Source organism: Castor canadensis, chromosome 9 (genome assembly GCF_047511655.1).
Source record: "Castor canadensis chromosome 9, mCasCan1.hap1v2, whole genome shotgun sequence".
In the NCBI taxonomy this organism is placed as follows: domain Eukaryota; kingdom Metazoa; phylum Chordata; class Mammalia; order Rodentia; family Castoridae; genus Castor; species Castor canadensis.
Window position 1 is genome coordinate 7,672,183 of NC_133394.1, and position 62,572 is coordinate 7,734,754.

Consider the following 62,572-nt stretch of genomic DNA (forward strand, 5'->3'; position numbering starts at 1 on the left):
TCTCCAATTCCATCCATTTACCAGCGAATGATAACATTTCATTCTTCTTCATGGCTGCACAGAATTCCATTGTGTATAGATACCACATTTCTTAATCCATTCGTCAGTGGTGGGGCATCTTGGGTGTTTCCATAACTTGGCTGTTGTGAATAGTGCCACAACTAAGAGATAGCATAGATAAATGGGACCTCATAAAACTAAAAAGCTTCTGTTCATCAAAAGAAATGGTCTCTAAACTGAAGAGAACACCCACAGAGTGGGAGAAAATATTTGCCAACTATACATTAGACAAAGGACTGATAACCAGTATAGGGAACTTAAAAAACTAAATTCTCCCAAAACTAATGAACCAATAAAGAAATGGGCAAGTGAACTAAACAGAACTTTCTCAAAAGAAGAAATTCAAATGGCCAGAAAACACATGAAAAAATGCTCACCATCTGTAGCAATAAAGGAAATGCAAATTAAAACCACGCTAAGATTCCACCTCACCCCTGTTAGAATAGCCATCATCAGCAACACCACCACCAACAGGTGTTGGCGAGGATGCGGGGAAAAAGGAACCCTCTTACACTGCTGGTGGGAATGTAAACTAGTACAACCACTCTGGAAGAAAATTTGGAGGCTACTTAAAAAGCTAGACATCGATCTACCATTTGATCCAGCAATACCACTCTTGGGGATATACCCAATAGACTGTGACACAGGTTACTCCAGAGGCACCTGCACACCCATGTTTATTGCGGCACTACTCAAAATTGAGGTTTATACAGTTCAAAAAATATATTCCATCTATTCCATCCTCTTTTTCATCTGTTGGAAATCATCACCATTCTCCCAGTTTCTTCCCATTACACTGTAATCTATTTAATTTCTAGTCATAAATTATGCTTCTTTGATTTGTGTTCTCCCTTGCTGTTCCACCTTAGGCACATCACATTCCCAAAGGCAGTTCATAGGTCAGAACACCATGAGTGAGTGTACACAATGATCTCTGATTGCTAAATTCTGGAATTTCCCTTCATTCTAACTGAACTCTCAGCTGAGTTTAACTTTCTCAAACAGTCTGAACAGATAAAGTCCATGGCAGTGTGCTCTCCTAATTCTTTCTCTGTCTCTCTTAGTATTCTTTTCTTGATTAATTTTCTTAATTTCAATCTCTTCATCTTTTAAATATTATTGTCTTTGACAACTGATACTTAATTTTTTTTGAGCAGTAACAATCCTCCTGCAATTCTGGAGTCACCTTTGCAACAATTACTCAAATATCTTCTTCTACCCTGGGCCATTCATGAATAATGATGGAGTAACATATTGAATAATTTACTAAATATCTCCGTTGGATTTCCCCAAGCACCTCAAGTATATCAGTTTTGAAATTCACCTGACCATATGCACATTGAATTTGTTCTTGTATGTTCTTTTTGGTGACTCTAATTCAATAGAAACTTGAACCATACTATATCATCTCTAATCCATTTCCCCACATCAACCTGGGCAAGTCTTATCAATGACTTTTCCTTGCTATTCATCGTATCTATACATTATTCTTTTCTTTTTCATGCTAACTCTGTCTCTTTTTTAATCCAACAATCTATTATTATAACTCAATAATCATTTTGTTGTTTCTAGTCTCGGCCCTCTCCTTCCATTCTATTTTTTCCAGTCACTATATTGATTCCTCTAAAACACAAGCCCTAGTTTGATTTCCATGCATACAACTTTATGGTTTCTAATTGTTTACAATGAAGGTGCTTAGCCAGCTTACAAATTCCTTCTTGGTACAGACCCTGGCCAAATCTCTTACCTCATTTCTTTCAATCATTTTTTATGTTTTAATAGAATAGATACTCTTGTCATGGTTTAGATCTTGCATGTCCTCCAAAGATCATGTTATAGGCTTGTTGTCAGTCTGTGGTATTGTTGGGAGATGGTGGAACCTTTAGGAGGTGAGGCCTATTGGGAAGAAGTTAGGTTGTTAGGATCATGCCTTGGAAAGGGATATCAGTACCCTGGTCCCTTTCTCTATCTCTTCACTTCCCATCTGACTTGAGTTGAGAAGCAGCCTCCACCATGTACTCTGACAGTGCTTCTGCTTTGCTCTAGGCCCCAAAGAAATGGGACTAGACCATGGAAGGACACCTCTGAAACTATGAGCCTAAATACATTTTTCCTCCATTTAAGTTATCTCAGCTATTGTGGCATCGCAATGGCCAGCGCACACACACACACACACCCTCTCCCTCTTCTTGGAGAACTCCTAACCAGCCTTGCATGGATACCTAGAAAAGCTTCTTTACATCCACACATAGAATTAATAACCTCTATAGATGAATGTGATTCTTATTGAATTTAAATATATTCTAGAGACTCCTTCATATAAAGACCATCTTATTCTTTCCTTTGCCTGGAATGCAGGGACTCAACAATAGTATGGCGAAGAAATTAATAAGCATTTAACTTTCTGAGGAATGATATGATTCATTGCTAGGGTAGAAAGGAGACAAACCATCAAAATATATTCCTCTGATAACATTTAATGGAAAGTTGTGAGCATGCTATAAAAAATTTTAGTGTTTTCTGCTTTTAAATGATTGTGAAGATGTGTTCCATGTTTGGTTTTATAATACTGCTCATGGTAGCAATATCACAAATGACTATCTCTAAAGTAAAATATGAACCTCTAACATTTTATTGAACATAAGCAACCCTCATTCTATATAAATATTGCATTTCAATGTTTTTGTTTAATTCAGCCATTTGGTCTCAAATGTTTTTTTCTCTCCTTTGGAAGCAATATTGTGTGGACTGTTCATTTTTCTAAGTAAGTCTTGAAAGGCAGGCTTACCCATAAAATATATGATTATAATTGTGACTTATCTTTTCAATTGCATTTTGTCATTCTGTAACAGACATATTCAAATGAACATATCTTTCCCTTATGAAGGTCTGGAGCCCTCTATCCCCTACTAACTTGCTCTTTAATCAGAAGGTTAGCTCTGTGTCAAGGAGTATGACTGGGTTTAGAGAGCTCTGCATTCCAAAAGCTTGCCTACATTTTTGTAGATGTGGATAATTATTTTCATGGAGTTGAAAAGATAACTCTAAATGTATGACATTTATACTCCCATCAGAGTCTACACATTGTGGTAGGTACTGCAGTAAAGCACACTGGCTAAGTTTTAAGAGTATGGGTGGTCCCAAGTGTCTATCATGCAAAGTATACAATATTGCTATTAACTCGTTGTTATAGCAATGAGTTGCCAATATTGCTAATAACTGAGTTAGGTTATGGAGAATGTGAGCTGAGGATATTACATGTGACTTCTTAAATTTCATACTAAGAATATTAGCCTTAAGTAGGATTCATTAAGAAGCTATTGAAAGTTATGCACATGTACTTGGTAGGAAATGGTGGGTGTGAAAGTGTAGAAGGGAGGGTGACTATCAGCAGAATGCAATAGTTCAATCTGTTTCCTCAAAATTAGGGAAAATGATCAAATATCTGAACAAAAGCCTACACGGGCACAAAACAATGCTATGAAATTTCATATATAATGGCTTCATTATGTAGTGAGAAATTTTATGCTAGGTCTCTAACAGCAAATAACTATCATTTGAGATAATATCTTCTTTTCTTAGTTTGTCACAATGATGGATAATCAAGTTGTATGGGAAAATGTCTGTGAGGATGACAGTCCTTTAAAAAGATCTGTGATTTCCCCTATCAGTTACACAGAACACATGAGTAGTTATGTGGATTATTAGTAGGAAAGCCAACTTTGGAAGTTTGAAAATAATACTCCCGATTAATAAAAAAAACAAATTATAAAGAAATTAAAGCAAAGAGATGAAAATAACAGATATTTAAGGATATCATGATGCTAAAAATATTGAAGAAAGCATGATTTTAGATCATTAGAAGTTTTCTCCCTGTCAGCTTATAAGAAAATACTGAGCTTCATAAAGAAATATGAGTATTAACAAATTCAGTAGTAACTTATTTGCCATAATGGACTGCTATTCTCCTTTTTCACACCTGAAATTCAAGTATATGGTGGTTTATAGCATGTGTCTTTTTCCATCCGTGAGGAGAAAAAAGGTGTTTCTCTTTTTCTTTCTACACACACACACACACACACACACACACACACACACACACATGAAAAATGTCACTAAATATTGGTGAGAAGTTCTAATATATTTAAAGCTATATGTTTTTAATCCTAAATCGAAATGTGGACGTTTTTACTGACATAGATAAAGTATTCTAAATGTGATCAGCTTACTAAGTAGAATTTTCCCCTGCAAATTGAAAGCAATGTAATTTTGTATCCTGAATCCCTGAAAGTTGTAACATTTAGATATCTGATCTTTTGATAATTTTCCTTCCAGGCCCATAAGCAGACAGGAATTGCACATATTTTCACTATCACTTTTCCTTCCTCATAAAATTGATGGTTGCATCTACTAGTCAAAGTCCTGATCAGTAGGAAGATATTTCTCACACTCTCAAAATCATCTCTGAATGTGACTGTAATGTACCTATCCTACATTTTTAGATTCTTCCTTCACGCTGAGATGATCTATCCTAATAATCAGAAGCTGAGTGTTTCCATCCTAGGTTAGTGACTGGTATGGATTCTCGACCTTTCTCCCCCACTACAGTCACAGATGACAACTGGAGAAGAGGCTCTGGTGCAAATGTAGTGGGTGGCCTGGAAATCTGGGCTCCTACTCCTGCTCATTCAGCTTATCCTTTCCCACTATTCCTGCTTAATCACAGACATGCAATTTCTACTTCAGACTTGGAGGGTCTGACATAACCCCGATCACAAGGGCCGTTCCATATGCATACTCAGTGGTGGCCTGTTATCCACTTTTCCTAACTATGGAAGTCCAACAAAATGCCAGGAGTTATTTCTTTAAAAAGTACACAAATCCCTGCTGACTATAGGTTGGCTTTGTTCCAGAATCCCAGAGGACTTTTTCTGGTTTGCTCTCAGGGTTGTGACACATATTACATACTGTATGTTTTCTAGTCACAGACTCATCTAGCAACATAGGGTTTGATGGGCCATACGGACCCAGTGTCAGGACAGCTTATTCTCATTGCAAAGTCCTTTTGTATCATAGATCACAAACAAATCTGCAACCTTCTGTGTCAGCCAGTATATCAGACTGGAGCAGTGTTCCTACATCAGGGAAAAGTTAACTCAAGAACTCAAAGATGCCTACCAACGGCTGTGTTTCATTCTTTATGGTTAGAGATTGACATGCTCAGACCCCTAAGAAATTCACTGGAGGGGCAGGTGATTGAATCTTATTTTCTGCCCTCTGGAGAATATGTGGGGCACAATGTTCTAATGATTTAGACTTAGTCACCTCTTGCCTGTCCTAATGATCAAGGTGATGTCATTGTTTTATGTATTAGTTGATAGTCAAGGGAAGTCCAGACAGCATTCCAGATCACTTTAGAACATATCACAATAGAGGACAGGAGAGTAAACGCAGCACTGCAGAACTGTCAATGAGTGTTGAGATCCATCTGAGGTTAATGTAAATGGCTCGCTATCTATTTAGTTCATCAAACAGCTGCCTTCCATGTACCTGAAGCCTCACTCATCTGCCCTAGCAACCATCCCACATCCGTTACTGTAGCCATGACTGGAGCCACCATTTGCTTGATTTTGCACTGGTTGAAAGCAGTTTCTACAGACCACCCAGTTCTCTGGGGACAAAACTCATGTATTACATTAATTATGTGATAAAGAACATCATTGCTCCATACTTCAGACTTTCATTGACAGAATATTTGCCATCATCTTCTATCCCCCTTCCCATCCACACAGGAGGCAGTACTACCTTTATTTTCTTGGAAATCAGTTTCTAAAGTTTTGTCTTGGCTTTCACCAAAAGCCTCTCCCCAAATCCAAATGCCGATGGTGAGGTTTTTTCCAACTTCCAATTGTATCACTTCTAATATTCTGTTCTGGATTCTGTGGAGGTGACCACATGGAGGCTATGTGGAAGGAGGTAGTCAAGTGTGACTGTACATCAGCCAGCACTCCATTTGTTGACTGCCCATAAATATCCATTCCAAAAGTGGGACTACAGTGACACTTTGACCCTCTAGGTATCAGTGCCAACTTGATGTGCAATAGTCTTCTAAATGTGTAAGCATCACAGTCCTCACAGCGTTTATGTGAACAGCCCTAGGTTCCTTTGAGCAAGGACTAGAAAAGTCATTGCCATATATGTTCATTGCAGTGTCACAAGTGAGTACATATTAGGAGCCCAGTAACCAGTTCAGTCCATAGACTTTATGTTTAAATTGTAACTTAGAACTGGTACTAAGCAAAAATTTTAAAAACATTGTGATATTTTCAGAGAACCACTTTCTAGCTCCTTCCATTCTTGCTTTTTCTCAGTGTAATGTGAAATAACCTTCCCGTTTTGATGTCCATCTATTTTGTTCCTTGAAACATCATATACCATAAACCATTTTCATATTTCTTGGTAAGGAAATCCTTTTGTCCACTCTCCCTATCTTTCTTGTGGTAAGTAGAATTTTGTGACCTTTTTTGTGGTTAAGTGATGCCACCTAGTTTTCTTGTCCCATCATCCCATGGACATCAAGGAACTCAGCTCCATGACCAACCGCCTCTCCTACTTACTCTTGATTCTCATCCACTGGAGAAATAACTTCACAGTGATTCCTCACTCCTCATGTGTCCCCTGAGCTATCTTGCCAAGCATAATCTTGTAGTTGTTTTATTTTTGTTTTTCTTCAAATATCCATTATAAAAGGTCCATCTCCCGTAGCCTCACTGATTTTCATACCTCTCAGCACAGGCTGTTGTTTTTTCTAGCTTTCTAAAAGACACCCCAGCAGTGAATTTACTCCCTTCCACAGTGTCTTTGTCAGAGTATTGAATCTTGTGTCCCCAAAAAGTGCCTTAGAGTAAACAATTTCTTACTTATCTTTCTTCTATTTGACTTCCCTGGTTAAATTTCAATCTCAGAGAAGTCTCCTGACTCTTTTACATGGTAGCTAGCTCTGGCAGCAACTTGGATGTAAAATTTTCCTCCCCAATCACTGACTCCTACCCTACATCATATAGAAGAGCTGTGAAGAACTATTAGGAAGCTCCTCTACCTATCGTCCTCAGAGGAAGAAGCTCCCTGGTTGTCATTGGCATAGGCGGTGTGCTTGCTCCCACAAAGGAAAGGAGCGCTCTTCTGCAGGTTATGAGGGCTCAGGAAGTGTTCAGAGACAACACCTTTGGGGGGAAATATGGGTATTTCCATCTCATATTTCAGGGTTCCTGATTCTCCTTAGGCCCTGGAACTAAGCATAGATTTCCTCTGGCTGAACATTTAAATGTTTCTAGAACTTTGTTACCTTCAGTTTGCTGCTCAAGAAATGAAAGCCTCTTTTAAGCTGCCACAAAGCCACTTTCTTACCTCAAGCCTCTAATTGCTGGTCCTCGGTCTTTCATTATCCATCTGAAAGCCATGGAGAGAATATGATAGCAATCAGCCCACTCTGCTGTCTGTAGGGTTTCTTCCCTTGTGTCTTCAAATGCCTGAAACATCTCACTCACAAGTGCTTTCTCCTCTACTTGAACACTTTTTTAAGGTTGCTACTAATGAAATGCCTGGCCATTGTGCTACAATTCTTCCTAGGTGCTACCTCAGCCTCATGTGTCTGTCAGATGGCATTCAACTGCCCATCGGATATATTCCTTCAATATTTTACATGTTAATCTCACTACACCATAACAAGACTTATATTCCAAGTTGTCTAGAATGGCATTGATTTAACCTATGGTTTTGTCATTGTTGCTAACAGTGCTCTCTTTCATTCTATAGAAGGTATACTTTGCATGATAAATTTACAGTCATCCTGGTTAAAATACTCCCTTCTCTATGCAGTAGTCATAGCACACATGTATACTCTAAACCCCTGATGATAATAATGCTATAATTCACTGAGCATTCTATGCCAGTGAAATATATTACATACATTATATCATTCAATTTAATAAATTATCATCTCTCATTTCTAAAATGATGAAACTGAGTTTGAAGGGGTATGAATAATTTGCTACATATGATCCAGTTGATAAAGGGTAAGAATAGGATGTAAAACCAGATCAGGATGATGTTATACCTTCTGTATTATGGATGCTTATTTCTGTTACCACAGTCTTGTAATAATTAGCTGAAAGTAGCTCCACTTGTCACTAACTTCTCTGGGCCTTGGTGTCCTCATGAGAATGAGAAGGTGACAATATAATTTCAAATGTTTCTTTCAAATCTGAAAATCTATGGTCTAAATAAAGAAGCTGTCATTATGACCAAGATTATCAAAGTGGCTTTGAATTTTGTCAAAGATGGGAAGAAATACTCTAATTAAAACCACAATCGTGTATGGATTCTTTCAAAAACTGCTTCCAGAAGATTTCCTAGAAAGTTCAGTTACTCAAAAATGAGAATATTTCCATAAAGCTGACACTTTACTGATAATATTATTTAGGAATACAACATAATGAAGTAAATTCATTCATTTTCTTTAATTCTTACTTTTTTGTGGACTGGGGTTTGAACTCAGGGCTTTGTGCTTACAAAGCAGGAGCTCTATTGCTTCAGCCACTCCTCCAGTCCATTTTTCTGTAGTTATTTTGGAGATATAGGGTCTCACAAACTATGTACCTGGACTGGACTCAAACTTCAATCCTCCTGATCTCAACCTCCCAAATAACTAGAATTATGGGCTTGAGCCACCAGTGTCCGGTATTAATTTTTACTTTTAAGATAGATCCAACAGTTAAAAGTATTTAGAAAACTTATTAAGAACAAGAGCAAGTATATGCCTTAATCCCTTTCTTCCAGGTCTTCATCTAGACATCTGTCTTCACATCTGTGAAGAATATGCTAACATAACTCCTCCTGGATTGTTTAAAGGCAGTCTCTATTTGGCTTGCAACTATAAAAATTAAGAACTAAGCTTGATTTTTGTTTCTGGTATTTCAAACCATTTTTTGTGCATGTAGTCACACACACACACACAAAACCTACACTGCACACTTCATTCTCAAAATATATTTATAACATAATTTTATTAGTCTAATTAATATTCAAGGTTTATGTTTTGATTACATATACGTGTAGCAGCCAATCACTGCTCAGCCTTAGTATGTATCCACACAGTGTTCTTTCTGGCACAACTTTGGTTTTCAAAACAATTTTCTTAGCATTTGTTCAACGATGTGAAAAGTTACTATTAATTTACTCTCAAATCTCTGCCATTATTATGAACTCCCTTAGCAAGTTCAAACATAGCACATTATTATTGACTTAATCTTTCAGTGATTTCTTCCTTCAGCCCCGATGAGAAAAATTCTCTAGTCTGTGATGATTGATCTTGAAGTATATGACTTGATCCTCCTACTAGGAGGGGCTTTGTCCCTCCTCAAGACATTCCCTTCCCTTTGTGCATTGGAGCTCCTTCCTAGACATGCATTTTCCTTCATGGTGTACTTATTCAGGTTAGTGGTATAGTAGTCAGTGCTCTTCAGAGGAACAGAATCAATTGAATATGTACATTATATTATAAGGAACAGGCTCGTGGTGGTCATCGAGCCTGAGGAGCTGTAAGATCTGCTTTCTGTGGGCCGTAGACCTGGAAAGACTTGCAGTGTAGGCCACTTCAAGTTTTGGGGTCTGCAAACTAAGACAGCCAGTGGTGTAAAACCAGATTCAAGACACACAAAGATAAAGCACTCAGGCAAAAAAGGGGCAAACTCTCCCTTCCTCTAGTTGTTATTAGTGGGTTCTTAATGGGTTGGATGATACCTATCCACATTGAAGAGGAACAACTGTTTTATTGAGTTCAATAATTTAAGTGCTAATGTCATTTGGAATTACTGTTATAGATACTCTTAGAAATAATGACCAAATATCCAGGCACAACTAACCTAGTAACATTGACACAAAAAATTAACCATCACAAGGGCAATAAATCAACCAGTAACTTCCAGAGAAAACTGTGAGGAAGATAATTTTTAAGACTATGCACATTTGAAAAAAAAAGTGCTGTTTTTCTAGCTCTATAATTCATTAGTAGTTGATTAAATATACAATTTGGAAACAAGTTTTCTCCAGACTTTAAGGGTTCTTTATCTTTGTTTTTTGATTTTCCCTGGTTGCCTTGCTAGATCACTGAGATTTCTGATACCATTCTGATTCCTGATCAACTTCATGTGAACTATCTCTCTTCCAAACTTTTTCTCCCTTTGTTAGGCTGCAGCTTTTCAGATTTGAAATGTGATAAAATTTGGTAAAGAATGGTTTCTCTGCAGCTGGGAAATACATTTTATTGTTTTGGAAATTTTTGGAATGATTTAATTCATATTTTACACCTCTCCTCTATTTTTACTTTTGGATATATTATTTTAGATCATGAAATACAGATCTCTAATTTTGTTAATTTTTGTCACCTATTTTGCATCAACCTTTCTATTTTCAAGCTTCATAGTACACTTCCTCAATCTTATCTCCCGTGCTTTCAAATGAGTACCTTTAAAATTTATCTGAACCCATATCTACACACACAAAATTTGTATTTTACCCAAGATATTGTTCCTAGTTTTCTTCCACTCATTTTGTTTCATGGCCTATAATATTTTCTGTTACTTTTCTAAATATATTAATAACAAATTATTTGAATGTCTATCTATATTGTTTACATTAGTCCAACTTTTTTCTTTTCATTTTTTCTGTTATGGAGTTTAGTCTCTATGTTTCCTATTAAATTTACCTTAACCAATAACTCCTAATTTTTTATTAATTTTATGACTATTGCACTAAAGAAATGGATTGCAAATTCTCTGGCATAGAGCGAGAGAATTATAGGCCTATGGGCTGGTCAGAGCTTAGGTGTAAACTGTTTAGTCTGCTGTCCGTGGGAAATAACTCTTGTCTGGGGCTCTTCTGATGGTCAGGGGAAGAATACATCAGGAAGTCACAACTCTTAGTGTCTGGACAGTTACATAATCCTGTGATTATAAATACCAAATATCCTTTTAAATGAAAGACAGAAAAAACAGGAAATTTCTCTTATTTTGTGTTTTCTTTATTCAAATCATGCCCAAATTATTAGGTATTTTTATAAAACTCAAATCAAACGACTTTTAGATGGGCAAACACAACATGCAAATAAAAATATATGGAAACCCTAGAATTTGTAGACAAAGATTAAAGGAATACACAGTAGTGTTGTGAGGACTACGTATTCATCTGGAACACACCATGTCCTACTGGATGAAGTATTCTGGAAGGATCTGGTTGGATCTCGAGGCAGTCTTGGTCCTCCTAGGATATACTACCCATAATTCTGTTCTGTAGCAACAAGTCCATTCTATGCATCAGTCTGACTCTGTAGTAGAATCACAGTTTCTTTATGATAATATTTTATAGGGACTGTATTATGCGTGGGGAGCCACTGTTACTTTCTTTATGACATTGATGTGAAAAGTCCTCACTGAGAATTAAACAGTCTATTCTCTGCTTCATTATTTTATAGTAAAAATGTAAAAATCAAAATATTTCTCTTCATTTTTCAGGACTGTGATCAGAGATAAATTCTCACGCGAGACAATTCCCTTCAGTACAATAATTTCAAACTTGTCAGTGAAGACTATTGTTAGGTTTTTCTTTAGATGGATAGACATGCATTTTCATAATGTGTATGTGGATGATGGATAGAGGAAGTTGATTTTTAGAAGCATTTTTTTCTCTTTTGGAGGTACTAGGACTTGAACTTAGGGCTCAAACTTGCAGTCAGGCACTGTGCCACTTGAGCCACACTTTCAGCCTTTTTTGTTTTAGTTATTTTTCAGATAGGGGCTCATATTTTTGCCCAGGGCCTCAGATCTTGCTAGGGTCTCAGATCTTGATCCTCTTCCATTTGCCTCCCACATAGCTGGGACCACAGGAGTTCACCACTACACCCCGCTCGACTTTAACACACTCATTCATATTAAAAAAAAATCCCTTTAGGTTGATGACATCATTTTGTCTTTACAGCCTCTTCTCTTTACATACCAAATTTCACTCCGTGTTATCATAATGCCCAATTCATTTGTTTACCGTATGAAAACTCACATACACAGTACACTTCAAAATCTGCTAAATGCAGTTATGTGTAAAATAATAGCAACTACAAAATTTTACCCACAAATATCATTATCTATAAAGCTTATCAAAAGTACACGAGAAAATAAAAGTGTACTGTATGTTAATTCATAATGCAAAAGTTCAGACAATGTTACTTCAAGCAAACCGAAATACTTTACTATTGGGCTTATTAATACTGATCTTGATACTTGAAGACAGGCTGAAAACTATGCACATTGGCAACAGTCCCTCCTGACAGAGCAGTAGACTGACAAGGAACACACGAATAAACGCTGCATACATGGGGCAGTGAGGTTAAATGCAATACAAATTCTTTAGAGAAGCTCAGCTGAAAAAACGAAACGTTTGTCTAATTTCCATCACTCCTTTGCATTATACGTTTGTTAAAGTTTTTTTTGTTTTGTTTTTTTTGGTAAGGAATTGTTTTGGCAGTAGGTTCAGATAGACAGAATTCTACCTCAGTGACTGGTCATCTTCTGTTTACTATGATATTTAAAGACTGACAGAGAAATGCACATTTTCTTTTCATCACAATTTTTACATATAGCATACTTCCAGAAATAAAAGGATCAATTCATTCTATATGAAAGTACATCTTTTAATTTATAATATAGTATGTTGTGAAATACTGTAATTACTCTCATTAATTTTGTACACAAATAAATTTGGATTTACTAAAATATAAATGAGGTTAATTGAGCTACTCTTATCATTTTGCACTTACCATTATCATAAAAAATATTTACTAAAAATACATTAGCACTTAACCAAGCTGTGATTGTTATACATAAAATGTAACTGGATATAATTACTGGCTATTAATGTAAGCTCTGATTGTGATATATAGGAAGTCACAAATTTTATAGTGCGGTTTTCCTGTGGCTGACCAAAGTGTGCAGATTGTTTGCCTAATCACTCATCTTTATATACATAAAAAAATTAAATAAAATTTTTAAATAGTTACATTTCTATCCTTATTTCATATTTAACAGAAATAATTTGGTGTGTATAAATAATTATAGTACTAAGGTTCATTGAACTCTTGTTAATGTATTTTCTTACATAGAAATGTTCTTATTAAAATGTAAGTCTAAAATCAGCAGATAATGCTGTGGGGTGGGGAGAATTTTAATTTAGATCTTATGTTCTACATTGGTCCCTCATTTTGAGTTGTGTTTACAAATCCCCTGCCATCAATTTCTCTTAGAGAATTTCAGATTGGAGAATTAGCAAGACAGCATATATAAAGCATATTCTTTTCCCTGAAAATCACCAAGTTCATGAAAGCTATTAAAGAATGAGAAATACAAATACAACACAAGGTGGGAAAAGCTTATTAAATGAACATGAACTCAGAAAGAAGATGAAATTTGATACCAATGCTGTGATGCCCCAGAGGGAAAGAGCAATGTGGAATTACGATTAGCTTTCTGGGGCTGTGGAAACTGTACTTCCTATGCCAGGATTTGTGAGGGAAGCAGAGTTCTAATGTGAAACTGTCTGGCAGGCAAAGTACTATTTTTAAAATTATATAACTGTCGGTTAGAACTTCAAGGCATGGATGTCTTTTTTAAATGCTATAGTAAAAGTATTGATTTGTAGTCATTCAAAGTTCGATACTATCCAGAAAAATTAAAGAAAAGCAAATAGCTAGATATCACAACACATTTGCCTTTGACAGACAAACAATAGAACCATTTGTGTTTTACGTTTGAGTGTACTGCAGTGCTCTTACTGAGTGAGAAATGACACCCTCAGAATAAAAATAGCCAGAAGAGGGGACAAATGTCTCAATAAAACAAAACAAAAATCATTGAACAATTGGGGCTGTAAGTGTACTGTCTACTTGAATGAATGTGCTAGTCTTTTTTATCCATGGTAGCAATCTGGCTTTGCCATTAGAAAAATGAAAATACTTTTAAATAAACTGAAACATTTCTCTCATGGACACATCATCCACAGATTGCTCTGTCATGTGGTGAAGAGAATGTGGAAAATGTCTTAAAATAATATCTTGTCATGTGATCATGTCATTTCTATGTTTCGGAAAGAATTATAAAAATCGTAATGGTATTTCTAGTTTCTGACTTTTAACTCATTGTTATTTTCACATTTTATTCAGTTTATGTCAGTCATTTCTATTTTTCTCACATTAAAATTTTGAATTTTAAATAGACTAGTTACTAGCAAGGTAATCAATATTTTTAAAATAATTATCACTATGGTAAATGTAGATATCAATGAGTAATGGGTGGTATTATTGATAATCATGGAGCAAACTACATATAATGTTTAGAAATTATAGAGAAATTTGGTCATATTCACCCCACATGCCACTCTCCTTTTCCCCTCTCCCCTCCCCACCAAATAGTCCTTCTTTTAAATTCAGATCATTTTGTTTTTAGCTCTAGATTCAGCTTATGATAGAAAATATGGCATATTTGTCTCTCTGAAGTTGATGTGTGAAAATACAGTAATGAAAACCATTAAAACTTGTAAAAAGAAGGGGAAAAAAGATAATAAGGAATAAAGGGGTGAATATAATCAAAAGAAAGCACATTGTACAATTTGTATATGATAATATAGAAGAAATTATAGAGGAATTTGATCTTAAACCTATTCATTACTTTAATTTATAATTTTATTTTAATGTCTATATTTGGCATTTAGGATTAAAATAACCTCAGTTAATATAGCTAGCATAATCAGGTACTCATGTAATTGATAGTCTTAACCTCTCCAAAGTCACACATCACATCTTCAAGAAAAAGAAAGCTGTATTTTGCCTAGGATAAAGGAACTCTTGAAACAAATGTGCAAAATCATTTTCCTGTGGGTGCTGCCTGGTGGCCAAGAGATATGGGTGGAATTTTGTTCACATTCCTTTGTATTCGTGCCTTCAATTTTCTCAAATATGGACACAGTTGTTTTAACTTTTTAATATGATCTGTTTTCATTTATTTATTGATTTTCCTTCTTTATATCCTCATTTATTTCCAGCTCTAAATTCATCCCCTTCTTCCCTTCCCTCCTTCTTTGTTTCTTTCCTTCCTGCCTCCCTCTTTCCCTCCCTTTCACTCTCTCACTTGGGAAATTCATATACCATAGGCTTTTTGCTCTGCAGCGTTTGTCCTTGGGCTTCCACCTTAGCTGTGCGCAGACCCTCTCTGGATTTAGCTCATTTTTATCAGCTGGACTTCAGCTTATTCCCAACCATCACCACCATCCCAAAGCCCTTGCTTTACACCCAGAGTTCTTGATTTCCACCTCCAGACTTCCCTAGTGCCATCGTTTGTCTATCGTCCAAAGGTGAGTCTCTCAAGTTTCACCCCTATGAGAGCATTAGCTGATATCTTAGCTCCAGATTAAATGCACAATATAGCTAAAAAAATGCTTCTGCCGCATTCTTAAGACCTATGCACAAAATGAAATTGAAGCAGCAATCAAGAGTCTCCCCAAAAAGAAAAGTCCAGGACCTGATGGATTCTCTGCTGAATTCTATCAGACCTTTAAAGAAGAACTGATACCAACCCTCCTTAAACTGTTCCATGAAATAGAAAGGGAAGGAAAACTGCCAAACACATTTTATGAAGCCAGTATTACACTTATCCCAAAACCAGCCAAAGACACCTCCAAAAAGGAGAACTATAGGCCAATCTCCTTAATGAACATTGATGCAAAAATCCTCAACAAAATAGTGGCAAACCGAATTCAACAACACATCAAAAAGATTATTCACCATGACCAAGTAGGCTTCATCCCAGAGATGCAGGGGTGGTTCAACATACGAAAATCAATAAACGTAATAAACCACATTAACAGAAGCAAAGACGAAAACCACTTGATCATCTCAATAGATGCAGAAAAAGCCTTTGATAAGATCCAACACCATTTCATGATAAAAGCTCTAAGAAAACTAGGAATAGAAGGAAAGTTCCTCAACATTATAAAAGCTATATATGACAAACCTACAGCCAGCATTATACTTAATGGAGAAAAACTGAAACCATTCCCTCTAAAATCAGGAACCAGACAAGGATGTCCAATATCTCCACTCCTATTCAACATAGTACTGGAATTCCTAGCCAGAGCAATTAGGCAAGAAGAAGGAACAAAAAGGAATACAAATAGATAAAGAAACTGTCAAAACATTCCCTATTTGCAGATGACATGATCCTATACCTTAAAGACCCAAAAAACTCTACTCAAAAGCGTCTAGACATCATCAATAGCTATAGCAAGGTAGCAGGATATAAAATCAATATAGAAAAATCATTAGCATTTCTATACACTAACAATGAGCAAACTAAAAAAGAATGTATGAAAACAATTCAATTTACAATAGCCTCAAAAAAAATCAAATACCTAGTTGTAAACCTAACAAAAGATGTGAAAGACCTCTACAAGGAAAACTGTAAACTTCTGAAGAAAGAGATTGAGGAAGACTATAGAAAGTGGAGAGATCTCCCATGCTCATGGATTGGTAGAATCAACAGAGTAAAAATGTTGATACTCCCCAAAGTAATCTACATGTTTAATGCAATTCCCATCAAAATTCCAATGACATTCATTAAAGAGATTGAAAAATCTACTGTGAAATTTATATGGCCACACAGGAAGCCACGAATAGCCAAGGCAATACTCAGTCAAAAGAACAATGCTGGAGGTATCACAATACCTGACTTCAAACTATATTACAAAGCAATAACAATAAAAACAGCATGGTACTGGCACAAAAACAGACATGAAGACCAGTGGAACAGAATAGAGGACCCAGATATGAAGCCACACAACTATAACCAACTTGTCTTTGACAAAGGAGCTAAAAATATATGATGGAGAAATAGCAGCCTCTTCAACAAAACTGCTGGGAAAACTGGTTAGCAGTCTGCAAAAAACTGAAACTAGATCCATGTATAGTACCCTATACCAACATTAACTCAAAATGGATCAAGGATCTTAATATCAGACCACAAACTCTAAAGTTGATACAGGAAAGAGTAGGAAATACTCTGGAGTTGGTAGGTATAGGTAAGAACTTTCTCAACGAAACCCCAGCAGCACAGCAACTAAGAGATAGCATAGATAAATGGGACCTCATAAAACTAAAAAGCTTCTGTTCATCAAAAGAAATGGTCTCTAAACTGAAGAGAACACCCACAGAGTGGGAGAAAATATCTGCCAGCTACACATCAGACAAAGGACTGATAACCACAATATATAGGGAACTTAAAAAACAAAATTCTCCCAAAACTAATGAACCAATAAAGAAATGGGCAAGTGAACTAAACAGAACTTTCTCAAAAGAAGAAATTCAAATGACCAAAAAACACATGAAAAAATGCTCAACATCTCTAGCAATAAAGGAAATGCAAATTAAAAGCGCACTAAGATTCCACCTCACCCCTGTTAGAACAGCCATCATCAGCAACACCACCACCAACAGATGTTGGAGAGGATGCAGGGAAAAAGGAACCCTCTTACACTGCTGGTGGGAATGTAAACTAGTACAACCACTCTGGAAAAAAATTTGGAGGCTACTTAAAAAGCTAGACATTGATCTACCATTTGATGCAGCAATACCACTCTTGGGGATATACCCAAAAGACTGTGACACAGGTTACTCCAGAGGCACCTGCACACCCATGTTTATTGCAGCACTATTCACAATAGCCAAGTTATGGAAACAGCCAAGATGCCCCACCACTGACGAATGGATTAGAAAATGTGGTATCTATACACAATGGAATTCTGTGCAGCCATGAAGAAGAACGAAATGTTATCATTCACTCATAAATGGATGGAATTGGAGAACATCATTCTGAGTGAGGTTAGCCTGGCCCAAAAGACCAAAAATCGTATGTTCTCCCTCATATGTGGACATTAGATCAAGGGCAAACACAACAAGGGGATTGGACTTTGAGCACATGATAAAGTGAGAGCACACAAGGAAGGGGTGAGGATAGGTAAGACACCTAAAAAGCTAGATAGCATTTCTTGCCCTCAATGCAGAAAACTAAAGCAGATACCTTAAAAGCAACTGAGGCCAATAGGAAAAGGGGACCAGGAACTAGAGAAAAGGTTAGATCAAAAAGAATTAACCTAGAAGGTAACACCCATGCACAGGAAATTAATGTGAGTCAACTCCCTGTTTGGCTATCCTTATCTCAACCAGCAAAAACCCTTGTTCCTTCCTATTATTGCTTATATTCTCTCTTCAACAAAATTAGAGATAAGGGCAAAATAGTTTCTGCTGGGCATTGAGGGGGTGGGGAGGAGAGGGAAGGGGGTGGTGTGGGTGGTAAGGGAGGGGGTGGGGGCAGGAGGGAGAAATGACCCAAGCTTTGTATGCACATTTGAATAATAAACAATAAAAATAAAAAATAAAAAAAAGACCTATGCAACATGAAAGACAACATTTTTTAAATAAGTCTTTCTCTGATGTTGACCAACAAAATTTAATCAAGAATCTATATGTGAATGCCAATATTGACCACTATGTTATTCAGAGATTACCTCTAAGTACTATTTTCACAAAATTAAACAGAAAGATGAACAACCTCATCAAATCATAGAGTGCAACTGAGCCTTATGTGATAGGCCTCTCCAACTTGTAGGTAACCAGGCTAGGTTAATCCTGACCTCAAATTGTAATACTCTGAACATTCTGGCACAGATTCAGGAAGTTTAGTAGGGTAATTTGGATCTGAAATGTCCTCAAAAGACCATGTGTTAAAGGTTTAGACTCCAGATAAGCACTTTTGAGAAGTGCTGGAAACTAAGAAGAGGTTTTCTTGTCACTGGGGAGTTGCCTTTGAAAAAGACAGGACCCCAGACGGTCTTCCATCTCTCCTTCCCTTCTCAGCTGCCCTCAGGTGAGAAGGTTGCTCCCGGACCTGATCTGTGCCATGATCACTCTCAACAGAGGCCCAAAGAAACTGGGGCATCTGACCATGGCCTGGAACCTCTGAAACTCTGAGCCAACATAAGTCTTTCCTCTTTTTAAGTTCACTAACTCAGGTATTTGTTGTTGTAAAAGGAAGCTGGCTAAGAGATCTCAAACATTATAACTTCTTCCTAAATCCTTCAAAATGCAGTCTCACTGTTCACGGATCCGTTTTGCTGGTGCTCGCTGTACTGGGATTATGCAGCTCAGGCCTTATACTCCACTGGAGGCTGCACTTACACAGCATCTCAACTCCTGACTCTTCTTCCACTGCAGTTGCCCTTGTGGTAGGAATTCCACGTCATCACTCTTCCAAACTGAGGAACGTGTCTTTGTCTCTGATAGGGGATGGGCAATCTTAAAACAAAGCAGCTCATGCCTGAGAAACCTACAGTGGTGAGAGCTATGGGTTTTGTACTCTGCACTCTGGCAGGCAAAGATGCCTTTCATATTCCAGGCTTCCACGAGCACTCTCTCACAGAGATTTTACCATCACCAGAGATCTTGCTGCCATTATCACTGCTGTCACTTCAGGTGTAACAAGAAAAATCTGAAATTACAATGGAGAATGCAACCTAGGCCCAGAGTTTGCAAGGAGGAGTTTTCTCCAGTTTCTGTTTGCTTTTCATTGCTCATTAGTGCAATTGATGCAATTGAAGGGCTGTTTGTTAAATTTTGTGCCGTGTTCATGATTATTACATATGGAAAGGACAGGTCAATAGAAGGTCAGATGTCATTACTATACATTGACTTCTTTCTTTTTCCCTGTCATATATACTCAATAAGTTGTGCTACATTCTGCCTTACTGCATGCAAATTCCTATAGACTGACTAATTTTGAACAGATCCAAGATTTGCTTCCAAAAAGTTCATATACAACAGTTTTCTTCTCTTCTTTACTTTTGAAGTTCTTTGTTATTTCTGCTTAATATGTTCTTCCTATCTCATTAATTTTCACAGCTAGCTGCATTCTTCCACCATTAAGAACAGTTAACGTGTTTTATCTTTCCTGGCACCATTCTTCACACATATAACATAAAAGATAATGCATTTAAGGGTATGGGATAGCTGCAGAGAACCACAAACCTGCTAAATAACTGGCTGTATTTTGTATCAAATCCCTTGGAAATATGAAAAAAAAATAATGATTAATAAGCAAGCAAATAAATACCAAAGTATAATCTATAATTTGAACATATACAGGATAGACAATAAAAGTTGATTGAATTCACTTCCTATCGCAAAGGCAGAAGTACAATGCCAGGAGAACATTTTAAGGTTGAAAAGGCAACACATCAAGAGACTCTAAAGACCATTAGGTTTGAACAAGAAAGGGCTTTGTAGCCTGTCCTGGCTGCAGTTCAAATAACCCTTGGCTTGATTACAGTGTCTGGCAGAGTCTCTGGTCTTGGTGAGACTATCAGTGGAATGGAACACACAAGTGTTGCATTTATAGTAAGGCCCAGGAGACAACCACAGTGCAATCGTTGGGGCTTGGGTACAAAGCCATGTCATTTTCACCTCACAATTATACATCTTTCAATAAACATCTCCTGGGGTGGTATTCATCTCTGGTAGAAAGAGACAGTTGTCAATAGGGCAACAGTTGAAGACACATCCACAAATGCCCATACATAGCTGGCTTTTGTCAGACCTGTTCAGTCATAAAGTCAGAACTGACCATTAGAAGTTGGAAATGGGGTGTGCGGGACAGAGCCCAGCAGGATGAGAAGGGATGAAATGCCAAAGAACAGTAGTTCAGACCTTCACACCACCATCCCTGACCTCAGCCTCCCCTATCTTCCAGAAGTGGCAAAAGTGAGCTGCATAAAGGTCCAGCTGCAGGCTTTCTTGTGTATTAATTTGATTTAACCCCTGATGCATCGTTTCCTACTTATCTATAACAAGTATCACAGTGGTACCAAAATATAGTGTTATTTCTCAAGGAGAGCAACTCACCCCTGGATAGCAGGCTGATTATTTTGGTCTCCTCCTGTCCTGGAAAGACCATCAATGAATCCTCACTAGGAAGAGGTTTTTATATTCTTGTCCATAGATCTTCAGCCATTACTTCTAACTAGGGGCTGAGAGATGCCTTTTATGTAAGGATGGAGCACCCTGAGAGCAGTGGCTATTTGCTGGACTGCTTAGCCTTTTCTTGTCAGCTGTAAAATTCAGCAAATTAAAACAAAATTCTGACAAAGTAAAACAACAGTGTGGGGCTCTTTTCGCCATATCCACCCTCTCTCTTAGAACTTGTCCCTCCAGATCCCTGCTTCCCTGAATTCAAGTTTTGTCTCAAGACACTCTAACTGTTCTACATTACTTGTCTACAGTTTATCCTTTCCCTTTCTTCCCTTTCTTCTCACACAGAGGTAAGCTTTAATAAATGTCTTAGAAAAAAAGTGACTTATAGAACATTGGCTTTTTCTTTGTGATTGTCTGGCTATGTTAGCAAATTCCAAATTCCTTCAAACAGAGGTTTTCTGATACTTTACCCATATTTTCTATTTTCCCAGTAGAAGAGGGCATTATATAATGTGCTGCAAGATAATTTTTCCCAGCATGAACTTAAATATCTCTACAATCACGTCAACAGTTGTTGCTCTACAAATTAGTCATTTACAAATGACATTTGTAATTTTACAATATCCCCATATCTATGTCCACTTATGTATAAGATTTTTCTTTGAATGATCTTACTTTTCACTCTCATAGATGTAAAATCAATGCTACTTGGCATAAAAACAAAGCAACAGTTAAAAAATAAACATATTAATTAATACTTTCGAGTTCACAATATGGGATAGATAGAAAATGTGTGTAAATTCCTGAATAAATGTGTCACAGTATAGTTTAATGATGAGGAAAAGTATAAGTATTATTTATTAAGAAAGCTAATGACCAGAAAATAAAGTGACTTCCTTTGATTACCTGAGGTCACAGAGCTAATAATAATAGGTCCAAGAATTGATCTAGAGCCAAGGTAGTTTGGCTCTAGAGCCCAAAGAGATGTAATAACCATATCTCATTATAAATGTGAAAATATTTCAGTGACATTAAATTTTAGTTCAATTCTACTTGCTGTGAAGAGACAATGAAAAGTATACAACAATGTTAAAACATACTAGCAACAAAATATTTTTTCCTTGCACGTTAAAAAGGATTGAAAGAAGGTTGAAAAAAACTGTCCGAATTCTAAGTAAAATAAGTCAATCTGGAAGGATGAACGCTGCATGAGTCCACTATATGACATTCAGGACAAGGAAAAATTTAGGACACTATAAGGATCAGTGGTTTTTAGATGTTAAGGAGGGAGCTATGCATGAACAGGTATGGTACACATAATTTCTTAGATCTCTGAAACTAACTGGTATGGTACTGTACTGGTACATTTGTTCAAACCCATAGAATATATAATGCCAAGAGTGAAACCTAATGCAAATGTGATAATTTTATGACATCAATGTGTAAGTTCAGCAATTGTAACAAATGTACCGCCCTGCTAAGGGATTTTGGCAAGGGGAAATTTGTATGTGTTTAGGGGAAGGGGATTATGGGAAATTCCTACATCTTCCTGCTAATTTGTTTGTAAATCTAAAGCTATTTTTTCAATTCTGAACATATTTATTTTAGTTAATTTACCTAGGATGACTACAAAAATCAAAAGAATTATATAATTTATCATATTTTCCACTATTTTTTTTCCTGAGCCCTTCATTCCCTACAGTGTTTGAATAGTACTGGTTAAGAACAAAAGTTAATCACTTCTTGTCCTTTTGGCTAAGATCAAGTGTACTAAGAGCATAAATGAATTAATATCTCTTTATAATAAATATTAGTTGATATATCCTTACTATATTTTATCTTCAGTGAAAGCAAATGATTGGAAATAACTTCACTTGAAATAGTTCCTAGAAGCATTTATTTTATCAAATTCTATTAAGATGTCAAAAAAGGCTCCACGCGGTCATATCAAATAGTTATTGTTCATTCCTGCTTCTCTTTCAATTAAGAGCGCAATATTTATTCAGATATGTTCAGATGAATTTGATAGAATTAAAATGTCATTATTTTAATTTTTTTGAAAACAATGCTCCTATAGTACCATGTATTTTTCAGCCTGAGAGCTGATGTTTAGATTATTCAATTTGTGGAAGAATATCTGATATATTATAATCTGTCTTCCAAAGCTAGAACTACTGTCAAGCAAAACAATCATAGCATATTCCCTCTCATAAAATTCCTGACTTAATTCTCTGATTGAAATAAATGTGTTGATTATGCATCCCATGGGAGCAATCTCAACTCAGAATTCTAACTCTAGGATGCATTAGATAAGCATATGATAACAAGATAAATGATAGATGGATGGATACATAACACATAGGACCTGGTGGGAGTTTAATGCCCGGAGCATAAAACTTGGTCACTTTCCTCCTCAGGGACAATGCTGTACTTGATTACAGTTGAGCAGCAGACAATTATTTCAGCACAACTGAGAATTCAGAAGAGGTTTACCTTCCTCCTCCAGAGTGAGAGTGGGCCAGTTTTGAAAAGGGAGGTGGAAAAACAGATTTCAAATGGTGTATTCACCATAGGAAAAGTTAAAATCACCCATATGGAAGTTGAAATCTGGAAACTGATTTCCTTGAAACTGTCTGTACTCATTTACTACTTGAAAAGTCCCCCAGAACCACAAGGATACTCACCGGCCCATCTGGACAGCCATTGCTATAAAGAGACTGCAAGATTTCTTCATATTTAAACTATTTTGAGTCGATTTTATAATTAAGTCAATTGTTTGTGAGACACTCATAATCACATCCTTCACATTTACATTTAATTAATAATATTTTCAGATACTCTACATTTGTTAGTAAATTTTTGACCAATATGGAAGAAGCAATTATTTTTATGAGAACTCCCTAAGACATTAGCAATAGCTCCCTGTTCCCCAATACGCAATAAGACTTAATTTTCATTGTCTTTTTTAATTTTGAATATTTCTTTGGTTTAGATAATATGATCTAACTGATCTACTCAGGTCTGCTTATAGTCTAATAGAACAAGATATGACCCACTATCACTCCACGTTTGATAAATTATTAATTTTGTTTCATGCCATAAAGGAAAGCAAGAGAGGTAAACGGCCAAGCACGGCTGGCTCCTACCTGTGAACCTAGGTACCTGGGAAGCTGAGAGCAGGAGGATTGAGATTCAAGGCCAGCTGGGGCAAATAGTTCTTGAGACCCCATCTCAACCAACAGCTGGGTGTGATGGTATGTGCCTCTCATCCTGGCAACTTTGTGAAGCTTAAAAATAGGAGGAATATGATCCAGTATGGCCTGGGCAAAAGATGAGATCCTACCTCCAAAATAACTAGAGCAAGAAGGACTGCAGATGTGGGTCAAGCACCTCTAAACACTGCATACAAACACCAGTCCTGCCAAAAGAAAGAGAGGAGTTAAAGTTCATTTGATTGATGTTTAGAACATAATTACATATGCCCAGTAGTTAGATTTTCATATGTACAGCAAATCCCTGTTCATTAGAGTGTTTAAAATATGATGCATATTTTTGAAAAAGTCATTCAGTTTGACTCACAATAAAAAGAAAACTTTCTAGATCAATATTCGACTTGGGAGGGGACTTGTGTATTGTTTCTGAAGTCAAAACAGATGTGTGGGGAAGGTTACTGATAATGGGATCAAGTTGTCATGGAGCAGATGAGAGATGAAAAACTTCTAACAAGCCATGAGCAGCTGAGTTGTAGGCAGAAGATGTCACAGCTAGGTGCATGGTTTTGAACTACGACAATGTTTCTGTACAACAGACAATAATAATAGCAAAGTTTATAAGCCCCTATAATAAAATGGAATTTTAAAGAAAGCATTTTCTGCTCTTGTTTTAACAAGGGAATTACAGGCAATATGAAATAGAAGTTAATATAATTTCCCAAACCAGGTTTCAGGTGCACTGAACCCTATTGCAGTGTTGCTGACTATTTCAGTGAGGCTTTGAATAATTCATGCCTACATCTTTGCATTGTTTTTTTTTTTTGGTTTTTGTTTTTTTCAGGAAGCAGACTTGGTAAAGAAGTCTGTCCTTTTCAATTGCTGATGCTGAGTCCCTGCATTCCTTCTTTTCCCACCTGACAAGTATGTTTCTAATTGAAATGCATGATAAAATTTGCCTGTCCAAGAAAAGAAATAGAGAAAAACAGTTACAGTTCATCTTATTTCAGTTTGACTGCTTAAAATGAACGTTAAATCCTTTTGAAGTCCAAATAAAGAAGAAAAGAATAATGTCATGTTTGTCAAGAAACAAACTTTAGGCTTATTGATAGTGAGAAACAGATTACTACTCTCTAAAATAAACACTATTTGTAACAGTACAGTCTGTTTTATATCCCAGATGGGCAGGAGAAAGAGAAACGCTTTTGGTAAACAGCACTAATAAAACCATACCGAGCATGTTAGAATATTAAGAAAACTCACACACTTCATTATTTATAATATAAAAATTGAAAAGTTGGGACGTATTTATTATAACTCACTGCTAAGTGGTGCAGGCTTTTGGAATTTTCAGAGTTATTCATGGCTTAATGGACTCCTCCTAGCACAACACCCTCCTCTGTTCACTGGCTTTTCCATTCCCAATCACCTTTACTCTCCACACAGTCCTTCTCATAGCTGTTCTACTTCTGATGATGCAACTTCAGTCTCCGAATGACTGGGCCTCAATTCTAGGTATTGCTTTCAACTCATTTTCTGGTTTTGCTACCCAAATATAATAAGAAAATGATATTACATATTCTACTTCTGTAGTTTCAGGGTAGACAATTCTCACTGGCATAAGTCAGTTTAGACTTTTAGTAACTTTCTCTTAGGGAACCATGGCTTCCATGCAAAATCAGGCCTCCCACCTGTTTTGTAAGTAGATGTTTATTGGTATACAGACAAGCTCATTACTTGCTTATTGAGTAGAACTGTTTCATTCTGCAACCATAGAGTTGAGTACTTGTGACAAAGATCACATGCCCACAAAGTACAGATACAGATTTAGTGTCTGGCCTTTTGCAGAAAGCATTTGTCATATTCTGACCTAGAGTATTGTTATAAGTATTGTAAGTGGTATCACATTTCCTGAGTTTTCTAAAATTAATCCTTGCATCATACTGTCAGTAGAATCTTTTCAGAACATCAACACTCACAGTAGTCTCATTTTCAAATCCCATAAGTCTTCATGTTCACATACTGAAATACATCATTCTGAGACTGGGATTAACAATGATAACCTGTTTTTCCCAGACATCGACAAAATCTTGCTTTCCTAAATCAAGATTTTTCCTAAATCTTGCTTTTCCTACATGATCTTGTATTTTTCAGTTCCACATGTAATATCCATCCTTCTCTAGAAATATGGCATGATGTTAAAAACCCATCTAATGTAATACCTACTGCAGAAATCTATCCTCAATCCATCCAGCCATATGTGAATCTGCATTCTTTCCTCAAAGGATTTTCCTTAACCTTATCTTTGCTATAACCATTTGTCTGCCACCCCCATTAAATTCCAAGGTTTGGAGGAAAGGCGCTTTGCCCTATTTCTTTTTCATCTGATTTGGTCCCAATTTGGTTCCTTGCCATTATTTAATCATTTAACAGACACCTGTTTTACAACTTACTCTATTATGAGCACAATGCTAGCAAAGGAACATGTAAAGAGAAGAAATGTAGTCCTTGTCCTGGGCTAAGCTTACTCCTTAGTATTCAATTTTAAGATACATATAATAATGTAGAAGGAGTTTTAAGCTAGACTGCAAGACAAGGGAAGGGGTCTTTGTGAACTCAGCAACTCAGTTGTCTCAAATAGGAGCTAGTCAAAGAGTAACATACTAGAAAGTATTAGGGGAAAAGGTTCAAGATGTATAAACATTTCTATAAATCAGAAGTTCAGCACATATTTGGAGATAAGGAGCTATAAGAATTTAAGGACAAAAGGAAGGTGGAAATAGTCCAAATATAGGCTTCTGACTGCCATATTGGGGGACTTTAGATTTCATACTGTACGTAATGATCCCAAAACACTGTATGAAGAATGTAAGTGTTGAAGGATGCTAGTAATTTTTAAGAAGACAAAGGCAGAGACTATGGCCAATTAAATTTGAGGAATAGCTGGTTAAATGAAAGTAATTTGCATCTTTCGTGCAGGATTTGCACTGCTAATTCCAAGTAGGGAAAGGATTGTGAAATACTTTGAAATTTATGAAGTGACCATGACATCCATTCTTCTCCAAACATCTCCAGGGATAGATATGCTTTAGGAAATTGTAAGCCACACTGCTCTAAGTTACAAGAAAATTTTTAGTCATTTTCCCCCAGCCACAGTGAGGAGATATATTGGCTGAGACAGAATAAAGGTGAGAAAATGAGGTAGAAATTCTTGCAGCAATTCAGGTAAAAATGAAAAGAATAATGACAAAGAAAGAGGGGAAACTAATCCAAGAGATATTTACGAGATAATAGAAGTAGGATTTCTTAACTGAAACTGAGAATTAAAAAATAACTCCATGTTACCTACAACCACCAAGGATTTACCATTTCTCATAACTTCTATAAGGATAGGTGTGTATTCCTCTCTTCTTCTACTTCATTACAAATCATCACACCTCCTCAGACTGCTTTCCCTCCAATATCTTTGGGCTTCATTTATCTGTTTCCACTTGCTCTACTTCCTCTGGCCTTATAGCCTGGATGTTTTCAATCTCCCACCTGGAACTATCTCTTTGCCATCTCCAAAAACCAGTGAAATCCACACTCAGACTTCAGATCTTGGCTCAAGTTTCCTCTCCTCTAAGAAACTTTCTTTGGTCTTCTTGATGAAATTGAGTAATCACGAGTGATATACTGCCCTGGAACCACATACCTCCATTCTAAACTTGTAACGTAGCTGGATTTTCATGGCTTATTTTTCTATGTTTATTATCTGTCTCTTCACCTAGAACAACATTTCTGGAACAATAGGGAGTGCTACCACTGTATATTTAATGTGAAGAATAATTACTGGAATATGAAAAATTTCTATGATGTTTATTCAATAAAATCAATTAATGACTAGCAAGTAGAAGAGTCAGAAGTCAAAGTTACCTCTAAAGTTTGTGTATATTAAGTAGGAAACACAAAAGCATAAAAAATATGGGGGACATGATTATTTGGGATTTTGTTTTATTTTTGTCTCTTTGTTTGTTTCATTGCTTGGTTTGGTTTTGTAGATAAGGCCTCCCTGTGTAGCACAGGCTGGCTTCAGACTCATGCTCCTCCTACTCCAGCCTCATGAATGCTGGTAAATTACAGGCATGCACACTAGGCAAAACAGGTTATTTTGAGTTTTGATGCAGCATTTTTATATTTTTAAAGAGACTGTAGACTGTTAGTCTGGAGAGCAGGAGAAATAGTCTATGTTAGCAATAGACATTGTGAATCTCTCATTGTAATTAATGAGATAAATTAAGGAGAATTGTATCTAATGAAATGGGAAATCCAAGAATGGCACCCTGAGAAATGACTATGTAATGGGTGGCAATGTAGCAGATGTCTGTGAGAGAGGCTTGATGGCACAGAGAGAGAAAAATCAGAAAGAGTATTTTTAAAAGCACAGGAGAATAAGTTTTGAAAAGGAAGAAACTTCACTGATGGACACGGGCTCTCCAAATCTAAGGGAACTCACTTGTGAGTTACATACTTCAAACAACAGATATACAGAGATAAACAAGGTTGTATCCATAGTAGTATCCATTGGTAGTACATCTTGCTTGAATGTCTTTAAGACTCTAGGACTTTCTCTCTGGAAAAAGAAAACTGGTCACCTATTAGTCACAGGGCTTCCTTAAATGTGTGGGTGGAGGTCATAGTTTTGGAAGTTAACTAGGATATAACAGACTTGGATTAGGAAGGTTGAAGCTTTTATGTTATAACCTATGCAGCTCAGACTATTTCTGTTTCATCAAGGTTCCTCCTTTATGCATTATAGGTAATAATAACTACTTTCCAGAGTTATGAGGTTTAAATAAAATAATGAGGATATTTATTTCATTGTATGCTCTATATTATGTTTTTATGGAAACTGAATCTACTTTAATACTTTGATGATTAAGAAAGTTAAAAAATGCTGATCTAGACTTTCCCTAACAATAAGATCCTAAAAAGTATTTAATGTACTGCTTAACAGAAAATGTAATAGGAGTGCATTCCAAAAAAATTCCACAGGCTTAGCATAATCTATATAAAAAGGTCAACATAATTCAGAATCTGCTTTATAAACTCCTTGATCTTCAAGAGTATAAACAAATACCATGAACAGAATCTAAGTCAAAATTAAATTATGGATACTTAATTCCTTATAGCTGTGATAAAATGGGATGAATAATTGTCATCATCTAGCCCTATTTTTTAAAATACCTCATAATGTCTGTAAACAACTGGCAATACACAAGAAAATGAAACTGAAGGATGTCTGATAATTCCACACACCACAACGTTTCAACAGTAAAACATTTCATTTACTTCAGAATCATCCAAAATACAACATCTGCCCTCACTGAATAAACAACTTCTAGGAAGGTTTTTTAAATGGTTCTGTTTCAGCAGGGCGTGATGTCTCATGTCTATAATCCCAGTTATGCAGGAGGTGGAGGCAGGAAGATAGTGATTCAAGCCAAGACCCTGTCTAAAAAATAAATTAAAAACACGTAGCAGAACACTTGTAACGTACACAGGCTTTGAGTTCAGTCTCCGAAATGAAAAGTAAAAGTTCTGTTTCAGAGAAATACTTTATAAATACAGCATTTAGGGAGTCAATTGTTTCTTTTTCTTTTCTTTTTTTTTTTTTTTTTTTTGGTAATACTGGGGATTGAATTCAGGGCCTCTATTTGCTGGGAAATTGCTCCAACACTTGAACCACATTCCAAGTCTATGTGAATTCTAAGTGCTACCCAAGAAGTAAGTTGACGCAGGTGATCAAAACGCATTTAGATATGAAGCATGGAATAAACACGCTCTCGGGAGAGCCAGTCTTTTTCTTGCATTGACTCAGTTTCTATATAAGATGCTATGCCCTTTTCACTTGACCTTGGCAATAAGTACGTACAGAATTATTTGAATTCCTTTCTTGAAAAGTCATATATAATGCCCTAATCCCTTAAAAATGCATGTTAAACTGGTTAACATCACATATAAAGGCCTGCCCAAACCTGAAATTGCTTTCTTCACACTGTGCTTCTATTATAATAAGTGAGATGATAGTTTTCTATAAAAAATATCAAATGTCTAGGAGAAATAGTTAAACTGTTGTAAATTTCATTTCCAAGGTTAGATAAAATACAAGCAACTTCTAAATACATTTTTGTATCTGATTCAAGGCACCATATTGTACCAATTAAAAAAATATAAATTTGTCAGAAAATGATAATTCAAACAGATTATTTGCATATCTAGTAAATTTACAAGTTTTATTTCTTAGTTAAAATTTATTACTTCATTCAAGATAATTTTTATTGTTTTTTGAGATAGTCATGCTATGTATTCCGGGCTTACTTCAAATTTACAATTTTTTTTGTCTCCCACGTCCTGGGATTACAGGCATGCACCACTACACTGAGCTTTCAGAATACATTTTAATCCCTATAAACTCCCAGGAGAAAAATGAGAAAAAGATATGTCTTTCACCAATAAGCAGAAAACACAGTCTAAAGAGAATTTACCCTTTGAAACACCAGTGCTGAGATATTTTCTCATGAAGGAACACAGTGGCAATTTCTTATGCAATCTGTGAATGGATATGGACAACAGTAATGAAAGTGGGCCAGTGTTTATGTTGAGACACTTTTTATCCACACAGAAAGCATAAAGAGACAAATATATAAATACCACATTTGTGTCACTTCGCTCCAGCTTGAAAGGATTGCCATTTCATTACATCATACAGCCATTGCTAAATAACTGCATAGCAATGGAATCTGGCTTTGTAACTTCCTGATATTTTCAACACCAAAAGAAACTAAAAGGTCACTAGCCAAAAGTCAGATATTGTCATCTCTAAATAAGATGTGAAATAAACAGCTTTTGATGTGACAAATGTTACCTATATGTGAGTTCTAAACCCAATGAATAGCTTTCTGAGGTTCCTAAATAAACTTACGTCACCATCTGACAAACTGTTGTTGAAGAAAAATCATTAAGAACACATTCTCTACAAAATAAAGTTTCCATTTAGGCACAATCAGCAGGGCTTAATTAGAAAACATGAGAAAACATGAATAATTGATCTTGCTGCTGCTCTCTCTAAGCTCCAAGCTGTGGAGCTGCATAGATGCAGATTCTCGTTAGACAAAAGGGCACGTTGTACTGAAGCATTGTCTAATGTTTGGCTCTCTGACAGCAACCTTTCCAGTGATAAGTCAAATGAATACCCCCAGAGAACATTCTATAGATACAGGTCTTCATTTAAACTAGAAAAACAACCAAATCAAGACAAAATAAAACAACTTCTTGCAATCTCTTCATGAATCAGAGTTTCTGAAAATATAATGGGGAGGAAAGTATGGAAAAGATATGGATTGTAGATCTTCATTCTGGCAATAAAGTAAGCTCAAAAATATTCTTAGTGAGGTACAAGTTGAATTTACCCACCTTTGCCTCCTTTCATCCGAATCCCTCCTTCCTGAATTGAGTGGAGGCACGGCATGTGTGAGGTGCTTGCCTGTGATGCCCATGGACACTCATTAGCCATCCAGGTTCAGTAGGTGTAATTGAGGTGATTAAAGAATAGATCCATTGGTAGCTGGGCGTGATGGTTCATGCCTGTAATCCCAGCACTCTGGAGGAGAGGCAGGAGGAGGTCCTACCTCAAACCAGCTCCTGCAAAACAAGAAAACAAAAAAGAAAAGAATATATTCACTGGCAAACTGAAAAGAATATATTCACTGGTGAACTAAAACAAAAATGTTAAGATGAAAATGCACAACAAAATCCTCATACCTAAAAACAGTAATGAAAACAAAAAAACAATGAAACAAACAAAAGCAAAGTAGCTCTTAACTATCTAGCTTATCTGGCCTGGCACTAATTTCCCTGGAGCCATGCTCAGTGTTTCTGTTCCATGTCTGACTTTTGTTGTTCTTCTCCTGTCCTCTTCTGATCCATTCATTATCTGGGTTTCATTGTGTGTTCTTAGAACTAACCAAAGCAACCTTCTCTCCTGCTGTGTTCATTTGCAGAGAAGAATTGCAAGCTTTTCCTTCCACACCCCTCACCCTGTACTTGCAGGCGTGCCAGGCCTTCCATGCCCTATCTATCACGCCACTCTCTTCTCTCAGTTTGCTTCTCTTCCACATTCGGTGCTGTTCCTTGGACTCCTGGACCTGAAGAAGGGAACATTCAACTATACTGTAAGATCCCTAGGCTCAGAGGGTACTGGCCAGGATCTTCTCCTGGGTAACACTAACCATGACCAGTGACCAGGGCAGGGGTCCAAGTACCTGCTGACTCATTTCCCCTCTTGGCTTTCTTGGCTCTCACAAAAAACCAAACCTCCTCTCTGCTGACACAGAACAGCCAGCACCATGTTTCCGGGGTACGTTCTTCTTAGAAGACAGTTCCTCCTACAAGCCTCAGAGGTCTCTGTTGTCTCTGCAGCATGCTCTCCAAAGCAGGATCCAGCAGAAGCATTTCTGCAAGATTGCACAATAAATTCCATAGCCTGCTCACTTACTTGCCACTCTCCTCAAACATTGTATGCATGAAAGTTTTGAAAGGATGATCCAAATCACTTCCACTTGGAGAAGCCTGAGAATGTGATTGCTTTGAACTCATATGAGGAGATCAAACTGCACAAAGTTCCACTGCCAAGGCTGTTCCTTGCCACCCAAATGACCTTCAGGGAGTCACTTTATCACTCTGTACCTCAATCTCCTCATCTGAAAAATAGGTGGTATTTCTATTGAGGTTATTAGGAGTTATAAGTGTATAAGTCATGCAAAGGTTTAAAAATTCTACTGCATAATAAACACTGTATCAAATGTGTGGTATCGGTACTATTGCCGCTGGTATTGATAGGAAAAATTATTATTATTAATCACATTTTCTATGAGCATATTGAATAATCTTAAAAAGTGTTTTATACTCTTAGCAATTTATTTTACTTAAAAAAGAGCTGAATGTAAATAGTCAAATCATCTTGAACACTAAAATATGAATTGTGTAGTTATTCTTGTGCAGCAATCTGAGACAAAGTCATTCTTAAAACATTTAAAGGTAAGCATGAGTGTGACTGCTTTTGTCTTGAATTATGTCACATGACCACCTCTTAGATTTAGAAAATAAAAATTCTTCTTAAATTTTATCAACTACACAAATGTTTTCTTATGTAATCTCATTTTAAAATAACAATTATATTTTGTTACATTGTTGTATTGAAAACTATTATTCATAAGCACATTGCTTACTTTGAATCACTATTCATAATTATATGTAGGAAGAGAAAAATGTTGAAATATTTTGTTTTTCTCTATAATGAAATCATCTATAGATGGATAGGCCTGAAATTTTTTCACATTTCAATACATTTTACATATAAATTATGCAACTTGAAGTATAAACAAAAACTAAAAATAAAAGCACATATTCCTTAGCTTGCAATAACCATGATTTGCCTCCTGTAAAGAATAAATAACCTTAACAAAACAGCAGTTTCAGAAAACACTTCCTCAAAGATAATTATTTAGAAAAAACCCTGCAATCTTAGGCTTAGAAAAATCTGACATGTGGAGCAGGCATATTTTCAGCAATATTTCAAACACCTGTAGAACATCCTGCTTCCTAATAGTCATTACCCTTTGGCTCAAAAGTAGCTTGGGCTGGAGAGCTCCTGACTAAACAAGACATCCCTCCCTGTGAATTTCTGAAATGAATTAAGTCAAAAGTGACATAAGTGACATCTGTGTCATTTCCCTGCAGAAGTCCTACTTCAGACTCTGTAATAAAAAATAAATGCAGCAACTCAAGATGCTTCTTGTAATCTGACTTTTAGATTTTGACTGTCCTGATAGATGTTCTCTTCTCATATTATTCCTGGCCTGTTCCCTAGAAAACTCTCAGACAATTTCAAAATTCTTTCTTGTTTCCTTTCGAACATACAACATGTCAATTTTATGAAAAACAGTACAACTCAAATGACTACATCATTTTTCTTCTTTCTATATTGACAATTTTTATGCTACTTCAATAATTTACTTCGAAAATTGTAATAAGCAGAACATACATTTTTAGGGTAAAAATCAGAATAAGCTATTTTGGTTCATACTCAATTCTAAATTCCATGAATCTCTTTGCTTTCTATATTAAGATCAAGAATTAGATTACTGAATTTAAAGTCCAGTCTACCAGTTACCTATTTTCATTTGTAGTTAGAATTAATTTCCCAAGTTTTCTTTTATTAGGAAAACCAATGCTATGAAAAGCAGTGGAAGTCTACATCTTGATGGTAAGATTAAGTACCAGAAAATCAAACTGTTTAAGCATTGTTCAAAGCCACCAATGAGAACGAAGCATGAAATAAAGTTCTCATTCCTGACTTGTGAGAAATCAAGCACATAAGAGATTACCAAGGACAATAAAAAGAAAATTTTCCCTCAGCAAGTCACACATGAATAGCTAGTTGCACAGCTGCTATCTTTGTCCATCCCTAGAGGAATCATACCTGTAGATTGTAAAATATAAAGAGAGAGATTTGGGAGATGACGGAGCAAAGAATGTCCTCTCAGGAGCTCAGGTGATTTAGCAGAAGCTGCATAACAGCACAGAGTTCCTACCTGAATGTAAGGGTTTGAGGTGGGAATTGAAGAATGGTTAAAAAGCAAGAGGAAAACATTCTTCTTTTGTAATTTGAAATAACTGATAGTCTAGCCTTGCTCATTTTTGCAAAATTCTCTGAAAACACCAACAATTAATGGTCATACTGTGGCTGCTAGTGTTGGTGATAGATAGGTGAGATGGGGCATATGCTGACTGAATACAATTAACATAAATGAATCAAAAATTATGGGAAGAGAAATAGGCACTCTTAATAATTTTGCATTTTGAGGAACATGCTTTATGCACTCAGGAAAATGCCCCATAAATTAAGTAATGTATTAAAGAGTGCAAAGAAAACAAACCAGTTGTGTTTCATGGAAAAGTGATTTAAAATTCATAAGTAAACTTTGATTTGCATCAGAAAAGAACCTTCTGTTCCATTTTTTAAATTTATTTTTAAAAGAAAAAAGCATGTATTTAACTGAAAGGGACTGTGCATCTTGCATTAATAAGAACACTTTGGCAGGTTACATAATACTTTGACCAGAAACTCTGAATTTTATTCTGGGTACTTACATTTATCTGTTACAACCTAGCAATAAATGTGTGACTGTTTAAACATTGACAAGAAGGAAAAACTTTAGATAAACTAAACCAAAGCTCTGCTGAGGTTTATAACATCATTTGCTGTAATTTTCAAGTGAAATTTGCAACCTCCAGTTTATGAACTCAAAGATCATGAAGGACTGCCCTTGAGAAAATGGCCACATGTGACTTAAAGACAATCCCAAGACTTAGTCTAGGACTTTCATGAGACCTGTGAGGGAATATGATTCTAGCTAATGCATGGGTTCTCAGAAAGGGGTATAGAATGTAATTGCATGAATAATCACAACAATTTGTATTCAATTCTAAGGAGATGCAATTGACTCAAGAAGTAAGTGGCTATTTTAAAAATGTTACACTACATCTGGCATTAAAATGATAATTCTGGGGGATTTTGGCATTGTTATCTTGACAGTACTGTGATTTGAACTCAGGAGTTTGTGCTTCCTAGCAAGCACTCTACCACTTGAGCTATGTACTTAGCCCTTTTTGCTTTAGTTATTTTTTGAATAGGCTATCACTTTTTGCCCAGACAGCCTGGACTTGATCCTCCTATTTAAACTTTCTCATAACTGGATTGACAAGCAAGTACCACCAGGCCAGTTTTTTATTGGTTGAGGTAGGATCTCCCTCACTTTTTCCCCTGGCTGACTTTTAACTGCCATCCTCCCTATCTTCACTTCCTGGGATCATACACCTGAATCACTGTGTCTGGCCACTGAGTTGACAGTTCTTTACTAGTTATTGTTTATTCATCTGGCAACTTAGTGTGAGGACACAAAATTTGGTACTTTCAAAGAGTGCGGTATGAATCTTACTCAAGGAAGAGTTGCCTTTCCAGAGAATCAGTCAAAATTGTTCTCATGGTCTATATTACCACCCAGGGACATGTCTCACTAATTACTGATCATTAAGATGGTTTTTGCAATTGGGAGTGTTTGTACTTATCTTTGCACTAGGTCACTAGTATTTTGTATGAGCTCTTATTTGAGTTCCTGATACAGAAACAGCTAATGCCTAACAAATACATAGTGGTAGAACACTACTAATTTCCCACTCTGGGGTATTTGTCAAAAAATTGAACAGAGTAAAATTCAATTTAGAAATATTAATGACAGTATATTTACTATAATTTCAAGCCAATCCAACAATCCAACAGAGAAATAAAAACTTTTATGTATCTATCCAGATATTTTATAGTCATGAAATTTTAATTATAAAAATAATTTCATGATTGTTATGAAGGTATTTGTGAAATAATGAGAACTGATAGAAGCAAAGTGTAATTTTAATGATATAAGAAATCAATATGTATGTGAAATTATTTTAAAGGACAATGGACTTTGTCTGCAGAAGACCTTATAATCCCAAAGAGAGTTTTACATGTTTTCTTTTAAAGTCCCCTGTATTTATGTTACCATACAAATTTCATATTCTTAAAAAAAGTCAATCTAATCAACTGATTTATAATATGGCAGAAATGGCAGAATCCTACCTTTATCAGAACAGTAACCATGCTTTTTAAGTGTGTCTAGTTATTTTAGTAACAGAATAATGTAGTTTGACTTTAGTCTGTTTATTACACAACAGAGAGGTATTGCACAAAGAAGATGAAGAAATAAGATCCATGCTGATTTATAAGCATAAAAAGTTTAAATCCACTCAAAACTGAACCAGAAATGCTTGGGTAAAATAGTATCAACTGCTATTATTGAGTCTCTTAGTGTTCTTCACTATGCATTATATTTATTATGTCACTTAATTGCCAAGATTTTGGTATTACTATGAACTCTGCTTTACCAAGGAGGAAACTAGTTCTTAGAGTAATGTAGTGACTTGCCTGAAATTGTGGAACAAGTAAATGGTCTAACCAAATTTAATGCCAGCTCTGTTTAGCCCAAAATTCTATGACATTTAATCACAATACAGTACAACACAGTACAGTACCTCAACATGAGAATGGTCCTTTTCTCACTTACTCTTTAGAAAACTTGGATATATTGGAAGATACAGAAGCCATGATGGTGACAGCATGAGTTTTATTGTCAGGATTACACTGACCTTTGTGAGTACAAGCAAGATGTGTTTTTTTTTCCTCTGCCATCATCAGATTTCACCTGATAAAATGAAATCACTAAAATACATTTTTTCCAAAGGACCATTCTGAATTTTAAAGCTGTGAAAGTTGTCATTTCACTCATCCCACCAATATTTCCTAAAAAGTTAATTGTACTAAGTTTTAACCAAGGGTGTAGAGATACAAAGGTAACTCAATCAAAGAAAAACAATTATCAAAATTATGCAAATTACCATGTGTGTTAAGTATCACCAAAGAAAAATAAAAAGAACAGGTCTTTAATAATTCAGGGTTGAAAAGCTCTTCCCTGGGGAAGTGTTCTATCATGGGAGATCTGGTGGACAAGTAGAGTATTAATGAAATGTGGAAGAGCCTTTTTGAGAGTAGGCAGCACATGTAAAGATCCCAAAGCAGGAAAAAGTGTGCTTGAGGAATCAAAATAAAGCAAGAACATGACCTCTGCCCCCAAAAAAAGAATTGCAAAAAAATGATGTTGGAGAGAAAAGCACAGGCCTGATAATGAAGAGCTTTCTATACTCTTTAGAAGACGATCTTTTTCCAAGAAAAATAAGTCATTCAAGGGTTTTGAGTAGAAGAGAGACCTAATCAGATTTGAGTTTAAAAAGTATTAGGTTCCAGGCTTGGTGGCTCAAGTTTGTAATCCTAACTACTTTGGTGGAAGACATCATGAAGACTGGTTTGATGCCAGCCAGGCAAAAAGTTTGTGAGACTCCATCTCATCCAATGGCCGAGTACGGTCTTGTGTGCCTGTCATCCCCAAGTAGCAGGGAAGCACAAATAGGAAGACTGTGGTCTAGGCTGCCTGGGCATAAAGCTGACCCTATCTCAAAAACAACTGACACAAAATAAAAGGGCTGGCAGAGTGGCTTAAGTAGTAGAGCTCGTGCCTAGCAAGCAGGAGACCCTGAATGAAATCCCCAGTGCTACCAAAAAAAGAAACAGAAGTGGGAGACTTTGAAAGATTATAGGAATAGATAGACATAAGGAGATAAATGAATAAATACAGGAGGGAAAGTAGTAGATTTAGGTAGTTGGAACTGTGACTGAACTCTGAGTATTTTCAACATTTAAGTGTTGAATGGAAGAGAAGGATTTGTACAACCAAGACCCTTGCCATAGTTTACCAAGAAAGGGAGAGAGAGAAAACCAAGACTGCACAGTATAAGAGAAACCAACAGCAGAGTTTTAGTGAAGAAGTCATTAATATTGCCAAGAGCCTTAAAATGTCAAGTAAGATTGTAAATTAAAACTACCATGGATTTAGGGACGTGAAATTCATTATAATGGAAAATGACTTCTTTGTTTTCATTGTTTCTAGGGATTTAGATTTTGATTCTGCTCTGCTCAGACTTTGTTTACTTGATCCTTACACTTTTAGATTTTTCTTTTCAAATAATAATTGAGTATCATCATTGAACTTCAAAGTAATTTACAAGAATATATTTTCTTATAATGTTTATGCCTCACTAGAAATAATGAAAACAGAAGGCATTTAGTTTCAACAAAAGCCAAGCAATTTCTACTCAGTTTGCGTTTTGCTTGTGTCTTGCCAGTTAGACAAGTTCTAAGGTTACTCTTCTTAAGGGTTGCTAGATATTTACTACTTATTAACCGGACTCAAGTACTTTCAATTTGTAAAATAAAATGACTGAGACGTCCCTCTGAAACTTCAGGCATGTCTGATAATTTAGCGAAGTTGATGTATCTCACTTGACTTTTTAAATTGTCCTTATATTGTTTAGTAACACATGAATATGAAATGTAGTCTTATTGTCAAGTGGATAAATTGATATTTATGTTATTTTCCAGAAAAAAATCAAATCTAGAAAAGGTTTAATAAAGCATGTATTGATGACACATGTCTATAATCCTAGTTACTGAGGAGGTAGAAGTAGTAGTATCACAGCCAGTCCAGACAAAAGTACAAGTCCTTATCTGAAATATAACTAAAATAAACAGGGCTAGAAGCTTGTCTCAAATGGTAGAGGGCTTGCCTAGCAAACACGAGACCCTGTGTTCAATTTCCCAATACCACCAAAAAAAAGAAAGATAAAAGAATTTATAACACTTTCACCTTTCACTTTATTCCATTGCTTAATTTTAAGAGGTATTATTCTGACAAACAATAACATATCTCTTCTATAAATAGAAGCCATAACTTACTCTTTTATGTACTGAGTTATAAATTAGCTATATTAATAACTTTTTATGAGTCTAAATCTTGATTGTGCAATTTCTTAATAAAATTGTTTTTTCTTCTATTTTAATTCTTTACAATAAATCATCAATAAACCATAGGTGAATTCAAATATTCTTTGAAAAGCATCCTATAATATGAATTATACTTCTAATGTTTTGAATATACTCTCATAGTTAGTAGTGCTCCTACAGACAAGGAATAATTATTAGAATTTGTGAGAAAATAGTAATGCAGAACTGTGAGGCAATGAGTTTCCTGCTTTAAATTAGTTTGACCTTAAGGAATACATATGGACTAAACTGCTGAAGTAAAAGAAAAAACAAAAAGGAGGAAATGAACTTAGATATTTTAGTGAACTGAGGAACAAAACTGTCTCATTCTTTTTTGTTTTCTTTTTTGCAGTGGGGTTTTAACTCAGGGCCTCCCACTTCTTAAGAAGGTGCTCTACCACTTGAGCCACTCGTCAACCTTAGAACTGTGTTATTCTTCATGAAAGGAAGGATATTCATGGAAGTGTTAGTCTTTCTTGGTTCTCCTTTGGCTTTAAAATATTTTCCTTCATAAACTTTTCAAATCTTACAAAAATTGGTGCTTTTATTGCTTTTGTTATTGTTCAAAATAAGTTACTGTTACATGAATTATGACACACATTAAACTCAAACTAACATTCTTACATTCTTTCAAGTTAGTTTTTAGTTTATGCTGCCTGAGAAGAACTGAGCAGAACTCTTCTGAAATTTAACTGATAAAGCTCTGAAAACTATGAGCAGGGTATATTAAAACCTGTCCTACTGGGAATATAAACCAATATTTGTGCCTACATATGATCAGTGCATGTGTGTGTATACACACAATCTATGATCAATATATATATATACAATCAATGATCAGTGTACAATCTGTGTAAATAGAAATGGAACATAAACCTGTCAAGTTCATTATCCAGTATCAGTAAGTAACAAAACAATGAGTGCTACATTTAAAACACACTTATGTCTCCAAAATGATAGCCACACAGTACAGTGTGCTCCACTTTACAATGCAAAGGAAGTAAATGAGAATGAACAGTTATAAAAAAAGATATTTGGGATAAATATCTTCAATTTTTTTATCCTTTCATTTGCCACATCCTCTAATTCTGAATTTCTTAATTAAGAGCTTCTTTGAGCAACTATTCCCTGAGCATCCACTACTTGTCAGCTCCTCTGCTAGGATCAGGGAATGAAACAGCAAACTAAAATAGCATCTCCCTATACCTTCAGATCACTTCCTGTCAGGAAGAAAAAGGAAGGACCCATCAGATCATCCTGACATAAACCCCATATTGTCTTTTGCTGTTGCTGTAGAGGAAAGGTATATATGGGGATCTGATATAGCAAAGGAGTCAGGGATGCTCAGAACAAGGAATGGCAAGGAATCACTCAAGGAAGAACTGACTCTACAGAGGAAAGCATAGTTAGTGCATGGAATACAGACTGCAAAAGAAGAAGCAGATGACATGAGAAACCTATAAATAATTCTACTCTGGTTGGAGTAGAAAAAGAATGAACCACACTGGAGAGATCCGTTAAACCCAGACCACAGAGAGCTTCCTGGACTAGGTTAGGAATATTATTTTATGCCAAGAATAATTGCAGGCACTGAAACATTTGGGACAGCTCATAGAGCTTTAGAAAGGCCACTGTGACCACAAGGTGCAGTGGATTGTCAAGAGAACAATCTAGTTATGGGTTAGCCAGTTGGAGGCTGGTGTCCTGTGTTATTCAACTTACACATAGTGGTAGGTTTCATCAGAGTAACTGCAAGTCTAGTCAAAGCATGTAATACCAAGTGGTAATGAGTTGGATATAAAGACTGTCAGGAAATATCAAGCGTTTCGGGTTATAACAACTGGACTGAAGAGGAATCTGTTATTTAGTAAGACAAGTCTGTTGCTTTAAAACCTAGGAATCAATACTTTCATTGTATTTTGTACGTGTTGAGTTTTCAGGAGAAGATAACCTTATTTTCGAGAACAAGGGTTCTAGCCTTAATAGCTCATACTTGTTATCCAAGTTAAGCAGGAGGCATAAATAAGATTAGCAGCCCAGCCTGGTCCAGTCAAAAAACATGAGCTCCTACGAAAAACAAGGAAAGCAAAAGAGGCTGGTGATGTGGTTCAAATGCTAAAGCACCTGGCTAGCAAGCATGAAGCCCCCAATTCAAACCTCAATACCACCCCCCACCAAAAAAAAAGCCACCATTAGCAACACCACCACCAACAGGTGTTGGCGAGGATTCGGGGAAAAAGGAACCCTCTTACACTATTGGTGGGAATGTAAACTAGTACAACCACTCTGGAAAAAAATTTGGAGGCTACTTAAAAATCTAAACATTGATTTTTATGAATGGTAGATATTGATCTACCTTATGATCCAGCAATACCACTCTTGGGGATATACCCAAAAGACTGTGACACAGGTTACTCCAGAGGCACCTGCACACCCATGTTTATTGCGGCACTATTCACAATAGCCAAGTTATGGAAACAGTGAAGATGCCCCACTACTGACGAATGGATTAAGAAAATGTGGTATTTATACACAATGGAATTTTATGCAGCCATGAAGAACGAAATGTTATCATTCGCTGGTAAATGGATGGAATTGGAGAACATCATTCTGAGTGAGGTTAGCCTGGCCCAAAAGACCAAAAATCGTATGTTCTCCCTCATATGTGGACATTAGATCAAGGCCAAACACAACAAGGGGATTGGACTTTGAGCACATGATAAAAGCTTTAGCACACAAGGGAGGGGTGAGGATAGGTAAGACACCTAAAAAATTAGCTAGCATTTGTTGCCCTCAACGCAGAGAAACTAAAGCAGATACTTTAAAAGCAATTGAGGCCAATAGGAAAAGGGGACCAGGAACTAAAAACAAAACAAAACAAAAACAAACCAACTACGGTCAAATCCCGACACTCACTGAGTCTTTGTAATTATAGTTCACTGGAACACAGCCGCACCTATTACACCAAGTCACTTATGGAAACTTGCACAGTGCTAGAGTTGAGCACTTCCAACAGAGATTGCATGGCCTGCAAACACAGTTTATTGACCCCTGCTCTCAAAGATGAAGACAGTTTGATTTTATTTTTATTTGCATTATTCATCCCACTGATTCTTGTTGCCAAAAAAGATAACCCTTTTCTCTAAACAGCCCCATTAATGAACTTATTTATTTAGCAGTTTGAAATACAATTATTCGTATTCAACCAGTGTGAAAACGCATCTTTGCCCACATAAACTCCACCCAAGGCAAAACAAACAAACACACAATGAATCCAAATGATATTTTGGGAAGTTACTGAAGCATAACTTAATTTTATGTCTTTGCTTTACTATCTTTCAGACAGCATCCCTTTCTGTACCTCATAAAATCAACTAAGCTACAAGTGGTGCCCAGGGTCACACAGGGATCAAGAAATTTTCCTCTTGAACACAATAATTAATTTAAGGTAGTGGAAAAATCACCTAGCAAGGTTCTAACTGATGGATTACCATGCAGTCTTGTAACTCTGTTGCAAGACTCAGATACATACAGTTGAGCAACAAATGTTTCTTCTAGAAAGAAAGATTTTTTTGAAAGCATACATCATTCAATGTGTTTCTAAGTCCTCCATGGCAAAGACTGTCTAAAGTAAGATCTTCAAATGATCATGAATTGAAGAAGTATGTGCTGAGTTATTTAATATGAAAACTAGTCCAGTAAGTCTTGCAAAATAAGGAGGGGTGTAAACCAAATTACTTTTCATGTAGGGCATTTCAGTTAAAGCTTATGAGCAGTTTCCCAGTGTAAACATGTATCAAACACAAGGGAAAAGAGGTACATGAGAAATACCAGTTAGAGTGTTTTCAGCACTAACCTTCTTGTATAAATAATGCACCTACTTGAACATGACTGCATAAACAGACAGGCACTTATTTCTAGAAATGACTAAATCCAAGTACACTAAGATATTAATTTAGTTTCCTTTGAGGGAATTATTGGTGCATTTTCTTGTTGTTCTTATTTAATCTCTTTGTTTTCAAACAAAAACAAAATGGCCTTTTCAACAAAATTAAATTTTATATAAAAGAGGTAAAATATTATCTGATTTTTTCAAAGATTAATGCACTTTGTTTAATCTCCCATGTATGTCCATCACAAATGGATATTATCAATTTATAAATTTTGAAGAAAACATAACCTCAAGGCCAGTAGCTAGAGGCCAAGAAATAAATAATAGATCACCTATCTTCTGAGTTTGAAGCCATAGGTCCAGGGATATTAGCCATCTTTATGACACAGTGTAGTATTGGCCACTTAACTAAAGTTAATGAGTTAAATTTAATTGAGTATCCCTTATCCAAAATACATGGGATGAGAAGAGTTTCAGATTTCAGATTTCTGGGAGTTTTGGAATATTTACATGTACCTAATGACATATTATGTAGCCAGGATCCAAGTGTAAACATGACATTCATGTGTATTTTATATGCACTTAATACACAAAGTCTGAAGGTAATTTTATACAAAATTACCAAAGTACTTGCATTTTGACTGCAACCTGACACAAGAGGACGAGTATAGAGTACCTTACTCCAACTGTCAAGTCATTCCCAACATCATTTGGATTTGGGGGCATTTTGGATTTCAAGTTTGTGAATTCATGATGCTCAACCTATACAAACAAATAATTCTTAAATAATGCAGCATTGATGACAAATGGAATTATGAAGCAAATTCTTTGCAGGGAAATGAGTTCATTAAAAAAGAAGTCAGCTCACCCTCCTTTGTGTCTTAACTGGGATGTTGAATAATCTTAAAAAGAGCAGCGGTTTGGACTAACTGCAATTTTGTTAATCTCAGGCTTGTTGTCCACAAACTGCAAGTCTTAGCTTCTTCTTGAAGAATGAGATTAAAAAGCTCATATGTTATTTACCAAGCATTAATTCTTATTTGTGATAATAATAGCTGATTGCAGTGGACTATTTCCAGTGAGACAGGCACTTTGCATCTATCCAAATTCTCTAATTAAAGTGGTCCTATTAGTGGCTCTCATGTACCAAAGAGAACATCAGGATGCTAGTGGTTTGATTACTGGGTCAAGTTCTTACAAATACTAAAGGCGTGGCTGGAATCACATCCAGACACCCTGGTACATAACAACTGTGCAGATAACCTCCTTGTTCTAGCATTTTCATCCCAACCTAACTGTTCGTACTTGTACTTTGATTACATGAACATAAACAGTTTTGATCAAAAAAATTTTTAGGTTTTCTAATGTAAAGAGAATCATAAATTCATCAAATCTTCTTCTTTTTAGTGCAAATATTTTTCTAGAACTTAGATGCAAAGAAACACCACAAATAATTTTGTAGCAGACCCCTGTTGTCTGCTGATAATTCAATTTGAAGCAGCCAAAAAAACAAGGAAAGCTTTTTTTTGTTTTCATTTTTTTTTACTTATTAATCTTCACAAAGTTCATCCTGCTAGGATGCTGTAGGGTACTTTAAACCAGGTCGTTTTAACCACACATAAATACAGCACAAATTGGATGTCCCCTCAGGCCTTTGAACTGACTTGAAGCTAAGACCGTACACAGGCCTTTGGTTTTATCCATGCGTGTCCTTGGAGGAAAGCCAAATTCTCAGCAGAAACACACATTTGCAGGAGTAGGACCAGCTGCTGAAGGATTTGAATCTATGAGCACGAGCACTTTCTGAAAATATAAAGCAAACTCTGAAATTTAATTAGCTGACTTTTCCAAGGGCAATGTGTAGAAATGCCCTATGTCTATGTCTAAGCCAGTCATTGTTGAGGGATTGGTGAAGAGACAATTAGCTCTCTAACTTGATTGAGTTTACAGTTCTGGGATACATTTTGTTTTGGCAAATTAATGAGATTTAATTATAATTTAGTGTGTGTGTGCTTGCATGCTTGGGATTTTGGAATAGGACAGTACAGCAACAATTAGTTTTATGTTGAAGTTGACTACTTGGCACCACCAATATTTAAAAGCATGTCAATCTACATATTCATTTTTAAATAAGATTTAAAACATTTGTCTGTTTCTATCGATTTCTTTCCTTCTGCAGTGGGAAACTGCATTCTTTCTAATAACTGCATCATCTTGACAATCATTATAGAGAAGGTCTATCCCTTATGTCAAGGAAAACACTCAAATTTGTAAGGTTTTCATGACATGTTTCTTCAAATTTATACATACTGAAGTGATACAGCCTGAAGTACCAAACTCCTAAAAGAAAAAACAAAAAAAAAAAGTAAGCTTTGGAATTAAAAGGGGATGGGAAGTGCTTCTCAAGAGTTATAAGAGAAATGTTTATGAGTTGTTTAATTAGTAAAGGAAAAATAGATTTTCTCTTCTAGGCATGACAATGGAAAGAAGCATCTCGCTAAGTGATGTCTTTTGAACTGAAGGGTGTATATTGAATTTTTAAGATTAGCCTATCTTAGTGACTTCTCCAAAGATACCCTGTAATACAACATTTCTTCCTAGGTGTAATGGTGCTGTTGATACGTTCCCTATCCTAAGGGAAGAATGGCCAATCCTCTGTCCAGAGCACAGGAAGCTCTCTGACCTGCTTTCACCATGTGAATGCCATTCTCAAGCCTACCTGTTTAGGATATGCACTGAAAAATTTATGACAAGTATCAACTTTGAAACACCGCAAAGAAAATGAATTTGAAGTAAACCACAGAAGACCTGTTTTCTTTTTCTGGGATTTTGGGTCTAAGGGAGTCTCTGAAAAATGCAGATCTCAGTCTACTGGAGGTCTGAAAATGCTCAAACAGTATTGACTAAAAATTCTGGTTTCCAGGTGTGCTGAATGTTCTGGGGTTACAGAACTGTCTAAGATACACAAAAGACACCCACAGCTGAAACTTGGGGACACAGAAAGCACGAGGGATTACAAATAAATGGCACTGACAGGAGGGATCCACCAGGCAAGGGAGACGCAATCAGCCTTTCCTTCCCTATAGTGAAATACGCTTAAGAACATTGCCATTCTAAGCTCCAGCTCCATAAGAGCTCAGGACTTTTCTTCTGTAAGTTTTTCTTGTCTTTTCTTTCTTTCTTTTTTTTTATATGCCAAAGGTATTTCTTTCTTTTCATGATAAACTATTACAGTAACCATAGCAGGTTTAGAATGTCAAAGGACCATGGTGCACAAGACTCGACAAAAAGATTTTTGTTGTAAAAGACTTTGAGGACAGGATAGGCAAACTAGGCAGTCTGGTTCCAATGTGGAAGGGGAGGAGGAGGAGGCAGAGAGACATACCCTTTATTTTAACCCCATTTCAGAATATGGTGACAACATAAATTTCATTAAGAAGGCCCAGCAGGCATTACTCAGGAGGCAGAGATCAGGAGAATCACAGTTCAAAGCCAGCACAGATAAATAGTTTGTGAGACCCTATCTCAAAAAACCCTATCACAAAAAATTAGGCTGGTGGAGGGGTTCAAAGTGAAGGCCCTGCAGTCAAGCCATGGTACCGTAGGAAAAAAAAAAAAGGCCCAAGAGCTCTCAAGTATTGGTCTCCTTGAGGCTTTATATTTTAAAGGGTAAGTAAATTTGGAAAAATAATTTAAAACTTGGAAAATTAGATTTAGGGTCAATCTGGCATCTTATATAAAAGGCAATCTTGATTTATTATTTCTTAACTTCATTGATGTAGTAAAGTATAAGTTGAAAAACAACTAAAATTACTTTAGCAAATCCTCTAGTAGATCTTATGATTATTCTTCTGTGTAGTCATATATGCCGACTGGTTAATAGCCAATTATTGAGTACTTAGTAAATTCTGAAAATTATTCTCAGCATTTCATATGTGTACTCATCATACCTGTTTATTACATGGCAAATAATATTATTCTGTCCACAAAGAGACACAGGCACAGCAAGAATTAAGTAATTCCTTCTGAGTCACAGAGCTGCTGGCTAGAAGGTGACTGCAGATGGACTCCAGAGTCCTGATGCTCATTCTAACACTTTGCTGCCTCTAGAGAATCACTGAATAGAGTCCCTGTTCTTGGATGAATGTTCATAGTTTGAATTGTCTTCACCATTTGAACATTTGGGTATTTTTGAAATACATATTTCTTTTTAAAGAAAGCAAACTAAGTAACCAGAGAATTTCTTAAAGCAAATTGTGTTTCCCACATGGTCGTTCACAGAGGACTTGGTTCATAATATGTAATAAAATCTTGCTGGATAGTTCACTTTTTCTTTTCTAACATCAATCTTAAGAAAACCTAATAATTTTCTTCAATCCCCTGAATGTTCTAGAGCTTACTGTTCTGGAAGAGGTGGCTTTGGATGACAACGAGACTTAAAGATGGTTTGGAGAAGACATCATCTCAACTTATAATTTTATATGAATCTTGCTTAACTTCTCTGTTATAGGACTGGCAAGAACTATCAGGATAAGATTTATGTGAATTTCTAGAGCTATAAATTTCCAAGGGAATGAAATTGCCCATATTATCTGGCTATTACATTAGTGCCACACAGAAAATCTGCATGAGGAATCGTACAAGTCCAGGACTATGTTTGCTGAATACAGATGTTCTGAGCAACAGTAAATTGCTTACACAATGCAAATGTTTTGTGATATCAGGTGAAGAATACTTCATCTACCATCACTGCAAAGCGGAAATGGAATTCGTGAGTTAGAGCAAGTCTCTTGGTATCAGTTTTTCTCTAGGTGATTCAAATTTCATTATAATCCAGTATTGATTAATCACCTTTCAACTGACACATTAGTTTTTTAGAGTTGTAAATACATCATATGCAATCATATAGCAATCATATCTTACTAGAGTAGACACATTTTTTTCTAGGGAGGGGTCTTAACTCAGACATTCATGGATAAATCCCACAGGACCTTTATGAAATTTATATAAGTTGCAATCAAATAATGAATTTGAATACAAAAGGACAATTTGTTAACATTAGATATATTCATATCATTCTGTCTGTAACTATCACTTATTCACCTCCAAAACTTTCATATCATCCCAAGCACTTATGCACCTTTAAATAAAATGTTAATAGTTCTTTCACTTTTAAATATGGAAAAAATGAAACATTCTTTTGGTTCAGGGATTTTTTTTTTTTTCTTTCTGGGGTTTGAACTCAGGGCCTACACCTTGAGCCACACCACCAGCCCTTTCTTGTGATTCGTTTGTTTGTTTGTTGTTGAGATAGGGTCTTGCTAGCTATTTGCCAGGGCTGGCTGCTGTCCATCACCCTCCTGATCTCTTCCTCCTGAGTAGCTAGGATTACAGGTGTGAGCCACAGCACCCATCTCGGCTATTATATTAGGTTCCTTTCTTTCCAAATAATAATCTATTCTTCTGTATGAACTGCTCCTGAGGTTGTGTTATAAAATAGGCTATAGGGACATTTATAGCATTTTTAATTTTTTACCTTGAGCTCTATATAAAATGATCTAGTTTGAAAAGAGATGTTTTTCTAATACCATTCTTAAAACAGGAATGTGATTATGATTTTAAAAAAATTAGTACTTAGATTAAGAGACAAAAGATTGAGCATATTAATTTGAAAAGCCTAAGAGATTAACATGAATCTTGTTATATTACTGGAAAGGTATGACCTTATTTTTTCTGTATTTTGAAAGTTTTAAACTGTTATAATATCTAATCTAACTGAATTACAAATTTGATTCCTGACTTTTGGGGGGGGTTGTTGTTGTTGTTTTTATGTTGTTCTTTTTGGTAGTACTGAACTCAGACTCTCCTGCTTGCTAGGAAGACACTCCACCACTTTAGCCTCACTCTTGGCTCTTTTTACTTTGGCTATTTTGAGATACAATCTGGCTTTAAGCCCAGGTTGTCCTGGACGATTATTTTCCTACTTATACTTCCTGCACAGCTGGTATGACAGGCAGGCGTACCATACCCAGCCATTAGTTGAGATGGAGTCTGCTGAGCTTTTTTACCTGGGCTTGCCTCCAGTCCTAATCCTCCCAATATCCACCTCCTGAGTAACTAGAATTATAAGCTTGAACTACTATACCAGGCCTGATTTGTTTTTCTTTAGAGTCTGTTTTATTAATAATTATTGTACAACACTCTCAGTCCATTAAACAATGTACACAAAATACATTGTGTGCATTATACAGTACACAAAATACGGTTATGAAATCCAGTCAAGTTCATGACTTATGAAGAATGGAGAGCCACCTGGAGGGTTTTGTGGCAGCCTACTTACTTCAAAACATGATTGAGGATGCTTTCATAGAACTGCATGTAAACATTTTCCATAATTAAGCTCGGTCAGGAATGAGGTTTGGAAATTTGCTCTTCCAGAGTCTTTTAAGACAAAACAGCATGAAGGGAATTTCTGTCATGTCTCAGCATTTGTTTTTACAGCTAAGACCTCCTCAGTCCGTTCACTTTCCTAACTTTGTTTTTATGTAAAGCCAAGTTGATCTGGCCTGTAGGAAACAGACTTCCCAACTCTACAAATAACCTCTGTAAATAAAACATCTAGGTAAAGCCAACTGCAAGTTGTGTGTATATGTGTGTGTGTGTGTGTGTGTGTGTGTGTGTGTGTGTAGAGATACATTGATTTTTTTCTATATTTGAACACTTAATAATAACAAATATTTAAAATACTAATATAAATGATGAGCTGAAAATTCTAATCTGTACCACCCATTCAACTGAGATTCTGCAACAATTTTTGTAGCAATATGAATAGCTAATTTCAACTAAAGATGTGATACTTCCTGCTAGCACAATTTCTGTCAAGAAGGAAATACTGCTCAAGAGTAGTTTAGAAATATATTGGCAAATGGTTGGCTTTCTTATGGGAAGATGAGCATCCTTTAATAAAAGCAGCATTTCTCTCACAGATGAAAGCCATGTTAAGTACATCAGATTCAGAAGCATACATACTTCCCTGACCTCAGAACCTGTTACTATTGACTCACTAAGCCAAGGGCAGTTTAGACATTGTGTCATGGGCCAAACAAATGTCCCAAGTTCTAGGTTTTTTATTTGGGTCCAATGACAGCCACTCCTGACAATTTAATCCAGAACTTCTAGCAGATTCAGTGACTTGTCTAGAAAATTGAATGTTACCTGCTACCTGCTATCAGCTTTACCTAGGGCAAAAACAGAGCAGAAAGCAATCTGCTCCTGTCCTATATGGTAAAATCACTAGCTTCTTCACTGTGCAGATTTCCTAGGGCTACTATAACAAATTATCACAGACTTAGTTTCTTAAAACAACAGAATTGTTTTCCCTCCCAGTTTTTGAAACTAAAATTGCAGAATCAAGATAATGGCAAGGCTATGCATCTTCAAAGTGTATTGGGGATTCTTCCCATACCTCTCCCAGTTTCTGGTGGATGCAGCAACCCAAAGCATGTAACTGCATGACTCTAATGTATGGTTCCGCCTTTGCAGAACCTGTGTCCTGTGAAGACTTTTCACTGGATTTAAGGCCCACCTGAATAATCCAGGATGGCCTCATATCGAGATGCTTAATTGCATCAGCAAAGACCCTTTAGTTAGGTCACATTCACAGGCTGCAAGGCTTAAAAGATAGACATACCTAAATGTATCAGTCACAACTTAAGCTGCTATATTGTGCTACCTATGAATTTAATGGCAATACTACGTTTTTATTATTAATATTTAATATCTATCTCTCCTGGCACAGAGTCAGGTAAATGACTTAATGGTACTTAAATAACTGATAGCTAACATACATTGAATTTCATTTTGCATCTGACACTTTTTTTTAACTCTGTTACTCCTCAGAGGAACCCTGCAAAATAGACATCTTTATACCAGATTTACATGTCAGGAAACAAAGACACAAAATATAATTAGTCCAGCTTTCACAGGTAGTAAGTAGTGGAGCTTACTTCAGAACCCTTAGGGTAAATTAGCATCTAAATTCTCTAGCCTTTCTTGTGATTTAGCCCAGATTACTAGAAAAAAAATTACTTTTTCTTTAAGAAAATTTCTACACTCATTTTTGCAAGATCTAAGAAAATCTGAGAGCCCAATATCTATTAAGGTTTATCTTAAAAGTTAGCTGCTATATAAAGTCAACTGCAGAAGTATTAAAACATGTTAGAATTCAAAGTTGGAGAAGTCATTTAGTCATTTACCAAGAAAGAAAATTTGACAAAAACAAAGTCCTAAACTAATAAAACTTAAAGTAAATTCTTGAGAAGAAAAAAATCTGCTTAAATTGCAAGCTAGTAAACTTTTTCTTCTCATTTGCTGAATAAATAAATTTACTTTTAAAGTTAGAGGGAATGTGGTAGATTTTTTTCCTCCAAAGAAAATCGAACTGAAATGTACCTCATTAGATAACCTACAGGTACAGTGGGACTTTACCATCCCATCAACAGGTAACGCCGGTGTTACCACCCCACGTCCGGGAGAACCTGGAAAGGCTCCCAAACGTGGAAGAATGGACACTGCATGATTTTGACGTTACCCTAAAAGGTGAGCTTCTATTAGCTATCATGGTTTCTGTTTCTGTTTCTGTTTCTCACTGCCTCTGCCTACCTTGAGGTTTTTATCGTTGGGACACAGAAACCATATTCTGAGGAAGTCCTGGCCACAGGTAGAATCCATGTCTAGCATCAACTCTTGGACACAGGAGTGAGTAAGCCTTAGCTAATCCTAGCCCCTGCCCTAAAGTTTCTTGTTAAAGCTTCAGACAGACGGGCTCTAAGCTGTGGCCTGAGTTCCTGTGTCATGAGGAATATTAATGATGACTGTTGCTTAACTTACTAAATTTAGGGGTGATTTGTAACCCAGCAATACAGAATTAACATAGGGAAACATATCAATTTACTCTAGTCCATATTAAATAAATATGAGTTTGTGTTTCAATCTTATTAATTAACTTTTTTGACTAGGCAAGTTTCCATTGTGTATAGATGTTCATTCATTCAAGAAGTACTTATTTAGCATCTTCTGTGTCAGGCTTATGGCATATCCTCTAGGATAAAAAAGACAACCAAAATGGTGGAGGAGGACAACACAACCAACAGGAGTCGAAGAAGCAGGTATGGAGGTAGAAGAACCCATGCAGTGGTGCATATTTTGGACAAAGTTTGATCCCAAGGGTAGCTCCATGGGTGCAGTGTTTCAGAGGCTTTCATAGTAGAGTGATCTTCAGGAGTATAAATCCTAGGCACTTCAGGTTCACTCTGAGTTTAGACAACACAATTCCGACATCTCAAAGAAACACATGGCAGTGACTCCTTAATTGAGTCTAACTGATTTCTGGGGCAGCAAAGACAAAATGACTTTCCTGGTCCTCCACTCCAGCATCTTTCACAAGGCTGCAAAGTGCCACCCAAGCCTGAGACCTCATGCAAGATTCAAGTGAAAAGGGTCTATTTCCAAGCTTAAGTGATTTTTGACAGAGCTCAGTATGTTGGGTTCTTTTTTTGATGACCTCAGATGACTTCCTACCTATGGTCTGGAGGCCATCCTCTGTTCTGTGCTATCTACACCTCTCTATATGGCAGCTGAATTCATCAAAGCCAGCAGCAAGGGCCAAAAAAAGTGTCTCCTAGAAAGACAAAAATTACAATCTCAGCTAACATGTCTCAGAAGGGATATCCCATTTTCTTTTCATAATCTATTGGTTGGAGCTAAGCCAGAGACTTCATCCACACACAGCAGGAAGGAATCATACAAAACCATCAGTAGAAAGAAGCAATATTTGGAAGCCACCTTGTTATCTATCACAATAGTTTATACGGTGAAATGTGGTAAAAATTCATAACTTTGTTTAGTGATAAAAGTTGTTCTGTGTCCTAGAAGTTCAAATTCTAATAATAAAAATGTAATAATAAGCACAAATGTTGCAACATAATAATAATCTGTTGTCATGTTCTCATGTCATTTGTAAATTATGCACAATAGCTAAAATCTGAGTAACTGAGCACTAAACTTTCTCACTTTAATTTCCCAAGGTGACAGTGGAGCAAAGAAGACTGATTGAACAGCAAATAGGCACGCTGACGTGAAACACTGATATTGGAGAAATTAGCTGCATGGAGCAGCAATCACATAATTTTCTCACTACCTGTTGTACTCTAAGGCTGTACAGTTTGAAAGAGTTCAGCAAGAATTCAGGTTCTGAGCTGCAGGCTTCTACAGCCTTCTGCCAGAGGAAGCGCAAGAGTCAACACTGCCTTGGTCATGAGCTGGAGTCCAGCCCTGACCACCAAACTGTGTGACTTCTAACCCTGACCCTTCACCTCTGACTTTTACAGCTGATTTCCACAGAATAAGTTTCATTTTCCAAGTATCCTGCAAGAGGCCAATTCCCACAAGTTAATCACACAAATTAATCCTCAGTGTGCATCAACACCCCAGACTCCAAAAGGGGGGCTTTATTTTTCCTAGCCTTCCTCAACCCTTACTATTTAAACCCATTTGATGGTATTGCTGTGGCATTGCTGCAGTCTTATGGATACACGTGTGTCTGGGTTCATTTCAAAACATTACTTAACTCATGATTAGAAGACTTTACATGATCTGTACTTTTTCCATGTAATTATTTCATGTACTATATAAATTTTAGAAGTTTGTATCTTTTTCTATAGAATTGTCACCTCATTAACCTAAATATTTATGCTTTTTCTGTACATTCTATTTCTTTTTTAGGCACCATGATTTCTAGAAGTATAAGTTCACTTTAAATATTATACGTACATATTAATTGCTCATGTTTTATTTCATAATATTAGATGATATTTTAATGCATTCTGTTAAGTGGAGTAACCATATAGAAACTATAGAAACCCCTTTAAGGAGTATTTTATTATGAAGTTTTGTTAGTTTCTGAAGAATGGTACTGTTTTAAGTAGATTCAAGAGATACACTCCTAGTACCACCAAAAAGAGAGAGATACACTTCTTATTCCAAATTCTGTCTAAAGCAAATAATACTAGAGCAAATTTCCAATCTATTACCTTTTTCTTTTTTTGTCTTTTCTGCAGGTTAATGGTCTAGTTTCTAAAAAACCATTTAAGAAATGTTAACTTTATGCTAATTCAAATTATTCTCTGAAAATCTGCCTTAAAATAGCCTCTTACCAGTTTCATACTTTACCTTGAAAAAAATAAAAAAGCTAACATTACCATGGTGGCTCTCTCAAATGAAAAGAAAATGCACTGAACGTATTACCAAAACAGCTGAAGGAATGTTTTGTTTTGTTTTTCTTAGAGCTACTCTGGCAAACACTTGACTAGTTCTTCTAACTGGAAAAAATTAAAAATAACTCTCAATTCACAGCGTCAACATTTTTGCCTCAGTAATCATGCCAAAAGAAAATAAACTTACTTAGAAAACAAGGAAAATTCACATAGGTAATATGGGGTTTATAATTTGAGTGGCAGAATAAAACAGCCCAGAAGTCCAAAACTGAGAGAACTGATTATCCAGGACTTGTTTGGAGTATGAATTTATGACTTTTATCTTTTAAAATTCAGTGCAAAGAGATGAATGCATAGGGATATTTTCACAATCTATCACGAATCCAAAGGTTAAGACACAATATCCACTGAGCAGATGAGGTTAAATCTCCCAGACACCTTAGCATTAAAATATCAGAGTAAGGAGTCAAAGGCTTTCACAGTAATTGTCAACTACCCTTTCTCTACAGCAGACAATTTGTACCTTTCACTTTGTTTATTTCCTGCCCTTCTCTAAAAGCTAAATTCATTTTATTCAGCAAAGAAAATAAGAATAGCATAATAATGTTTTGCTATTGTTTTCTTTAAGTGTTACTAGATATACAATGTCTAGTGTTCCCAGAAGGTAAATAGCCTTGGCAAGCAACATTTAAGTCAGTGTTTTTCAAAGTACTACAATTCACATGCCATTTTGAAGAAAACAGTAAAAATTTTTAAATGAAACCTAGTCCTCTTGTATAATATTCTTTGAAACATCTAACTAGCATGAATATTGTGACTACAAACAAATAAAAGCAAATAATGGTAGAACGTGAATATTATTACCTTTCTGTTAAATCAAACTTTGCTCTATCCTCCTTAACTCTTCCTACCTGTCTATATTGGTGCTCCTAGAATAAGTATCACTGTGAGCATGATATTTACATGGGTTTGTCATTTTTGGTACACAGATTGAACTCCAATAAGAATTGGTGTTTATTTCATATTATCTACCTGTAGCAATACTGGAATAGATTCTATGGCATGTAGAGAAAGTCAAGGACACTTGGTACAAATCTTTAAAGCAAGGAAACATTTTGTTGGGGAGGAGGAAAGAGAAAGTGACGAGAAGGAGCTTATGGAAAAACGCTCCTAAGGAATTTATAACAGAGACCTTAGCATGTTCTGACAGAGGACAGAGTGGGTATAAAGTAAGTCCACAAATTCTTTTAGGCCTTTCACAAGAAGTAGAGACTAATCTCTCTCATTTGTGTATAGCTAATGAGCAGGGTAAGTCTGAGATGGTGAGGAGTGACTTGAGAGACGGGGCCTTAAGGGGCACTGTATTTTCCTCATCACTCAGTCTCTCTGGATCACTCACTCTGCCCTCAGAAGAGTGGTTTGTGTGGTAAAGAGCAGTGGCCATGCAAGAAGTAACCATAGGAATAAGCCTTCTTTGGAGCAAAATCCAGCTTCAATTAAGGCCTCAGATGACTGTAGTCCCTGATGCCAACATCCAAAATGAGAAAGGCAAATGGAAGACATTAAGATCCTCTGGTGAATGAAATAAGATGTTTACTTAACTTATAAGCATGACCTTAACTAGGAAAATACTCTTTGCAAACAAAATTAAGTTGAGGATCACAAAATGAGATTATCCTGGATTAGATTAAGCCTTAAATTCAAGTTACATGTGTCCATTTAGGAGAAGAGAAGGAAAAGGACACACAGGAAAAGGCCGTGTTGAAGCCCCATGTGAAAACTGAGGCTGAGACTGGGGCTATAATAACACAAGCCAAGGAAGGTCAGGTGCCACCTGGAATTGGAACTCTCCCCACATGCTTTCAGGATTCTCTCCACCAGCTCTTAGAGGAATCCTAAGAGCTGTGGACACCACGTTTGTTACTTCTGGCCTGCAGAACTCTGAGGCAGTAGATTTCCATTGTCTCAAAGTACATAATTTCTAGTCATTTGTTATGGCAACCTTAGAAAACTAATTCAGATCGCTTTAATTTTAGAATTCAAAAAAAGAACCAAAGCACATTCTTTGAAATCCCACTCTGGGAAAAACTCCCCCATCCTATACTCTACTTATGTATTGAAAAAGTGAATCCATCGGCATCCCAATGAACACGTGTCAGGTAATGGTACAACATTCATGCAACAAGAATGGATGAACTGCAAATTGGAGGGAACCATGGGGCTAATTGCAGAAATTTGAGAAAAGACATAATATTAAGTTTCTAGAGCTTTGTGGTGATAAAGCATCTGTTGAGCACAAAGGAATGGGAAAATTCATTGAAGAAGATACTGAAGAACATTTTAACATTGATAATGAGGTTCCAGTTGCACAGTCATTGAACGAGGAGAAGAAAAGGTGAAATAGCAGAACTGGGTTGAATTAAGGTGATCATGATAGTAGTGATGATAAAGATGACATTGTTATCACCACAGAAAAATGTCTCCTGGTGGCATGGTGAAACTGCGTGATGGAGTTTCTAGAAGGACTATCTGAACAAGCTGTAATGTCAGTTTATAATATTAAAGAGACACCTCTAGAGCAAAACTATTGTCAATGAGGCAAATAACTCCCAAGGAAACATTTTAAGAAGTTATCCAGCAGAATGCTTCCTTATCCCTGAAAGACCCTCTTCCTGACCCTTCTGACGTTTCTTCTCACCTAAAAACTAGACTTAGTGAAGGGCAGCCTTTTACTAAAAACACAGCACAAGGAGTGGACTCTGAAAAACTGTTATTTGTTGCCTTTGCTTAACAGCTGGTACAAGTTCTGGAGACGCCACTGTGGTTAGACACCCTGACAGTCAATGTGTATGAGTTGTATGGGAAACATAAATGAATTTTGTATTTAGACTTTTTTCAAAGATACGAGGTCTATGAAAATATACTAAACTTTGATAAAATCCAAAATCTGAAACACCTTTTTCCCTAAGCATCTCACACAAGGGGTACTCAACCTGTATAATGAAGTATCATATGCCCTAAAAATGTATAACTAAGGTGATTAATATTATAAGAAGGGAGCAGTGAGAGAACTGTGGTCAATGGCATGACTGTCTCTTTTGTGCATACAAGGCAATTATACCTTTAATAATAAAATTGGAGTTACCAGAGAGCATTTTAATGAAAAAAGCTAAGCAAAAAATTTCAATAAACTAAAAGTAAGAAAGATAGGAAATGTAGAGAAAAGAAAGAAGAAATATTGAATAATACACTTGGTTATTATTTTAAAAATCCAAAAAGGATGATTGAATTTGTTATATAGTTATAAGTATAGATAGTTAAAACTGTAAGTCTTTTATAATAAAAGAAAAACAAAATTAAATTGTATCAAAATTCATAAAAAGAAAAAAATAAATAGGGTAACCTAAACATAGAGTACAAAAAGCCTACTAATGTTGATCAACACATATGTCAAGCCCCTAAATGTAAATGGACTATATTCGTTTTTTAAAATAAATACCGCTCTCAGAGTGGATTGTAAAACAAAATATGCTCTAATAACTAAATACTATTTTATTAGCACATACTAATTGTACAAAGTAATGTGATTATCGTGACGTCTTCAAACCAATACACAAAACTTTATAGTAGTTAAAAATTTATAAATGTACAAGAATAACCAAAATTATGCATCAAAAAACGAGCATTCACGTTAATGGAGCAAAAGCCACGGAAAAGTCAAGAAAAAAAAACACATGAGTATAAAAAGTAAATATTGCAATTTTTATATCTAAAATTATGAGCATTACTATATATTCTTTACAAAATACACATATATGCCTGTGCACATATATTTCCAAAAGTCAATATAACACAAATTCTCTTCAAATTTGTAAGTAGCACTGACAAATTGATCATATTTTGGGCCACAAAAAACAGCTTGATAGATTTCCAAGAGTAAAAATAATATAACCTCAATGTAACAAAATAAAATTAATAAGAAGAAGAGGGAAATAATCTTTCCACTAACATATTTAAAACTTCTCCCTCACACAGTTACATATTTGAAAAAAGAGGAAATCAAACCAAAATTGGAACTGATTTGGAAAATAATGACATCAACGTGTACCTCTGAACCTGTGAGACACAGCACACAAAGAAAATGTAACATATATCAAAGGCAGTATATATTCTATTTTAAATATTTCAAAAAGGAAAGTTGTAAGGAAACAAATACAAAGATAAAAGAAAATTTAAATAAGTATAAACTTTTAGTTTATAGAGTTAATAACTAAATCTTATTGTTTTATCTTGGTAATAAAGTTGATGTAAATATGAGTAAAAATGACACACTGACATAATTGACAAGTATAATCACAGAAATTGTAACATTTGTAGTATTCTGAAAAAAACCTAATTTGAATTTTTACAAGTCAGTTTGTAAACACAGATGAAAGGGATGTTTTTCTTGGAAAATGTGAACTACTAAACTGACCCCAGAAGATGGATTTGTAAAACTACACAGACCATTTACCAGGCAAGAGAAGAACTTGGCTAATAGCAGGTGCCAGATGGCGTCACACAGGAATTCTTACAAAATGTCAAATAACAGATAACTGCAATTAAATTTCAATTGCTCTGAGTATCAAAAGTGGAAATTTTCCTCGCTCCTTTAAAGTATATACATGACATTAATTGCATTAAAGGTCTACACACAAAAGCAAACAGCAGAACAGTTCATTCACACATCTTAAGATAAAAACTTTTTTAAATAACTTGCAGGATTTGGGCATTTATTTAATAAAGAGTAAGGAAGATGCAGTACATTCCTGGGAAATTAGGATAGCTAAAAGTAGAAATAAATATATTTACCAGGTCAGAAAACCAGTCATATAAATTTCACTAGATGTATAAAAATGCATTTAATAAAATCTTTCATCTATTCTTGATTTTTAAAAATCATAATAAAATAAGACTGTTTCAATACATATATTATATATATACACACTGAAATGGCATATATATATTTATATATATATGTTAACTGAGGTTTCATTGGAAACAGAATGAAGAAGCAAAATTTGCTATTACCATTTTGATTATAAATTTCTCTGGATGTACTAGCCAGTGAAATTGAAAATTATATTGAGAAATTAATTTAGGAAAATCAATGAGAAAGGAGAATTTTACATTCTCCTTGTTTGAGAATAATAGTTTTTCCCCTTTGGAAAATCCACAAGAATCAGTTGGAAGACTATTTTCAATAATGAGAGAAAGCAACTGAACAGCCAGGTAGGAAATTAATAAATCAGAATTAAAGGGGCTTTCATAAGGGTGAAAACTAGGTATTCAGAATACAATACCAGTCTGGCGCCTGTGACTCACATCTGTAGCCCCGGGCAAATAGTTCATGAGACCTATCTGGCCAATATCCAACACCACAAGACCTGGCGGAAAGTCACAAGTGGTAGAGCGCCTGCCTAGCAAGCATGAGCCCCTGAGTTCAAACCCCAGTACCACCAAAAAAATAAATGAAATAAGAGATGAGAGGATAGAGTACAGAACTTAGCAATAAACATAAAATCTTCTGTAAGGAGTTGCTCTATTCATGGGCTGGAGACCTAGCTCAGAAGCAGAGCGCTTACCTAGCATGGACAAGGCACAGGGTTGTAGCCCTAGCTGGGGAGTGGTGGACGGAGGAAGGGAAGGAAAAGCGTACACGCCACTGAAAACACTAAGAGACTTCCACACAGGGAAAGACACACTCCTGGGGCGGGAAATGGAAATGGAGCATCCTAAGAATGTCTGTCCTCCCTACAGTTAACCTTTAAAGCTAACGTGATCCCACTGGGAATGCCAAGAGCATATGTTTGGAGACTAGACAAGCCAATTCACAAATAAAACCATGAATAAAAAAGCCAGAAATGTACTAAAAATAGATAGGGAAAGAAAGGGGAGAGAACTATGTCTCTCTAGTCCTATCATTTTAAACTTTCAATAGTTAAAACAGCATGATACAGAATAGAAACGCAATTTACATACTCTTTAAGCAGGATAAGCATTGATTTTTTTTATATTATCGTTTTTATTAGTTTTATCTCTTAAGAATCTAAACCAGCCACCAGCTCAATCTTATATGATTCATTTTTAATAAAATTTAGTCAGACTTTTTAAGTGAAAAGCATGGTTGAGAACTGTGTAGGGATCTATATAAAATACAAATTGAAGAAACCATTCATCAGCAGTAGCTTTTGCCTGAATTAGAAGCCAATAAAATGAAGAAATTGTGAAGAGTCAAGGACAGATGGGATTAAATCAAATTTTCTTCTCCTGAAAGGGCTGATATTCAAGATATGATAACCTGAAGTGTGACTAACTTTTGAAGGCATATTAGCAGAAAAAAGAAAATGGAAAGACAGTTAGAGTGAATATTGCAATCTCTTTAAGAAAAATTACCTAACAAGATATAAAATGAATTATTCTGAGTCACAGTCTAAATCACTACCAAAGCTCTGAGCAATTAGTCAGTGGGTTTCAATTTGGCTACTTTATTGAAATTCAAAGTTAAACATCAGCAGAGATTTTTCATGCCAGGGCTGAAAACACTCCTTCATTTTAAAACAAATTATGGAGCTGAGAGTTTCTTTCCATGAAAGCCAAAGATTCCCTGACCTATCTGCCTTACATTTTCCTCTCCCAGGGGCAATAATTTCAAATATGGATGGATGTCTTTGCTTTTATCAGACTGAATCATTATAATAAACATGAAAGATATGGATGGGGAGACTGGGTCCTAGGGTTTTTTAGTTTTAGTTTTAGTTTTAGTGTTTTGTTTCTTTACCTCCGTTTGTTTGCCTGTTTTCATAAAAGAGCCAATGCTGTATGTCGTAAAGTGTTTTTGAAGAGCAAATTTGTGCAAACAGTTATGAGTGGTATCCCTGTCCATTCCACTTACGTTCCCAGCAACCTGTAAGGCTGGCTGGCTGGCTGGTGTCTAAACTGCAGGTCCTGAGCAGTTGCACATGGTCACAGCTTCTTCACAGGTTCATTCTTATAATTTTAGAGCAATTATCTTCTTGGCTGTTCGAAATCTCCTCCTGACAGTTCTGGGTTAGTCTTGGTTTTTTTTCTTTTCTATTATAGCAGATGAGAAATATCCCCAAATAGTTTTGGAACTTATGACAAGAATTTTATCTGTTACATACATTATTACATGCATATATATTAAATAAAACAAGTATTTTATATGCATATATGTATTTGTTTATTTATTTATTTTTTGTTTTAGGAAAGGTGTTTGGTGTACCTACATTCTCACAGTGTTAGCCTCCCTGGAAAAGCATGCTGGTTCCTTCTCTGTGAGATAGGAACAATTTGGGTTTCTATCAAAGGAAAACAATATCAAAATCACAAGGTTGTTCCTAAACATGGAAAAGCTTAAATGAAGTCTGCGCATTGATGCACAGGAGG

At 35.9% G+C, this 62,572-nt stretch overlaps 1 long non-coding RNA gene across 1 annotated transcript; it reads right to left on the reverse strand.

The window, feature by feature from the left end:
- Window positions 1-24,282: 24,282 nt before the first annotated feature.
- Window positions 24,283-32,826, reverse strand: LOC141410712 (uncharacterized). The gene is made up of 3 exons (XR_012435500.1): window positions 32,691-32,826; window positions 31,843-32,070; window positions 24,283-24,596 (listed from the first exon to the last, which is right to left on the reverse strand). It is a non-coding gene; the product is annotated as an uncharacterized lncRNA (long non-coding RNA).
- Window positions 32,827-62,572: the final 29,746 nt, after the last annotated feature.